Genomic DNA, 70,227 nt, shown 5'->3' with positions numbered 1-70,227 from the left:
CAAACGGACAAACTAATGTCCATCATTTTGTGAATGGATAAGCAAATTTTGGTGGAATTCCACTCAGCAATAAACACAAATCACTGTTAAGTGAAAGAAGCCAGACATGAAAGCCCACATACTTGATGATTCGAGGTAAGTGAAATTTTATACTAAAGCTAATGCAACAGAAAGCAGATGAACAGTGCTGTGGGGCTGGGGTGGAGGAGAGTAGACTGAGAGGGAATTTTGGGAAGGTCTGGGCTCCTCCTGAATCGTTACTGTGGTGGTGGCCTACACCAGTGTGTACAGTTGTCCAAACTCACTGAGCCGAACACTTAAAATGAGAGATTGTTATGGCACATAAACTGCATCTCAATAAAAAAGGGCACCAAAGCCGAACCATGTATATTATTCATGATCCAACAAAATGCAGGCCCAGGTGCATCAGTGCACATGCATAAGAAAGTTCACAACAGCTTTATTCACAATATCCCCAAACTAGAAACAGCTAAGTACTCATCATCAGTAAAATGGATAAATTGTGGCACATTCACACAATGTCTTCATACCAGCAATGAAACTGGATGAACTACAGACACAACAAGAGCAGGCATCAAATTGGATGAACGAAACCAGACATGCAAAAATCATGCTCTATGATTCCATTGACAGAAGTTCAAAAAACAGGCAAAGTCAAATGCAATGTTTGGGGGGGATGCTTCGATGGTAAAAGTACAAATAAACACAGGAAGTGATTTTCAATGAAGTCAGCAGAACCTCCGGGGAAGGGCAGGTGTGCGGCATCCTTAGGTCTAGTGGTCTGTTTCTTGATTCAGTGGCAAGGACACAGATGCTCATTTATAAGTCATTAGACTGTCATATGTCAATCTGATGGATTTTTCTGCAGATCATTATATTTCACAAAAGCTTATAAAATAATAATGGAAGTGCGTTCTGTGTCCCCCAAAACTCACTAGCTCTGGTTCTGTGAGACTGAGTTCCTTAGATTAACCACCACCCATGCAGAGCTGGCAGAGAGATGCACATACTCCATCTATAAGTGAAGATCAATATTGATTGTCCCTGGAAAAAAGGGGCTTAGAATTAAAACAAAAGAAAAATTTGAGCATTCAGCCAGTTAAAAAGAAAATGGATAAAAAAGTAAAAATACTGGAAAGTTAAAAGAAAAACAAATTAGAAAAAATAATTAGCATCAGCCAAATTAATTGTAAGACAACACTGTAGGAGACTGGATTTTAAATGTCAATAAATATGTAGATATTAAAATGTGATTTAAAGGCAATGGGAAAATATTCTTCACTTGATACGTGATTACTACTGTAATGAGAAAAAACTGCATGTCATCTCTGGTGTCTGGTTCCCTGTGTTTAGAATGTGGCAGTGATGTGTTCCACACGGGGTCGCTGGGAATTTGCTTGGCACTTGGTTGGCTCTGTGATTTTTTTTTTCCCCTTCCCGCGGCGTTTGAACCCAAGCCACGGTAGTGACCTGAGCTGCTGCAATGACAACTGCTGGATCTCTTTAAAATTTATTTATTTATTTATTTTGAGGCTGCACTAATGGCATACGGAAGTGCTCAGGCTAGGGTCAAATTGGAGCTACAGCCGCCGGCCCACGCCACAGTCACGCGGGATCTGAGCCGTGTCTGTGACCTACACCACAGCTCACGGCAACGCCTGATCCTTAACTCACTGAGCGAGGCCAGGGATCCAACCCGATCCTCATGGATACTAGTTGGATTTGTTTCTGCTGCACCACAGTGGGAACTCCTGACAACTGCTGGATCTTTAACCCCCCCTTACCACAAGGGAACTCCCAGCTCTGTGATTTTTAAAATTACTCCTTCCCACCTGCCCCTCCCCACCTAGAAGGTCATTTCTCACAAGGGTGATGCTTCTTTCCAGAGTGAACTCTCTGGTCATTCTGTGGATCACAGCTGCGCCTAATCCCCTCTGGCAGGAGGAAAGCTGCTGGGTGGCTGGGGGTGAAGGAACTTCCCAAGAGAGCCTGGCAGGGGTTGAAGGAAATGATTTTGTCGAACAGCAATTAAATCAGCTTTCAAAACGTGCGTTGCTTGTTTCAATTTACACCCCTGGTCACAGGTGTCAGAAAGCAGCTCAGAGGTGCTCATGGTGAGAGTGGGCAGCTCCAAGGTCCCTGGGAGCTTTGGATGGCAGGGACCCAAGCTTGCTGCTGCTCCCTCCTGCACGCACACACTCAGGAAGGCAGCTGATCACCTGCTGAGTGCCAGGCAGTGAGTGTGGGGGCGGGGCAAACCTCAGCTGTCCCAAGAGCACTGCCATGGGGGCAGGACCCCTCCACCTGCACCTGAGCTGGCCTCCGTCTCCCCAACCAGTCTTCGTGCAGCAGTGCTTCTAAAACACACCACAGCATCCTCTGGCCCTTCTTGGGTCTCCTCACCCTCAAGATGAAGTCCAAACCTGCCCAGCTGGAGACCCTTCACGTCAGGATGCCCACGGCTCACTCTGTCTGCAGAGCTCCACACCCTCTCCTGGGCCCCTCCTGGAGTGCCTTTCCTCACCACTGCGGGGGTGCAGGGGGAGGGTTCTTTCCTGTTTGCTGGCCTGGCCTATGTCACCTGGCTCTGCTCTCCTTGCGAGCAAAACTGGACTGACATTTGATCCTGTCATGGGATGGAGCACCCCCGGGGTTGGCTGTCCCCTCATTCATTCATCTGCTCACATGCATTCTATGTGGTCAGGGCAGGGCTGGGTCCCATGTCCTATTGGACATGGGGACCGCCTGCACTGAGCCCCCAATCTAGTAGGGAAGACGGATGTTTAGACCACTGTGAGATCCTGCCAGTTACAGAGGACCCTCTGCCAGGGGCTGGGGGAGCAGGGAGGCAGGGGGGTGCAGGGAGGAGAAGGTGCAAGAAATGGGGGCAGGAGGTGAGGGTGCAGGGAAATGGGGTGCAGAGATGCAGAGGTGCAGGGAAGTGGGGGCAAGAGAGACTGGGGTACAGGCAGGTGGGGGTGCAGAGAGGTGCAGGGTGCAGAGAGATGGTGGTGCAGTGAGGTGGGGGGCATGGAGGTCAGGGTGCAGGGAGGTGGGGGTGCAGGGATATGGGGTGCGGAGAGGTGGAGGTGCAGATGGGCGCAGGTGGGGGGCAGGGAGGTGAGGGTGGAGAGAGGTGGGGGCAGGGAGGTAGGGAAGGAGAGAGGTGGGGGCAGGGAGGTGGGGGGTGCAGAGAGATTGGGGTGCATGGAGGTGAGGTGCAGGGAGGTGGGTACAGAGTCTGGGTTTGAGTCCTATCTCCACAGGCCACCTGATTTTTGGTGGAAAGCTTCTGTGAGGACAACAGGGCCACGTGCCTTGGGGTTTGTTGCAAGGACTGAACTAGGAAGCCCAATGCAACACTGATTCCATTGTCGGGAAGACAGCAGGCACCCAAGAGAAGTTAGGTCAAACTGAGTGAGGTGAAGCTAAAGTCTAAGAAAGGAGAAGGCAGAAGCTGGAGGAGGATGTGGCAAGGGCAATATACAACAGAAAAAGGGAACAGCACCTGCCAAGGCCCTGACATTGGAAGAGGCGCGGTTCATTTAAAGTGGTCAGAGGGACTGAAGTGTCTAGTGAAGGGTTGGGGGTGGTGGGCTCTGGAGGACGGAAGAGGACAGATCCCAGAGAAACACTGAACCTCTGACCTGCCTACTACAGATCCTTTGATTTGAGAAGCTTCTGCACTGCCCGGCCCTCAGCCTGCCCAGGCCCTCCCGGGCCTCCAGGCAGGCGAAGGACCAGCCAACACGAGCTCACTTCCTGCCCCAAAGCCTCATCAATCTGGCTGCAGCGGCACAGCATAGGGAATGGAGAAGTTGCTCCATCCTGGGCGGAGGTGGCTGCAAACCTCATCTCCCTGGAAACCGAAATAATCATTGGAAGTCGGCTCATGGCAACTAGGCTCTTGGCGTGGGAGCCACAATTATTATACAAGCTGATTTACACACTGTCCTTTTAAAACCTATACACCATAAATGTGAAGGAAGGCTTGCTAGTCCTACTTTCCTGGCAAGTCATCATGCATGAGGAGCAGGACTGAACGAGGAGGGTTAGCTGATGTTCTAAAATCTGCACTCCCTGCTAAAAATATAGCGAAACCTGCTCCTTCTCCCCGCAGCTACTGCTGTTCAAGTCAATCCCACGCAGGTGTCCAGAGAACCGCATGAAGGGCCTTCACATACATTCACTGGGCAGATGGTTTCCGCGCAACGTGGGCGAGGGGCCCCTGCGTGCGGGCGCCTGGCCAATGCGGGTGAGGCTTTCTCCAGACGCAGGGGGCCTCTGGTAGCTTGTGCCCCCGGGGACCGCCGGACACTGTGCAGCAAAGAGCATGAACTCTGGGGATGTGCCCATAGCCCAAACTTGCCCAGCGGGAGGCTGGAGCGGGGGGGGGGGGGTGCGTTCTCAAAGCGCCCCTGTGCCTCCCCCGACCCTTCCTTCCCCTGCGCGTTCCCTCGCTGCTGCCACGCCTGCCTCCCCTGGATCCACCGCAAAGTTATTTAACGCTGCAATTAGCCGGCAGGGTGAGTCATCGGCTCCCCGGGCCTCGCTGCAGCAGCGGCAGCGAAGGTGTGGAAAGAACCCAGGGCGCAGGCCCAGCCGCTCGGCCGGCGGGACCTCAGAGGGCCTTCCATAGACGCCCCTTGCAGGTCTTGTTTCAGGAAGAGAATGGGAGCCTGCAGAGGTCCATCTCCACGCCCGACCCATCCCCACACCTTCCTCTCACCCACCGAGAGCTCCTCTTAGTCTACCTCGGTCGGAAGGAGGCGATTTACCCTCCACAGCGCCGCAACCCCCTACCCTGCGTTGCTCTCAGGGACGTGAATAGCCTTCTGACGAATTAACACGCACCCACGTCTGGGGGAAATTCCTGCATGGCCCCTGAGAAGGCTTCGATTAAAGCTCAACGAGACTCATCCAAGGTTCCGCCTGGGGCTTCACCTCCAGCTCCTCAGCACCTCCACCACCTCCGGCTCCATCCCTGCCCACCCCCTCCCCCGCTCTCAAGCCCGCACTACCCGGGCTGCGCCGGAGGGTCTCAGCACCTGAGCTCCTCCTCCAAACCCTCCTTCCGACTCCACAGCCAGACTCCCGCCCTCATCCCCGGAGCAGCCCGCCTCATCCCTCCCCCGGGCTCCTCGCTTCCCTTCTCCCCCTCCCCCACCGCACTCAACCCTCCTCTTCCTTCCTCCCCATCCCCCAGACTCGCCCCTTCCCCAGTCTGCAACTCGGGATCTCGCTTACATTCCCTCAGCACCGGGGCTCCCCTCTTCCTTCCATTCCTGACCCTCAAGCTAACTTCCTGAGGCTTTCTGACCCCTGGCAGGCCGGTGGGCGTGGAGTAAGACCCCAGCTCTGTGGCCGGGGGACCGCAAAAGCTGGGGCACGAGAGGTGGGAGGTGCTGGGGGTGGGGCCTGGGGGCGTCAGGGGAGAGAGCCCAGGGTTGCGGGGTGGCATTCCCGGAGCGGCCAGGGGCTAAGAGGGGAAGGCAGAGCGATGTGGTGAGCGGGACCTCAACCCGCGGCAGAGGGGTGTCCTAGGGGCTGCGGGGGTTGGGGGGCGGGGGAGGGCGGTGCCTGGGCCTAGCGCGCCGGGCCGCGGGCGGGGTGGGGGGAGCTGAGCGTCCTGGGAGGGGCGCCGCGGGCTGGGGAGGGGGCGCGCGCGCCCTGCGGTCCTCCGCGCCGCATCGGTTCCCTGCGCGGAGCCGCAGCGGCGGCGGGAGGCGGAGGATGCGGGCTCCGGCGGCGGCGGCGGCGGCGGCGGCGGCGCGGGCCCGGGAGGACGCGGGAGGATGAGGAGGAGGCCGGCGGTCCGGCCGCGCGGCGCCGGGAGGAGGCGCAGGCGGCGGGGGCGGCGGCGGGCGGCGGCGGGCGCGCGGGGTGCGGGCCGGCTCGGGCGCGGAGGATGAAGTGGAGCGTCCGCGGGGCCTGCGCCGCGCTCTCCTCCTGCCTCCTGCTCGCCTGCGCGCTCAGTGCCGCCGCCGTCGGCCTCAAGTGCTTCTCGCTGGGTTCGGAGCTGCGCGGGGAGCCGTTCCGGCTGGGGGCGGCCGCCGGCGCCTTCTATTCGGGGCTGCTGCTGGCCGCGGGCCTCTCGCTGCTCGGCGCCGCCCTGCTCTGCTGCGGGCCCCGGGACGCGCCCCTCGCGGGGCCTGGGCCGGGCCCGGGGCTCGGGGTCTCCACGGCCCCAGCAGGGGCTCCAGAGGCCGCGCCGGGCGAGCCGGGGAGCGCGGGTGGGCCCTCAGGGCCGGTGAATAGCCAGAACCTGCTCCTGCTCGGCGTTCTCGTCTTCATGCTCGGGGTCCTCAGCGCCTTCGCGGGCGCCGTGATCGACGGCGACACGGTGTCCCTAGTGGAACGCAAGTACTCCCACTACTGCCTGCCCCCGCGCGCGCCGGCCGCAGCCCCCGGCCCGGCCCCGGGCACCGCGGCCGCCGCCCCCGGCCCGGCCCCGGGCGCTCCGCGCGGCCGCAGCACCCTGGACAGCGCCACGTCCGCCAAGTGCCGCCAGCTGAAGGACTACCAGCGTGGCCTGGTGCTTTCCACCGTCTTCAACTCGCTCGAGTGCCTCCTGGGCCTGCTCAGCCTCCTGCTGGTCAAGAACTACAAGTCGTCGCAGGCCCGGCGCGGCCGGCGCGGCCGGCGGAGGGGAGGCCGGGCCCTGGGGCGGCCCCGCGGCGGCCCGGGGTTCCGTGTGCAGCCTCCAGCCTCCCGGGCGCGGAGGAGCCGCCGGGGCCGGCGGGGGCGGCGGCTGCAGCCGCGGCCGAGCGAGGCGTCCATCCTGTCCCCAGAGGAGTCAGACTTCGCGGCCCCGGGGGACTGCGCGGGCTTCGCGGCGCACCACGCGGTCTCCTACATCAACGTGGGCGTCTTCCACGCGTTCGACGAGGCGGGCGTGGAGGTGTGCTGCGGGGGGCACCCGTCTGTGGAGCTGCCGGGGTACGCGCCCTCCGACCCCGACCTCAACGCCTCTTACCCCTACTGCTGCCGGCCGCCCTGCGAGGCGGCGCGCCCCTGGGAGCCGAGCCGGGCCTGCTGAGCCCCCGGGCCGATCCGGACGGATCGCGCCCACCTCCTGCCCGGCCAGCGCAGCGAGGGAGGTCGGGGGCTGGCGGGGTGCAAAGCCAGGCTTCTCCCGCTTGCATCTTAAGGGCGGGTCTGGCCCAGCGCCTCCCGAGGCCGCCCGCCCAGAGACTGGTCCTCCGGTATTACCATTTCTGTGTCTGGGAGGTTTCTCTTCTTTCCTGTGTCTGTTCGTTTCCGGATTCCATTTTAAAGTTTACAATAAATGTTTTGGGGTTGGCTCGACCCCCACCGCACTTCTCTTTGGCAAGTCCGTTCCCTGGGCGCCCTCCGAGGTCCAGCGGAGGGCTCACCCAGCGAGAGTGATTTCGCGGCGGGAAGAAGTTCGCCGAGAGGACAGACAGACCACGCAGCTGGTACGTTAGGAATGCAAGAAGTGAAGGAGCACCCAACAGCAACACTTTGTACACGGATGTGCCTGCTTTTGTTGATACTTTCTTACTGTAAAGCTCTCCATAAACAGTGAAAATGTTTGGTAAACTTATTGCAATTTAAAATTGGTGAGTTCCTTTATTAAATTAATTACTATTGGAGATATTCATCACATTGGGGTTAGAGGCTGTGTACACACCCATCAGTGTGGGGGGAAATGGTTGAGTTTGGTCAGACAGATGCTGAGGTTGAACAGTTGTATTCTGCTAGCTGGTTCACTAAATCCAGCCTCTTTCTGAGGCTAATTTTCTGTGTGTATACCAGGTCCCATACATTCTTTTTCTGGAAATTGGCGATGGGGATTTTACTGCAAAGCTGAGCTTATTTTGGTTAATACATATGAACAAGCCAATCCTATTTTGGAAAATCAGTCATAGTTTTTTCTGGTAAAGATTATTTTCCTGTTGATTAATTCACTAATCTGGTAATTTTGAACATTATGACATTTCATTTGAAATATACCCCTTAAATAGCCTTAATTGATGTGAAGGTCATGCTTTTAAATCACAAGGATATGCATGTGTGTGCATGTTCACACACACAATGGGATGTGTTCCAAATGATGGTGAAGCTTGCTGGGAGCCAGGCAGGCTCTGAATCTTGGGAAAAGGTGATCCAGCTCCCGTGTGCTGGAATTGTGGCACCAGGCAGGTATGCTGCTAATTCTGGAGTGCTCTAAGCAGAGCCCCACATGAAAAAAGCTAAAGCAATAATATGTAATCTCTTTAGAGTGTATAAAGGTCCACTTTTAATTGTGAAAAAATAGCTAGATTTAGTGTTGGAAATGTAGCTTCCAGATGCAGGCTCTTGGGAAGACCTCTCCCCAGCTCCCAAGTGCCCTGCCCAAAGCCGAGTTCCACTGTACCCAGTGACCAAGGCCCCCACCCAGCTGGGCCTGACTGGGCTGCAGCAGAGGCTGCTGGAGAGATGAGGTCCCCTTTCCACGCAGAGAAGTGGAGACCTGTCACATTCGGTGGAGGGGGCAAAGCCATCATACTGCTGCTTGGACTGTTACTTTGAAATGCAGAGATACTGATCAAAGAGGCCACGGGCAATGTCTTCTCTTCATGTTGATGCCACCTGAAGAGAAAGAATCACGCATGGTCAATCTGCTTGGTTCTTATCCACAGACCTCTTCAGATACTGGTCTTTATTCGGGCTCTGGATTCAGCCAGCCTGAGGTATGGCCCAGCTAGTCCCCCTTCTGGTCCTTACAGCCTGGCCCCTCCTGCCCTCAAACCACCAGCCCACTGGCCATCAAGTAGAAAATGGAAGTGGCAGCAAAAGTGACTTTTAAAATACTTTCCCCTACTGACCTAGATCAAATCAATAAGGCATTGCCTCATTTCCTGCTTCCTGAGCAGGGCTTACCCCCACTCCTGGAGCAGATATTTTGGGGCAGCTGTGAGGCTGAATTCCAGAGTGCCCCAGAGGAGGCAGCCAGGCCAGTGTGTGCCCAGCAGATGGGCACACGGTGGGCTCCTGCTGAAGTCTGCTGGGTGGGGACCGCCAGGACGGAGCAAGCAGCAGCGCAGATAGAAGACACCAGACCTTTTGTATCCTTGTTTTCTGAGGCCCCATCCTACAGGATTTGTACAGCTTAACATGTTAGATGCCTTATGAGTTTCTAAAAAAAAATTTTTTTTGGCCTCCCTGCTGCACATGGAGTTCTGGGGACAGGGATCCTTAACCCACTGGGCCTGGCCGGGGATTGAACCTACGTCCCAGTGCTCCCAAGATGCCGCCAATCCTGTTGTGCCACAGCAGGAACAACGAGTCTTTCAAATTTGCAAGCAAAACCAGTGACCTCTCATGTTTCAGACTTCCCTTGGGTTAGAACAGAAGGCAGAACAGGGTGAGGCAGCAGGGAGCTTCTAGGGTGCACAGACAGCCACTTCTCCCCATCAAACATATATTTGACCAAGAAGCTAGGTGGGATTTTCTTTTGCTTCTTTTTAGAGCTGCATCTGCCGCATAGGAGAGGGGTTGAATCGGAGCTGGAGCTGCAGCTGCTGGCCTACACCACAGCTCGTGGCAATGATGGATCCTTAACCCACCAACTGAGGCCAGAGATTGAACCCACAACCTCATAGATACCAGTAGGGTTCCTTTCCGCTGAACCACAATGGGAACTCCTTAGATGGGTTTTTTAAAGATGTGTTTCTACTTCCATGAATATTGTGAAGTCCACTTTATAGAGGCTGATATAATGATGTGGGATACCAGGGTTTTATTTTTTGAAGTTTCCTAGAGAAAATATAATCTCAAATACCCTTACACTCAAGTTGTTCCAAAGACCAGTCCTCAGGGAAAGGAGTGGAGAAGCAGGAAGCTGGGAACCTCCTCTTAGTTGGGATGAACTTCCTCTTGGTGGTGCCAGTCCTGGAAGGGTGTCCAGTGCGAGCACGTGTTGTTCAAGCTTATCCTACTTTTTGACAGTTTAAGTTATTTAGAATTGATTCTTTATGTTCTTTGGGAAATAATGCCAATCCTTGGAGCTTTCTTATCCTACTTATCAGAATAACAATAAACTCTTGGCCTGGGGGAGGCCAGACCAAGAGTTACTGTCATGATGAAACATCAAAATTAAACCAAGCACATTTTAGCGCTTTTATCTGGCTTAATGCTGATTTTGTAAGATATTATTTTAAACATAAAGATTGTTTACCTATAAGGGAATAATTTAGTTAACACAACACATGGCACAGTCACCAAACAAACCGTGTTCTCTTAAGATCGATGAACAAGTGCTCCCAGGGTCTCCTTGCTCTGACCTTGGCATTAGAGGTCTCAACCACAGAACGGAACTTTTGACTGTCATTCAATTAAACAATCATTTAATTTAAAAAATCAGTCAGCTGGTGTTTGTGGTGAAGATCAAACTGCTAGTGATCAATGTTTTTACTCTTGCCTGGTACTGCCCTGCAGCTGAGAACCTCGAACGTGCACACACGCACACAGATGCACACACGTATGTGTGGCACACGCACATAGGAAGGCAAAAAAACCGCAAATGCACAAGTGCACATGTGTGAACACATGCACGGGTGAGCACACATGCATACATTTACACTCCCTCACATTCATGTTTGCAAGCACATGTACAGTGCACGTGTGCACGCGCACACACACACACACACAAACACAACCTCCTGGCATCCAGGACCCCAGAAGCATCCTGTGGGGGCGGAATGGCCTGGCTGCGGACTGGGGCGTCCCTTGCTGTGCACGTTGTGGAACTCAGTTGTGGGGAGCGGTCCTCGGAGGGTACCTTCTGGGTGCTGAGCAGCATACAGGCCCCCACACTGTCACATCCAGGTGGGGCAGGCTGATGGGACGGCTCCCCCACCCAGATGCCAGCACAGCACTGCAAGCCACACTGGGGTGAGTGGTGGGGGCCAGGCTGAATGCCTGGTCTGTGGCTTGGTGGGTGCCACCTTCTGGGTGACTTCCAGGCCTAGCTCCCCCTCTGGGCAGTGGCTGCACACATGCCCTCAGGATTATTACTGCCTCAAAGCACTGTTTTCTAAATAAGTATAAACACTTTATTATACCTGTATACCTATTTTTATGTGAGGCCTAATGTCATTTGGTTTATTTTCTCAATGATCCAATATTTTTGCTTGATTTGCTAATTTTCAGCACAGTAACTGACAGTAAAAAAAAAACCACACCGAAATGGAAAAAGGAAATTTAACTTTGGAAAATATTGCTCATACATCATTGTGTCCCCAGTTTGAATTCCAAGGACTTCCCATGGTGGCAGGAGAAAGCCTGATGGGTCCTGTCACAGTTTATAACAGTCTTCTTAAGATGTCCATGTTTAGAGGGGAGTCTACCACACATGTGATTCTCACCTCAAGAAGCCCCCATTTATCTACCATTGATCCTTAACAGAGTGTCATAGAAATCCCGTCACTTTAGGATCAATAAAATCTGTGTTAAAGCACAGTACATTCCATAAAACAGTCATTTCTCCCCTGTGCCAGTGTGGTTCTTGTCCTGGTGCAGCAGACTCTGTGGCCATGGCCAGCTGGGCTACCCTGAGGGGGAAGAGGCCAAGCAGACAGGTAGGTAATGGAGGCGGCTCTGGCTCTGCCCTGGCTCTGCTGCCGGCACCGGGAGGGGTGCCTGGTGGCGTCTGCCTTTCTCTCCAACACCTAGGCCCTGGCCACGGTGTACCTGCTGTGGTCCTGCACTGGTCCTACACCACCTGCCTGGGCCCTTTCTTCAGCTCCACTCCCGCTACAACTTTCTTCTGAAACGTGTGTCAAACGGTGCTGTCTTAGGAACTTTCAGGAACTGCCTTTTCTGAAGAAAAGGAAAACCCCATGGATCTGGCCCAGGCTGACTCTTCAGCCTTCTCTGTGAGCCACAGGGGACTCCTGTCTGGTGGGGCCCCAGGAATAAACAGGCCTGATGCCCGAGGCAGGTGTACCTCCTGGGTACATGGCTGAGGGTTTGCAGTGGGAGAGCAAACCAGCCGGTGGTGAGGAGTCAGGGAGGAGAGAAACGGTCCCCAGGATGTGGGCCCGGACGTTTTATGAGCTTCGTTTCCTGGGGCCACGGTCACAAAGCATCGTGTGGCTTAAAACTGCCTGGAGGCCAGGGGTCTGAGTTCAAGGTGTCAGCAGGGTTGGTTCCTTCCAGAGGTTCCAAGGGACAATCCATCCAGTGCCTTTCTCCAGGCTTCTGGGGTTGCCCACAATCCTGTATGTTCGTGTCACCCCTGTCTTGCCTTCAGTGCCCTTCTCCACTGTGTGTGCCCTTCTCTGCCCCTTATAAGGACGCCCATTGGCTTTGTGTCCCACTGTAGTTCGGGGTGATCTGCAAAGACCCTATTTCCAAATAAGGCCATGTTCTGGGTAAACAAGAATGGGGGGCGGAATATTGAACAATATGAACTTGGGATGGATCTCAGTTGAGGCTCCTTGCTTGCTCTTTCCTTCCTGTGGTGCCCCTTCCCTGACAACGGCACACAGGCACGAAGCCAATGGGGCCCTTGTCATCTGGCAGAGGAATTCTCTAAAAAAAGATGAAACATTCAAATCAACTGCCCAAGGGGAAAAAAACTTCCTGAAAATAAGTTTCACTCAGCATATTTGCAAACATTTTCAGATAAGAGCCCCTGTCCAGTCTGGCATGCGTCACCAGACTGTTGGGGCTGTTTGGGGGCAGTGGTGGCCTCGGTGCCAGTGGCTCCCAGTCCCTCTGGGAGATTCAGCTCACGTGCAGGCGAAGGTCAGGAACTGTGGGCTGCGGCCCCAGCTGCTCTGGAGAGCCTTCCCCTCCTCCTTCCCCTCCGGGGGCAGCAGGGCCTGAGGGGGCCTCAGTCTTGCCCATTTTGGGGCTTTCTCTCTCCTGCTCTCCCCCTGCCCGCCCCCCGCAGCCTTGGTTCACGCAGTCCCCACAGCACCCTCGTCCCGGGTCCTGGCCCCGCCGGGACCTCGCCTTTGCCACACCCTCCCTCAAGTCCACCCTCGGGACGTGGGGACATGTGCTCTGCTGGCCCCCCTCCAGTGGGCCTGCCTGTGGGAGTCCCTTCTGCCTCGAGTGTAACTTAGGTTATTTTTCCTGAAACGTAGGTTTTCGGTTCTCCTAGGTCGAAGCTTCTGTGGAGCTGCCCACAGCTGTGAGCTCTGCGCCCCTCACCTCGGGCCACCACCCCCTTGAGGCTGAGGAAATTCCAGGAGCTGCCAGAGGCCATGCCCTCGCCTGCCTGTCCCTCAAGTCTTTATGGAGCCTGCAGCCAGCCCCTGGGGCCCACAACCCACACCGTCTCCGTCAGCGCAGGTGTCACCTGATCAGTGGCCAATTTGTCTTGAGGGCTTCTTATGGACCAGGCCCAAGTGCCAGGCGCTTTCAGGTCACTGCCTCTTTTAATCCTGGAAAGAGTCCCTTTACAGGTGGTAAAACCGAAGCTTAGGGAAACATGCTGTGTGCTGGGATGGAGCTGGCATGAGAGCAGGGTTCTGAGCCGTCTTTCCTGGTGCCCAGGCCTCTTGCCTTTTTCCAGCCACAAGCGGGGCCAAGGTTCTGTTCCCAAGTGGCATTGTGGGAGTTTCGTGAGTCTGGCTGTGGGATGGGCTGTATAACAATCTTCAGCTCCCTCCAGACTCTGTGGTTTCAGCCAGCTGCCTGCTTACTGTCCCCTCCAGTACCTGTCAGGCCTAAACTCAGCCTTTCACCAAAACTTGGCATCTTCTTCGCCTAGGCTGAGGGACTCCATCCCTATAGCCATCACCAAGCCCCTCCGCTCGGCCTCTAACTCATCTCAGTTTTCATTCAAGAGCTGCTCCCTGAGCCAGTTGCCAGGAATTCCCAAGGGTGTCTCACAGCCCACGTCTGTCACCTGCCCTGATTTGAGTGCACGTGCTCACTCTTGGGAGACTGGCGGGTAAAGAGATTTTCACATTCTTTTTTTTTCATACTACGTGCAGAAATTTGGTTGTATTTTTACATGTAAGGCACATCTCAGTTTGGACCAGCCACATTGCAAAGACTCAGTGGCTGCCTGTGGCATGTGGCTGATCATTCTAGGCGAGGACAGCCCCTTCCCCACAGGCTTTCTGTATTTTGATCAGGAAGAGTGCTAAAGATAATGTACTGCAGGTAACGCAGGTATCCACCATTGAGATTCAGTTCGCACTGCCGTCAAAAACAAAACACAAAGAGGAGTTCCCGTCGTGGCTCTGTGGTTAATGAATCCGACTGGGAACCGTGAGGTTGCGGGTTTAATCCCTGGCCTTGCTCAGTGGCTAAGGATCCGGCATTGCCGTGAGCTGTGGTGTAGATTGCAGACGAGGCTCGGATCCCACGTTGCTGTGGCTCTGGCATAGGCTGGCGGCTACAGCTCCGATTCGATCCCTAGCCTGGGAACCTCCGTATGCCTTGGGAGCGGCCCTAGAAAAGGCAAAAAGACAAAAAACAAACAAACAAACAAACAAACAAACAAGCAAAACCCACGAGGAGTTCCTGCTGTTGCACAGTGGGTTAGTGACCCAGCGTTGCTGCAGCTGTGGGGTAGGTCACAGCTGCAGCTCAGATTTGATCCTGGCCCAGGAACTTCCATATACTGTGGGTGTAGCCAACAAACAAACAAACAAAAAACAAAAAACTTTAACATTTTAAAATGTCGTTCCCCATATTCAGTCTACATTCCTTTTTATTTTTATTTTATTTTATTTTTTAAGGGCTGCACCTGTGGCATAAGGAAGTTCCCAGGCTAGGGATCAAATCAGAGCTGTAGCTGCCAGCCTAAACTACAGCAACACCAGCTCTGAGCCTCGTCTGCAACCTACACCACAGCTCATGGCAACGCCGGATCCTTAACCCACTGAGTTGAACCACATCCTCATGGATATTCATCAAGTTCATAACACGCTGAGCCACAAGGGGAACACTTCTCTTTTATTTTTAAAAGTGTAAAGTGACACAGGGGTAGCCAGAGCATCCCCCTCTCCCTCTGGGTCACCACTTACCTCTAGCTGGCTGTGGGTCACTCCCTAGGATGGTTTTGCTTCTACCACAAAAGTATGTGTCTGTGCATATTACATGGTATTTTTTTACATTAATTTTTTGATTAGAGTATAGTTGGTTTGCAATGTTGTGCCAGTTTCTTTTTCACAGCAAAGTGACCCAGTCATATATATATATATATATACACACACATTCTCTTTCTTATATTATCTTCCATCATGGTCTATCCCAAGGCACCAGATATAGCTCCCTGTGCTGTACAGTAGGACCTCATTGCTCATCCGTTCTAAATGTAATAGTTTTCATCTACTAACCCCAAGCTCCCAGTCCATCCCACTTCTTCCCATCTCTCCCTTGGCAACCATAAGTCTATTCTCTACGTATGTGAATCTGTTTCTGTTTTTTTTTTTTTTTTTCTTTTCATAGTCACGCCTGTAGCATGTTCCTGGACTAGAGGTCAAATTGGAGCTGCAATTGCAGGCCTAAACTATAGTCATGTCGACACCAGATCTGAGCTGCATCTTTGACCTACACTGCAGCTTGTGGCAAGGCTGGGTCCTTAACCCGCTGAGCAAGGCCAGGGATTGAACCCGCATCCTCATGGATACTGTGTCAAGTTCTTAACCTGGTGAGCCACAGTGGGAAGTCCTGTGAGTATGTTTCTGTTTTATAGAAAGGTTCATCTGTGCCATATTTTAGATCCCACATATAAGTGATACCACATGGTATTTGTCTTTCTCTTTCTGACTTATCTCACTTAGTATCATAATCTTTAGTTGCATCCATGTTGCTGCAAATGACCTCGTTGCATTCTTTGTTATAACTGAATAGTATTCCACTGTATATCATGTTACACAGTATTGTTTTGCATGTTTTAAAACTTCACATAATGGTGTCGTACTGAGAAAGGTTCCTGGACTTCATTGCAATGGCTCTGTCCGGAGGCCTTTCCATGCCAAGCAATTCTCCATGTCAGCCGTTCTGACACTGTCCACCACTTGGTCCTGACACTGTCCACTGCTTGGCCCCCACACTGCTCCCTGCTCAGTCCTGACACTGTCCACCCGGAGATAGAATCAGATCCCACTTTCCATTTCAGACACCAAACATGTCGTTACCTGGGCCTCTGACCGACTGGCTGTAAATCAGAGAGTCCCACAACCCCTTCCTCTGAGTTATCCCAGTAATTTTGAAGAACGTCTCACAGAACTCAGGAAAACCTGTTTACTCACTAGTTTAGCGATGTATCGTTAAAAGGTATTAAAGGATATAAACCAATAACCAGATGAAGAGATGCATGGGGCAAAGTCATGGAAAAAGGAGCTTTGCTCTTCATGGAGCTGGGGGCCCAGGAGAGGGGCACACGCACCCTTCCCCTTCCTCATCTCCTGGCATGCAAACTCTCCAAGAAGGCCCAAAAAGCACTCCTTTTTTTTTTTTTCTTTTGGCCACACCCACGGCATAAGAAATTTCCTGGGCTAGCCTCTCCAGTCAGGTTCTTAACCCACTGCACCACACAGGGAACTCCCTTTTGGGGGGTGTTAATGGAGACTTGATTACATAGACATGATTGACTAAGTCATTGGCCAGTGGTGATCGACTCAACCGCAGCCCCTCCCCTCCTCAGAAATCAAGGGGCAGCACTGAAAGTTCCAGCCCTCTCTTGACTTGCTGGTTCTCCTGATAATCTGTCCACACTCTCGGGTGGGATCTACAGCCATTTCACTTCTATGGTTCTGAAACACTTTTCAGAAATTGAATACAAGAGACCAAATATTGTAACAAAAGATATTCCCATTGCTCTTATCGATATGGAAATTTCAAGGTTTTGGGAACTGGGAGCCAGGAACTGTGGATGAGGAGCAAATACATCGGAAACATATTTTGGTCCTCTATACATTTCGTAAACAGTGATATCGCCTGTGCTGTGTTAATCTCAATGTCCTGACTCTGAGATTTGCTTATGGTGCTTCCTGACTCTGGTTCTCGTGTTAACTGCTATGTTGTGTTCACGGTGCAGCTAACCCTCAGTTCACTCGGCATTTCCCCACTGGGTCCATTCTAGGTGACTTCCTTTCTCACTGTTACAATCTGTGCTGAAAAAAAACCCCTTACCTGTCTTGTTCCCAGGTGAGACTTTCTCTAGGCCCCACATGCAGACGAGATCATGAGGCCTGTGAATTTCAGCTCTGCCAGAAGCTGCAGGAAGAAGCCCCTGTGTGCGTGGCTCCCCTCTGGGCTATCTCCTGCACCTCCCTCAGAGACCCTTGCTTTTTCCTCTTGTTGGTTGCTATGAAATGATATCTCACTGTTTTCACTTGCATTTCCACAGTTATTAGTGAGGTATTGATTGTTCAGTAACTCCTGCGTTCTTATTCTTCAGCCGTAAAAAAATTGCTTGCTGGACGTCCCATTGTGGCTCAGCAAGTTAAGAACCTGTGGACTAATATCCATGAAGATTCAGGTTCGATCCCTGGAGTTGCACAGTGGGTTAAGGATCTGGCATTACCACAAGCTGCTTGTAGATCACAGAGGCAGCTTGGAGCTAGCATTGCTGTGGCTGTGGCACAATGCAGCAGGTGTGGCCATAAAAAAGAAAAAAAAAAAAAGTTTGTCTTTTCAGTTATTGATTTCTAGGAGTGACACACACCCTGAGTACTGCTCCTCTGGTGTTTGCAAATATCCCAGAGTGGAGCTGTCTTTTCATTTGTTTGAGGTGTCATTTGTCAAAAAGTAAATCACATTTATTAATCTCTCTTTTATGGCTTGTAACAAATAAAGAAAATGCAGATTAAGTCATCAGCCACTGCAGTGCTGACTGACAGTGCACCCGGAGAGGAGCTCAGGGAGAAAACAAGAAGGGCACTCTGTGCTTTGGAAAAGCAGTCTTCTGAGATCGATCGATCGAAGCACATCTCAGGAAGAACTTGAATGAAGCCAGCCTCTTGCACCCTCCCCTACATAGAAAAGCACTAAAATATTTAGCTTGAAATGGCTGTTCTCTGTGAATTGCAATGCTGAGTTAGAGGTGTCTGCCTGACTGCATGTACGCCTAGGCCGAAGGTCGTAGATAAACTAGGCGTCTCCCCACCCTTTCAGAGCAGCTCTCAGCTGTCTCCTGGGCTACAGTCTGCAGAAAGGTCCCAAATAAAACTTAGGCCCCCAATGCATATGGTGTGCATTTTTCTTTGCCTCTTGTCTTTCTGTGTCTCGCTTAAGAAATTCTCCCTATCCCAACATTTTAGAGATATTTTCCCCCTTTTATGAAAGTTTTCCAGTTTTGCTTTTATATTTAGGTTGTTGGGGCCCAAGGTGGGCAGCCTCGATGCCATGTGGATTATTTTGAAATCAAGTTACTTAAGACCTGGCCCACATGAGAGGGACAGTTTGACCTGCCTCTCCGTCTCCCTGAAAGCAGGAAATAAGGCTCCTATGTGGGGATTTAGAGAAGGCTGTATGAACAAACCTTGTTATTTTTTTACTTCCTTAATACTCAAACACAAATTTTGCTTAAATTCCTTACTAATTAAGCACCCAAACCTAAATTTCTTTGTTTTGTCAATTACTCTCAAATTTATTGTTTCTTTGTCTAAGAACTATAAAAACCGCCTGCTTTGGCCATTTCTTAGGTCCTATTTCTTTTCTTTTCTCTTTGTCTTTTTAGGTCCGCACCCTCGGCATACGGAAGTTGCCAGGCTAGGGGTGGAGTTGGAGCTACAGCTGTTGGCCTACGCCACAGCTCATGGCAATGCCAGATCCTTAACCCACTGATCGAGGCCAGGGATTGAACCCGCATCCTCATGGATGGTAGTTGGGTTTGTTACTGCTGAGCAATGACGGGAACTCCTTAGGTCTTGTTTATTTGAGACCTCTGTGCTTTCTCTGAGTTAAATTTGTTTCTTTGTCTTCTGTTAATCTGTTTTATATTCATCTTATTACAGGTCTAGTCAGAAGAACTCAAGAGGGTAAAGGGGCGGATTTCCTCTTCTCTGACATCTCCACACAAAGTTACGTAGAGGTGGGATGAAGGGCCTCCTCTTCCCGTTTCTGGCTTAAGTCATGAAGTACGGGGTTTGCCTGAGGTTTCTTCTATTTTTAATTTGCTAGGAGTTTCCTTTTGGGGGGACAGGTAATTTTTTTTTTCTGTTTTTTTTTTTTCCAATATAAATGGGCCCTGAATTCTATCAATTTTTTTTATTGATTATCACAATCATTTGTTTTATTAACCAAAAGAAAAAAAAATGCCCACAGAGACTTGCAAATAAGAGAACAGTTTATTTGGGGTCGTAAGGACTGCAAATTGGGAGACAGATTCAGGTTAAACTGAAAGAGTGTCCCAGGGTAGAGAAAGAGTCAGAGGCCTATAAACCAAAAGCCATCAGGCTGTGCTCTGACACAAGAAAGGCAATATTCCTCCCTGAGGGATGGCTCTCATGAGTTGTTTTTGATGAAGTGTTCAATGAGTATCTCGAGTTTCTGGCAGATGCCTTCACTAGGACATTATGTAGTCAAAAGCTCAGATTCCATCATGCTTCCTTGAAGCTCTCCCAGCTCCATCTCCCAGAGCCCCCCGGCAATACTGACTCCATTTTGATTTTCCTTGCAGTCCCCCCCCCCCGGATTAATCTATTACTGTGGTAAATTACACTAATCCAGATTTTGACTTTAGATCAAATAGTTCAAAAGTCAGTTGTACTATTGTTTTCCCTGTCTATTCGTATATTTGCCCCTTTAAGCAATTATTTTCTTTGGTAATATGCCTCCATATTTACTGAAAAATGATAGTTATTTCCATTTTAGGCGTGACTACTCATTTCTTACTATTGTTCACTGGGACTAGTTTTCTCATACACACACCCCCACTCGACACACCCTTCTCTCCCCAGTGGAGTTTGGCATTTTTTGGAGTCAAATCAGTATCCTCCTTTACAAAGATCATAAACATTGTCCATAGGTGAGGTATGCGGTGTTCCATGATTATTCTTTTTCTTGTTTTTCTGAAATTAACAACTGATATTTTCTATGAAACTGTGGGCATGTCATCCCCAAATTTTGACAGAAACGAAAATGTTCTCATCATGTGGTCAAGTGTTCCTAGGCTTTCTTTCTGTACAGTCCTCCTTCCTTAGCCCTATGCCTCTTGACACTGGCTCTGGGGGTCTCTGCACAGTCAATATTAAGCACCTCCCTCTGTCCCACTTAGGTCCCTGCACATAGCTCTACACTGTGTCCCAAGACCTCGGCAGGGGGCAAGTGGGGTGAATTTCCACTGAGCACACTGGCCAGTCATAGATGTTTATAGCAGCTTAATTCATAGTTGCCAAAACTTGGAAGCAACCAAGATGTCCTTCAGAAGGTGAATGGATAAATAAACTGTGGCCCATCCAGACAGTGGAATATATTATAATTCAGCATTAAAAACAAATGAGCTTTGGAGTTTCCAGGCTTAGCAGAAATGAACCCGAATAGTATCCATGAGGATGTGGGGTTTCATCCCTGGCCTCAATCAGTGGGTAAAGGATCTGGCATTGCCATGAGCTGTCGTGTAGTTTGCAGGCCAGGCTTGGCTCTGGCACTGCTGCAGCTGTGGTGTAGGCCAGCAGATGTAGCTCCAATTCGACCCTAGCCTAGGAACTTCCGTATGCTGAAGGTTCGGCCTTAAAAAAAAAAAAAAAAGAAAAGAAAAGAAAAAAGAAATGAGCTTTTATACCATGGAGAGAAGTGGAGGAATCTTAAATGCCTGTTACTAAGTGAAAAAAGCCAACCTGAAAAGGCTAAAGACAGTATGACTCCAACTATGGAGACAAAAAAAAAAAAAAAAAAAAAAAATCAAGGGCTCCAGGAAGGGTGGGATAAATCTGTGGAGCAGAAGGGATTTTAGGGCAGTGAAATTATTCTCTATGATATTATGATGATAGATATATGTCATTTCTCAGAACTGGTTGATGTACAAGACAAAGAATGAATGCTAATGTAAAACTGTAGAGTTTGGCTAATAATAATTTATCAGCATTGGCTCATCAGTTGTAACACATGTACCACACTAATGCCTAATGTTAATAATAGAGGTTGCTGGAGTTCCTGTTGTAGCTCAGCAGGTTAAGAACCTGACATGGTGTCATGGGAATGTGGGTTCCATCCATGGCTTCACTCAGGGGGTTAAGGATTCTGTGTTGCTGCAAGCTGCAGAGTAGTTTGCAGATGCAGCTCGGATCTGGTGTTGCTGTGGCTGTGGCATAGTCCGATAGCCGCAGCTCTGATTTGACCCCAAGCCTGAGGACTTCCATATGCTGCAGGTGTGGCTCTAAAAAGAAAAAAATAATAGAGGACACTATGTGTGTGCAGAGTGGAGGGTATAATATGAGATAAAGTCTGTTAATTAAAAAAAAAAAAGGGAACACTAGAAACTATCAAATTAACTGAAAGAAAGCAAGAAAGGAGAAACAGAAGAATGACAGCAATGACCAAAAAAAGAATCAAAGAGAAAAATGGCAGCTGCAAATCCAACTCCATCAATAATTACGTTAAATGTAAATGGACTAAATAGTCTAATTAAAAGGCAGAGATTGTCAGACTGAATAAAAAGGGAGGATGCAAATGATGAGTTTACAAGAGCCATTTTAAATATAGACATGGTAGGTTAAAATTAAAAGGATGGAGAAAGATATATGCAAACACAAATCATAAGAAGGTGAGAGTGGCAGTACTGTTATCAGACAAAATAGATTTCGGAGATAAAAAGGGATATTTTATAATTATACAAAATAAATACATAAGGAAGATATATGTATTTAATAGAGTTTTAAAATAAATGAAGAAAAATGAATAGATCTAAGAAACACATAAATTCACAAAGTTGGAAATTTTAACAATCCTCTCAGTACTTATAGGATACATAGATAAGCCAATCAATAAGGATATAGAAGGTCTGGTGACAACTGATTGATTTAGTTAACAGTTACAGGACATCACATCAAACAACTATCAAATTATACTTTTTCCCCCCTCTATTGCACATGGAATGTTAAGATAGATCGAATGCTAGTCCATAAAAGAAAAGCAGGACATATTTTAATCTGAATGATAAAAAATGCAGCATGTGAAAATTTGTAAATGCAGTGACAACAAAGCTTACAGGGAAATGTATAGCTTGAAATGCTTGTATTGGAAAGGAAAAAGAGAGCGATTATAAGATTCTGTTTTTAGAAGGGAGGAAAAAAAGATCAACTGTTGTTCACAACCATGTTAACTATTTGGTACCTGGAAGCAATGTTTTAAGCATTTTTTTATCCTAACATGTTAGTATGTTACTTATATGTAGGCATTTTACTATGTATAGTCACATTTTAGGAAACTGGTCGGGGGCTTGGGTATAGTGAATAATGCATTTTCATAATTTTCTATTTGAAATAAAGAGAAATAGATTCCCCAGTTAGTGTTTTGGTATGAAACAATGGATTTTCAGAATGGATTATTCATGTTATGTCAGAGACATCCTGTAACTAGAAAAAAAATTTTAGAAAGTGATAAAAACTTAAATATTTGTAAGGTAAATATTAAATACTTGTATCTTCAGAAATACTCTCCCATCAAAAGTATAGGCAATAACAAGTGTTGGTGAAGACACAGAGAAAAGAGAACCATTACATAGTGGGAATATAAATTGGTGCAGCCACTGCAGAAAACAGTATGAAGATTCCTCAAAAACACTAAATATAGAACTACAATACGATCCAGCAATTCGACTCCTGGATATTCATTCATAGGGAATGAAGACACCAACTGGAAGAGATATCTACACCCCCATGTTTACTGCAACACTATTTACAATAACCAAAGCACAGAAGCAACCTAGGTGTCCAGTGAGATGAGTCAGACAGAGAAAGACAAATTCCGTACGACCTCACATTTATGTAGAATCTAAAACAACAAACAAACTCATAGGTACAGAGAACTGATTGGCGGTTACCAAGGTAGAGGGTGGGGTGGGCCAGATGGGTGCAGAGGGTCAAAAGATACAAACCTCCATTTATAAAATAAGTCCTGGGGATGTACAGTTAACAATGCTCTACTGTATCCTAGTAGTTTCTAGAATGGTAGATCTTAAAAATTTTCATCATCTATATCACAATGAAATAAATTTTAAAAAGTTCTCATCACAAGAAAAAAAACCCTGTGACTAAGTGTGGTGACAGATGTTAAATAGATTTATTGTGGTGATCATTTTGCAATATATACAAATATTGAATCGTTTTGTCATACACCTGAAACGAATATGTTATATGTCAATTATATCTCAATTTTAAAAAAGAGGAAAAAAACCCCATTCTTCTAGAAAGCTTTTGGAACAGAAAGAAAGTCACTAAGTACGTAGAAGCCAATGAAAAGGAAAAAATGCAGAAAGACAAACAGGATAATAGAAGAAAGAAAGGAAAGGAGAAGAAAGAACAAGTTGGTAAAAGCAAGTCACATGAAGGGAGAAGGGTTTGATTTGGATTTTCCCCAGCCGTGGACGAGAGCAGAGCAGAGCTGCATCTGCGGCCCTGGGAGAGATGCCACTGCACAGAGTTCTTCCCCAGGTGACACTGCAGACACAGGAATGCAGGAGGTTCACAACCAGAATCCTTTCCGGAAAAAATTAGCAGGTAAAAAAACCCATCCCTCAAATAGAGGAGACAAATTAAAGATGAAGTGTGGGGAAAGTACTGGGAGTCGAGTCGTGAGTCATTTGTTACAGAAATAAAACTGAGCAGTTGTGTAAATCACAGAAAAAAACGTGTTATAAATTGTAATGATAACTCTGCAAGAGAATGTGGTAAGAGGGGGAAGGAGGGATGTATGATAATTCTATCATGTTCCACAGACATGGACAGAAATAGGAAAGAGGAGTTAATTTAAAAAATCAACATTACTCCTGGGCTCACATTTTTACAATCTTTTTTTCTTAACTTTGTAGGAATATTTTATGAACTAATTCTTTCTTGTAATGAAAAACATTTATATCCGAAGTTCAGCACTTTCTTTGGTTTCACTTTCTTTTCTACTGTTAAATTTGGAAAAATTACACAAAATGCTAAATACTTTGGATTAAAAACAGCACATATAGTAGATCCCAGTGAAAGGAGAAATAAGACCTTTTCCCAAGGTCAAGAAAACAGTGCAGGAAAGCACAGCCTCATAAAGAGTGCCACACCCTGCTGGGAACTGCCCTGTGTTCAGAGGGCGCTGGTGTGGGCTGCAGACTTGGGGGAGGGCGGGGGACCATCACAGGCCTGGACCAAGAGCTTGGATGTGATTCTAAATGCATGAGATAGACCTAGCAGGGTTTCGACCTGGGTACTGTTGCTCGGTTTTCACTTTCTAAGATGGCCATGGCTGCTCTATCCAGAATCTGGGCAAGAGACGCCTGTAACCGAGGCGAGGTGATGGGGTGCACTGAAGGGCAGTATATCCTGCTGAGAGGGGGAGTGTGACAGGCACCTGGGGCGGGGGATGCCATTTCCAACACAGGGACAGGAGGCAAGGTTTGGAGGCTTCTCTTCTGTCATTAGACCCTGAGACTTTCCAGATGCTGCCAGGATCCTCAGATGGCTCCTCCTACTGGGCCCACCTGGAAGCTCCAGGACATCCCAGGAGCCTATCTGCTGGCAGGGGCAGATGGCTTCCACTGTGTGGCTGCTCTGCCCACTGCCGGCCGCTAAGCCCAGAGGTGCCACTGACCCTGGATGAGCTCTTTAGCGCTTACCTCTTTGCCCCTTGTCCTTTGTCACGGCAGAGCCTAATACAGTCTGATCAGACTGCCCACAACATTCACTAGCTTTGTGGCCTCTGTACGCCTGTTTTTCATCAGCAATTAGCTCTGACAACAGCCCCGGGTGCAGGAAGGTCATATGCAAAGGGCCTTGCAGACGGCCTTCCCTGCTTCACTCTGGAGCTCCTGCCGTCTGCCCTCAAGCACCTTGGTCAAGCCCCCGCTCTGGCTCTTGGTGCTCCTGCATCAGCCTGGGGTACAGGCAGGCAAGACCTCTGCATCTCTTCCCTGCATGCACACCTCCCCCAGCTCTTTGATGCCAAGTGGGCCATGTACTTGCTGGTCCTTGCTGCTGTGTTCAGGGATCTGCTCAAAGACACTTCTTCAGAAAAGCTGTTTCTAAACATCCTCTCTAAAAAGAGCTTGTCACTCTTTATACACTTATCTTCTTCTCAGCAGGAGCAATAGATCGGAGTTACAGCTGCCTCTCTCTCCATGAGTATTTCAGCCCAACGAGAGCAGGGTTTTTACCTAGTCTGTTTACTGAGGTTCCCCAGAACCTAGGATGGGCTGGTGCCAGAAAGCAAGTGCTAGTTCAGTAGATGAAATTATGCTCTAACCCTCAGTACCTCAGCAGGAACAATCAGAGGTTCATCCTCCCAAATAAATTCTACAGGCTGCCTGAGACAGGCACCAGTGGGTCAAACCGCTGTGCCCGTGGCCACTGTGCTTCTCACCACCACAGCTCAGCAAAGGGCACCAGGTCCCTCAGGATGTGCCTGGAGAAGCAGAATTCACGGGAAGGGACGGTGCCAGGAACATGACATCGTCTCCAGAGAAAGCCCATCACAGAATGCCATTTGTACTTGAAAGAATAATCAACTAGATGTTCAAGTCTGAGTATGTGGAAGACATTTCCTTGATAATGAACAAACTGAGACTGTCAGTTTAAGGGAAAAAACACTCAGTATTTGCCGTCATTCATAAAATTTGAGTTTTCACACACCCTAACCCTAACCCTAACCCTAACCCTAAGTTTGGAAACCTTGCACCTGCCACTGTGAGCTTGTTGGTGATGTAACAAGTGCATTTTGGTAAATGATGAACTATGTCAGCATTTGGAAGCTTAGAGAATCATTATTTTCTGAAGGGTAATACAGATGTTACAGAATCATATCCAGGCAAAGGATCCACTCAGGGTGCAAGAAAGATCAATGGATTTTAATGAAGGGGAGCACAAAAGTTCACAGAGAAGGTTTCAGGTTCCACAATGCAGCTAATCCTTTCTTTTTCTTTTGAAAAGTTTAAATCTCACAAGAAGCTACAAAACTACTACAGAGAGTCCCCTGTGGCATTCACCCAGTTTCCCACAACAAGAGCATCTAACACAGCGACAGTATCTGTCAAACCTGGCAGCAGACTCCGACACCAGTCTGCTGGCCCAGGTGCTCTTAGCAGGTGGTCTTCTGTTTTAAACACACTCATAACTTCTTTCTCCAACTAACCTTTAAGGAACTATCACCTGTTGAATTTTAGTGCAGTATCAAGGAGGGACATTCACAATGGTCAGGAAAGGATATTAAAAGACTCCTCCCTTTCCAACTACATACTTGTGTGACTACATCAAACAAACACAGACCACAAGACTGAATGCAGAATGCAACCGTCTTCAATTAAACCAGACATCAGATTTACCAAAGTGTAAAACAATGTCACTCTCCTTGCTAAATATTTTTGTTTTGGAAAATATAGTTATTTTTCTTAAAAATGCTGTATTAACATGACATGGGTTTATATCTTTATTTTCAAATGACTATGTATTTTTGAAATATCTTAATTTTAATTTTAAATGCCATAAATGTTGACAGATGTAACCCACATAAGCCCGCGCTCCTGGGGAATCCCTGTGGTTTCTAGGGTCTTAAAAGGCTCTAAGGTCTGTGTGGTGATCCTGGCAGCAGGCGAGCTTCCTGCACAGTTCCCAGTTCTGTGCAAAATGACCAACCTGGGAAGGTTTGTTTGTTTGTTTGTTTTAATTTGTTTGTTTTTTAGGGCCACGCCTGAAGCATATGGGAAGTTCCCAAGCTAGGGGTAGAATCAGAGTTACAGCTGCCGGCCTATGCAACAGTCACAGCAATGCAGGGTCCGAGCCGGGTCTATGAACTACACCACAGCTCACAGCAATGCTGGATCCTGGACCCACTGAGCGAGGCTAGGGATCGAACCCGCATCCTTGTGCATCCTAGGCAGATTTGTTTCCACTGCACGACAATGGCAACTTCCTGGAAATGATTTATTTTTTTCATTTAAACATACATATTTGGGTAACTTATCAAGAGAAAATTAAAAGTTCAGAAATTTCTGGAGTGACAGTCAACAGGGGAATACAATTCATATCCAAACTGTGTATTTAAAGTGACCTCTTCAAACTACTTACTACCTAAATTCAAGTACAGCAGTCAAAGAAACTGAAGCTATTCATCAACCATATAGAATTCACATCTTTTAAAAAATGACCTTCCATTTGAACAGATGTTTTCATTATGCAAATCGACGACGAAAACACAAGAGTTCAGTGCCTAAGAGCTCAGTCTAAGACTTTGGGTTGGTCTGGTCCATGGCTGTGAAGAACACACAGATAGCAGCGGTAATGAGTAGGTGCATTCCCTCATAGAGAAGTTTTGGAGAAAACACACTCCATATAAATAAATGATAACGCAAGGATGTCACCAAAATGATATATGCAGAAACTGGAAAAGAACAAATCAGTGCGTAGCAGAAGCAGGCATGACTCAGTGACGATCCGCTGTTGATAAAAAGGGAAACATGCATTAGTACATGCCACTTCTGGATCACATAAGGCACAGACATACACGCAATATTAATACTACGAAAATGACCATGGTAATTCCTGTTCCTGGGACTGGTCAGTCTGGTGGGCACCTTGGGGCCCAAGGAGATGAGAGCTGGGGCACCTCCACTCACTCTTGGGGTGACCACAATCTGCAAAACAGCTTTCAGAAATGCACCCCCAGTGTTTATTTAGCTATTTATTTAAAAACTGTACATGTCATAAAGTAGAAACAATGAAAAGAAAATCACATATGGATGAGATATGCACATTGTCCAGTGGGGAGTGTCTGGTCTGAAATAGGAATGACCCCTTTAGGCACTCTCATGTCCTGCCTTTTGTTCAAGCCTCCACCACACTGCTACATAAATTCAGCCTGTTCTTCAAAGCAGCTTCCTGAGACTGAGACCCTTTCAAGATGACACGTTTCACAGCCCAGGCATCTTTCCCTCCTTATCCACCCCCAGACCCTCAGAGGCCAGACTTTTCAGATTCCAGTCCTGGCGCTGCCCCTCATGCACCATGTGTCTCCAGGTGGCCTCTCTGTGGTTGTCCATGAAGCACATCAATGCTGCCCACTGCTCCTGGGGCAGGGGCTCTGTTGTGCACGCAAGGGTCCTCGACTTGCCCTAACTGGCTTCCCTTCAGGGGCCTGGGTGCCTTTCCTTCCTGTTGGGCTCTCCAGCTGCCCATCACCACCAGCAGGCAACTTGCTCTGCTTACTTCTCCTTTATGTTTCGTGCAGCCTCAACTGGCTGTGATTACTCCCAGCTGCCATCCAGACCCCCCCCGCCCCCTGCCCCGATGCCACTGTGCAACTGCTTCATTTTGCTTCTGCCCCTACCAGACCATGAGCTCCTGGAGCAAGTCTTTGTACCCACACTGCAGGTCCCACTTGGGACCTGTCCATCAAGCAGGGGCCCCCAGCGTCACCTCCTCCCCCTCCCCAGGACCACTGGCCAATACCCAGCAAAGGGCAGCCCTAGGGAAAGACTTGGTGGATGACTGGCCCCAGCTTGGGCGCTGCTGCCCTTCTCCTGGGGTATCAGGGTGTCCGTTCTCAGCCTGGAGCCTGCTGACTCCACTGCCCCCTTAACCAGGGGGTGAGGGAGGGGAGCTCAGGACACTGACTTCCTTGGGTTTCAGTTTCACCCACAGAGAACCTGACCCATTCAGAAGACCCTGATGGGTTCCTTCCACGGCAACACCCGGTGAGATACAGTTCCCACAACCTCAGCAGAAGACAAGCTGAAATTCAGGGGATGAATGAAGGCCCTGCGGCTTGGACCAGCTCAACTGTCCCTGTTGCCAAGCTCCGGGCCTGATGTCCCTGATGTAGAGGGTCGTGGGCCACCTAGAGCCTGATTTTTATTCCATTAGAAATGTTTTTTCTTTTTCTACCACTTTAATCTGGTTATAGTTTTCTTACTGTACTGGGAAAAAAACAGAAATGATAAGTGAAACAATGTTTCAAACCTCTAAAAACATAAGAGAATAACTTTTTCTAAAATAAAGGAAAAAAATAACTTAATTAGGGAAAACATCATACAACTTTCTCCAACTGATTAAACTGCTTTCAACTAAAAAAAAAAAAATGCTTTCAAAAACAAATACCATATGATATCACTTATAGCTGGAATTTAATATCCAGCACAAATGAACATCTCTTCAGAAAAGAAAATCATGGACTTGGAGAAAAAACTTGTGGCTGCCTGATGGGAGAGGGAGGGAGTGGGAGGGATCGGGAGCTTGGGCTTATCAGACACAACTTAGAATAGATTTACAAGGAGATCCTGCTGAGTAGCATTGAGAACTTTGTCTAGATACTCATGTTGCAACAGAACAAAGGGTGGGGGAAAAAATGTAAATGTAATGTACACATGTAAGGATAACTTGATCCCCTTGCTGTACAGTGGGGAAAAAAAAAAATGCTTTCATTTTTTTTTCTCCCCGGTACAAGTGTAGTACAAGCGTAATACATGAAAAGTGCCAGGCAGCACCAGGGAGGGTGCTCTTCGCAGAAGCCCAGTCTCTCGCTGTCTGGCTCTCATCACCCTGGTCTTTGCCTCAGCTGGTCTGGAGGTCGAGGGACGCAGGGCCTGCAGGCAGCTCTCCAAGGCAGAGGTGAGTGCACCTAACCGGCTCCCCGTCCCCAGGGTCTCCAGTGAGCAAAGGCACCTGCTGGTCAGTCTGGGCCTCTTGACCCAACCAAGCCCACTCAGAGGTGACCAGGAAGCTGCTGCTGAAGAACGTGCAGCTCAGTGGCAGTCTTATAGCTGACACTGGTTCACATGCACAATGAAAGCCTGCAAGGGTGTCTCAGGGCGTGCAGTGACCCTACGTCCCTCTGTACTGGCCAGATAATCGGAAATGACTGTAGGCTGAGGGGAGTCTGCCCATGATGTGTCCAGGAAGCCTGCTGCTGGGGAACGAGACCCCGCCATCTGGGAAGCCAAGTGTCAACCCTGGTGATCTGGAGAGCGGACAGCAGGCCCAGCCTCGTGGGCGCCAGAGGCCTGAGAGCAGAAGCTGCCCTGCATGGCTGGAGCCAGACTCACACTGACACTCACCTTCACCCGTCTGTCAAGGTGGAAGAGAAAGAATGGTGGGCTGTGGGCGTGAACTGGGGGCCGAGGGTGAGGCTGGACCCGTGGAGCTGAGAAGAGCCCCACGAAGGAGGTCAAGGAAGTGGGGGCCTTGTGTGCTGCCCTCTGTGGTGGGGCCTGGGCCAGTCCCAGGAGGTTCAGACATGGGCTCAGGAATTGCCAGTGAAGCTGTCCTTTAACTGGGGCAGGAAGTGAGCCCAGAGGGGGATGAGGACAGGAAGCTCGACCCTCCTGGGGCCTCCCTGACCTACCCAGCATGTGGATGCGGGTCCAGAGCCCAAGCGAGACAAGACACAGGCATGTGGGGGGAGTATGTCAGGAGTTCAGAGGTGCTGAGGGAGCCCCGACGGACAGTATACTCCTCACGACACCATTGCCAGCCTCGTGTGGGCCCACAACCCAGCGTGGTGACAGCACTGCCCTGCTTTTCAGACAGGGGAGATGGGGCCTGTGTGGGAGGCACGGAATCAGGCAGCCACACACCAGTCAGGCTGCCCTCTGCCGGGGGGGTCCGGGCACCCAAGTTATCGTGCGGAGAGAAACTGAAGGCCCTTTCCTCACGAAGCCCCCTTTCTGAGGGAAGCAGTAAACAGGGTAGGAAGCAGTGAGTGTGAGGCAGTGGGCATGCTGTGTGAAAAACAGGCATGGGAGGGAGGGACGGAGCATGCCGGGCTGGACAGAGTGGTGGGATGCCTGGTTAGGAGCCTCTGGGGCTGGTGACCGTCGGCCTCCATGGGGGACCGGCCTAGGTGACACCGAGTCACACCTCTAGGGCAGACCCTCAGGACTGTCCAGGCTCCTCTCTCCAGCAGGGATCCTGGAGATAAGAATCAGCACCTCTTTTCTTGCCCAACAGACCCCCAACCACAGCCAGGCCACCAGCAAGTAGAGGAAATGAGAAGGGACCTTCCTTCCTGTGCCTCTGGAGACACACCTTGTTAAGATCTGGAAGACCAGCAAGGCTGTCCGTGACACCCCCGCAAACAGATCTGTGCTCACAGCACCCCCACCCCAGCCCATGTGCTCTAGACCATTCATTCTTATTGAAGGAAAAGAAAACGGATGAAAAAGACCTTTGAGCCCTTGGGTTCACACACCCTCTCTCTGGAACAGGAGTGACTGTCAACCTGCCATCAGCTTAAAGACAAAGGAGCTTCACCTGCTGGTTTCTGAGCTCAGGAAGTTCACCAGGTGGCTGGCCCACAGGACAGGCCCGGTATATGTTGCAAACGCGGTCAGGAACATGGCTGGGATCTCCATGTAGGCGTCCAGGCCCACGAAGCCCGCTGAGATGTCCACGGTGGCGATGCTGTTGGAGTTTCCCTGGACACAGGGAGAAACAGTGATAGCACAGCTGGGCTCATAACTCGACCACTCAGTGACTCTGAGAGTGACAGTCACAGTTATGCGGACCCACAGGAGCTCCAAGTGTCCACCCACTCTTGGTCCCAGGGCTGACCCTGGGTGAGCTGTCCTTCCACCAGCCTGCCTCACTCCCACGCTGGAGGAGCAAGTGAAATATCTTTCACCTTTGAGAAACTACACAAATGGGTATCTGTTGATGAACTATGGAAAATCCCAAACCCGCCTATCTTTCCACTTCAGACAGACACGCCAACCTCCCTCCTCAGGGACCCTGTCCAAGGGCTGCACGTGCCCCTGGGGGGGGGGGGGTGGTGGTGAGGGTGGCAATGCCACACAGCTTGCTCAAGGGTAGATGCTGTTGTTAGGTAGTGGAGAGCACGCTGGCTGCCTAAGGTCTGGCTCATGTGTCAGACCTAAGATGCTGGCTGGGGAACAGGCCACCTTGTCCTGCCCAGGGAGGGAGGGGTTTTGAATCCAAGGGAGGGGCCTCCTGAAGTTTGGCTCCTCTCCACATTCAGTCTTTATTGATGCTAGTGGCTGTTCCTCAGACACTCATGATGTTCAAAGTGTGACAGCACAAGTGTCTGTTCCAGCCCAGGGAAGACCTAGCCCAGGAACTCTTTACCTGGTGGCCCTGGACACAGCTTGAGCTGGTGAACCCCACTGCCTACCCCCTTGGCTGTGTCACTCCAGACAGTCATGTTGAGACGCCCAAACATCTCAGAGCGGGGTGCTCACTCTTGTCCCTCAACAGCAACCTCTGCTGTGCATCTTCCCCCAACTCACTCTGCTGGGGCTCTCCCCCCACTGCACAATTCCCTCCCCGGAGCCGGAGGAGATACCAGAGCTGCCGAGAGGAGGGGGAGGGAAGAACAAGAGTCCCAAGTGCTACGTTGAGGGAAGGTGAGCTGAGGAGAGGAATGTGGGTCCGACACTGGGAGGTCACTGGAGGGCTCGTTGGAGCCAATTCAGCCATCACAGCGGGTCGGTCACGATCCTGTTACTGCGGCTAAGGCATGGACCAGAGCTTGGGGACTTCCTTGCATCAACTCATTAGATCCTCAATGGTCCTGACACGTGTGCAGGTGGGGAACTGAGGCAGAGAGAGACCCAGGGGCCTCGGGAGGCCAGTTGGGCTCCGTGCCCCAGGAGAAGGGGCAGCGAGCCTGCATGTCTCCTGCCAGGGAAGTCCTGCTTTGCTCCTGAGCTTGCATGACTGTGCGTGGCCATCTAATTTGCTGCAGGGACCACTGGTAAGGGCCGATCTGGGCTGCTTTTGCTTGCTGAGGGACCTCTAGCATGTATGACGCCCAAGGCTGCTGGATATGTGTGCTCTGGCTGCCTGTGGGCAGCACCTGAGATGTGCCAGCATCACATGCTGTTGTGGAAGCTACATGCTCCTCTCCCTTTGGAGTGTGGCCATGTGCTGCAGAGGAATGAACCAAGTGTCAGAGACATCCTAGCTCGAGGGTATTAACTCTGGTCAGTCTTCCTGACACGAAGGCCTCAGCACTGGGCCAGGGTGCTCGGCCAGTAGCCGCCTTCTCCATCTCGGTTCAGAGGGAGCCTACGGACACCTCCCTGATCCCAGTGCCCGCTGTGCTGCCAGTTGCACCCCTTCAGCTTGAGAACTGCATGGCACTGTGGAGCTACGGGCTGGATGCTTCACTGGACATGCCTACAGTCCAGCACAACACCTGGAGACCCTGGAGAAGGGAGATGGACGAGGCGACTGTTCATGGTGATGGCATTCCCATCCCCCACCAAGCCACTAGTGGTCAGAGACGAAGTGACCATCACTGGCTGACCTCCAGATGGGAGACAACCACCAGGAATAGGCCTACACGTGATGTCCAGTGAGGAGAGAAGACAGACTGATGGAGGCCACCTGAGCCCTAAAGTCCTTCCACAGCTGCATGTGAGCGGACTGGCTGACAGGAGCCCTGAGACGGGCGCACTGCTCCTCCCTGCCCCCTGCTCCCTCGGTGCCCATGCTCAATGGCTCCTTTATCTTTTTTCCGTTCCTGGTTGGCACTCTGGAATTCTCGGGCAAGCTCTGCATTTCCTCACATCCGCAACATCTGTGACCTTCTAAATTTCTTTTGACACGTATGAAAAGCCAGGTCCTCGGTGGTGAAACACCATGGGGCACACAAGGAATGGAAGCTGTGCCCTGGCATCCTGGTTGTCAGAGAGGGTGCCTTCCTGTGATGGGCAGCTTGGACTCCAGGGAGGCAAGGACCACTCACCAGGTCCGCCCAGACCCCAGCTGTGACACCTCTGCCAGGTCCTGATGAATGGGCAGGCACAAGAATGGGGGTCCTCGGGGGGAGGCCAAGGCTAGAGTGAGAGGGAGAGGGAGGGAAAGTGGGGTTTGAGGATCAGGGGAGGCACAAGTAGGGTATGGGTCAGGTCACATCCCTCCAGGACTTGCATATTTCTAGAACTTCACTCCCGCCCACTTCTGGGTCTCAGGGAACAGAAGGAAAAGCCATGTGACTGTGGTCAGGCAGGGAGCACCAGGAAACCAAGAGAGGAGAGACAGGAGACGAGGAAGAGGCCCCAGGCCAAGTGGTCTGGACACAGAACCAGACAAGCCTCTAGGGTCTAGACAGAGAAGGGAGGAGCCAGCGCAGACAAAGGAAGTACAGATCCTCACTGTGGAGACATTCGCTATGTTGCAAAGCTCCTTGGCCAGGAGTGTGGGAACCAAGGGGGAACTCTGGCAAGCTGTGCTCTGCCCACGGGTACAGCACAGGGGTGCAGGTCGAGAGCAGCAATACAGAAGGCTGGGGCGGAACTGGGTCCCTTGGAAGCCAGGAGCTGGATGCTTTGTCCACCTGTCTGGCTGCCATCCCAAGTACACTGGTGCACAGTGAGGTCTAGACCCGCCTCTGTGGGCCTTTCAACACTGGAGAGAAGATGTGCCAACCATGGGGCCCCAGGGGATTAATAACCAAGTAGGGAGACTCTTTAGTGCCCAGTGCTGACAGCCAGGGGGAGGGGATAAGAGCAGTTACCCCCCACTTCCCTTTTTTTTTTTTTTTTTCTTTTTAGGGCCACACTTGTGGCACATGGAAGTTCCCAGGCTAGGGATGGAATCAGAGCTGCAGCTGCCGGCCTACACCACAGCCACAGCAACGCAGGATCTGAGCCACATCTTCGACCAACACCACAGCTCACAGCAACACCGGTTTCTTAACCCACTGAGCGAGGCCAGAGATTGAACCCGCATCCACGGATCCTAGTTGAGTTTGTTAATTGCTGAGCCACAAAGGGAACTCCCCGACTCCTGATAAAGCAACGGAAACACGATGTGGTTTCCTAACTGCCTGTTGTAAGTGGATCAAGCACAGCAACTACACATCGCCACCAAGAATGTCTGTCTTAAATAACTAAATGTACGTTACCTTATACAAATACATGCAAGGTTTAAGCATAAGTCACCGTGCCATCCTGTCAGTTCTTTCACCAAACAGACGTCGTAAGTTCCCAGCTTACTGTTGCATTTTCTCAAATAAAATCTAAAAGCTAAATGACATAAAAAATTGATAGTCTTCTACCCACAATGATGAAAACCTACCTGAAAGTAGAAGAATGCTTGACCAAACCAGTAGTGCATCACGGTGACCTCAGCTGTGCTGTGCCTCAGGGGCCTCCAGACGAACTGAGTCATGATGGTCTGGACCAAAAGGCTGAGCACTAAGACAGGAAGGTTGTGTGGTCGTGAGAGCAGTGCAGCCAGGAGGACCAGTCCGCTATGCACCTCCCAGAGGCCCACGGTCCTGACTGTGGAGTCTGCAGCAAGGACCTGAGATTTAAGCAAGTCTTTGGTGCCCGTGAACAGAATGCCAAGGACAAAGACATAAACAAAACGAGCTTCAGTAATGCCCCTAAAGAAAGCAAAACAAATTAGATTCATTAGCACCACTTAGAAAAATTCAAATATATATTTTGCCATGAAAAGCAAGTGTCTACCGAGCTGTCTATATAAGCCTCAGGACTTGCCTGCCAGGCAAGCTCTGTGGAAGTGGGTGTCTGCCTCTGCACATCAGTTCCCAGGACACCCTGCCCCGAGGTCGGCAAGCCTGCTCTCTCTGTGTGCACTTCTCTGATGGAACCGGTTTAAGGAAAATCTTGCTCATCAGGCCCAAGGATCATGTGGGTACAGGACCAGAGCCATCACTCGCAGCATGCCAAAACACCATTCGCCAGCTCCGCATGGTTCATTTGGAAAACCACTGCAGTAGGATGAGGTCTGGCTCCGTCAGAGACTTCTGTAAATTCACAAACGCTAAGATACAATTGAGCATGTTCACAGCCAAGCAGATTTCAGCACATACTTGTGTGTGCACACACACACACGCACACACAATGGTGTGGCCCAAACTGTGGGGTCTGGAGAAAGGCAGGGCCAGGTTACTCTGGGCTCCCACTTACTAGCTCTGTTGTTGGGGCAAGTTAATTACAGCTTCTGATGCTCGGCTTCGTTATTCATAAAATGAAGAGCAATGGTACCCACACCTCACAACGCTATCCTGGGAATTAAACAAGAGAACACACGTAAAGTGTTTGGCACACAGCAGTTCCCTGGTGGCCGAGAGGTTGAGGATTCGGTATTGTCACTGCTGTGGCTCAAAATCAATCCCTGGCTCAGTAACTTGTGTAAACCTCATGTGTGGCCAAAAACAAACAAGAAGTTTTGGATTAAGTATTTTAGGACAGTCATCTGCAAAGGATAAATTTTACAACACTATACCAAAGAATTTCATCTTATAAAACACAAAGATTCCCAAAACATATTTTAGATCAATTTCAGAAGTCAAACATTTTATACTCACCAGGAAAGCTGATCATTTAAAGTAATGCTAAGTAAACAGAATTTTAAATGAAATAACCATCCCAACAATGTACTCGTGTTGAAAAATGGAGTTTTCCTATACCATATATTCTTAGGAAAAGGTGGATTTTTTTTCTTTTTATGATCACACCTGCAGCATACGGAGGTTCCCAGGCTGGGGTCGGGTCGGAGCTGCAGCTGCCAGCCTATGCCACAGTCACAACAATGCCGGATCCAAGCTGCATCTGTGACCTATGCTGCTGCCTGTGGCAATACCAGATCTTTAACCCACTGAGCAAGGCCAGGGATTGAATCCGCATCCTCATGGACACTATGTCAGGTTTCTAAACTGCTGAGCCACAACAGGAGCTCTTTTATGAATTAAAAATTAAAAAAATTTTTTTTTTAGTATGACCCATTTAGTCTCAACACTGGAGCACCATCTACTTGCATGCCTGGCAGTGTGGAAACACCAGAGACTGGCATGAGGACTGCATGGGACCAAGGAGCTGAGGTCAAGTGCAACTCAGCTAAGCCGAGCTGACCCACAAGAGTTAAAGAGGGAGAAATCAGCAATGTCCAAGTATAACCAGAGAAGTTTCAAAAAAGAAGAGGGGCTGAGCTCTGTATCATGGAATATGCCAGGGCAGGCAGGATAGTGCGCAGGAGGGAGAGGGCCACTGGGTGCCTTTAATGGGGCTACCTCTTTTGTGTGGCCACACCAGTCTGCTGTGCCTGCACATCCAGAACCACTGAAACTTGGCCTTCCAGTCCAGGCAGGTCTGGGCTTCAGAGTGGAGAAGAAGGTCAGGAGTTAAATGCAGAGGATTCTGGTTGTGTCTGATGGACAGCAGCAGGTGTGTGTGTGTGTACGTGTGTGTGTGGGGCTTCTGAGAGGAGAGAAGCAGCTTTTTAGGGAGATCTAGAATTCGGGAGGCTCTAGAATCAGGGCAAATCTAGAACCAGGAGGGGTCTAGAATCAGGATGGACCTGGAACCAGGATGGATCTAGAATCAGGATAGATGGGAGCAGAGAACAGAAGCATTTTATAGGAAGAATGTGAACCAAACAGTGCAGATGAATGAAGGGGTATACTGGCCTCTCTTTTGGACACCAACAGGGTATGTGCAGTTGTATCCATGAAAGGTAGGGAAGTGATCCAAGTCTTGAAGTAAGTGATGCTGAACTCAGGTGTATCCATGAGGGAAGAGGAATTTACTTATGTATCACGCTTTGAGATTTAAACAAACAGCCCTGTGCTGAACCTTTGCATGACATCCAGCCCTGACATGTGCCCAGAGTCTCAGACTCTGAAGTGAACAGCCTTCAAAGTGCCTCCCCACCTGTCCTCCTTGCCGCAAGTGAAGGTCTGCCACTTTGCTGTCACCTCAGCCAGGTCCTGGTATCACCTTGACTTTCTACACCAGCTGACAGACGCTGTTTCCAGGTGTGCCCCTTGTGCCTCTTGGCCACCCACACAACCTGGCCATAAGCCTCTGAATTCACCTGGATCTTTTAAAGAGGATGACATGTGCTTCTCTTTCTCTGATTAGAAAACATTAAGAGAAGAGTTAATACCTACCCTCTCAAATTACTCCAAAAAACTGCAGAGGAAGGAATGCTTCCAAACTCATACTATGAGGTCAGCATCATCCTGATTCCAAAACCAGGCAAATGCAACACATACACAAAAAATCACAGGCCAAAATTAGTGATGAACATAGATAACAAATCCTCAAGAAAATATTAGCAAACCAAGTTCAACAATACATTAAAAGGATCATACACAGTGTTGAAGTGGGATTTATTCTGGGAATGCAAGGATGGTTCAGTATCTGCAAATCAATCAAAATGAAAGGGCACATTAACAAATTAAGAATAAAAGCCATATGATCATCTCAATAGATACGGAAAAAAGAGACAAAATTCAACATCCATTTATGATAAAAACTCTCCAGAAAGTGAGTATAGAGGAAATATACCTCAGTATAATAAAGGCCAGATATCTCAACATGCTAAGGTCATAGCTAACATCATACCTAATGGTGAAAAGCTGAAAAGATCAAGACAAGGATGTCCACTTGTATTCAACAGAGTATTAGCAGTTCTAGCCACAGCAATCAGATAAGTAAAAGAAAGAAACCAACAAAAACCATCCAAGTTGGAAGAAGTAACACTGCCACTGTTTGCAGATGCCATGATGCTATAAGTAGAAAATCCTAAAGTCTCTACCAAAGCACTACTAGAGCTCATCAATGCATTCAGTAAAGGTGCAGGACACAAAATTAGCATACAGAAATCTGTTGCATTTTTATACACTAACATCAAACTATCATAAAGAGAAAATAAGAAAACCATCCCACTGACAACTGTGCCAGAAAGAATAAAGTACCTAAGAATAAATCTAGCTAAGGAAGTAAAAAGTATAGGACACTGATGAAAGAAACTGAAGACAACACAAACCAAAGGAGACAATCACTGTGTTCCTGGACTGGAAGAAACAGTACTGTTAAAATGATTATGCTACCCAAGGCAACCCACCCAAGAGTCAATGCAGTCCCTATCAAAATACGAATGGCATTTTCTTTCCACAGAGCTAGAACAAACAACTCTAAAATTTGTAGGAAAACACAAAAAACTTCAAATAGCCAGAAGAATCTTGAAAAAGAACAAAGCTGGAAGTACACAGTCCCTGCCTTTAAACCATACTACAAAACTACAGTATTCAAAGCAGTATGGTACACACACGCACACATGCACACGTGCGCGCACACACACACACAGCAATGGAACAGGAGAGAATGCCCAGTTGAACCCATACTTAAATGGGCAATTCACGTACAACAAAGGAGGCAAAAATACACAATGAGTGAAAGATTGCCTCTTCAATAAATGGTGTTGGGAAAACTAGGCAGCTATATGCAAAAGGATCAAACTAGATGACTCTACGGATGAGCTGGATAATCAACCCACTGTATCACAGTGGGAACTCCCACTAGTACTTCTTGACAGAGCAAAACTGAATCCTTTAAATTCTTTCTTTTTTAAAAAAAAGAACCCCTTACTATTTAATTATTTTTGGCTGCACATGTAGCCTGCAGAAATTCTTAGACCAGAGATTGAACCCAAGCCGTAGTAGTGACCCAAACCACTACACTGATGCTGGATCCTTAACCTGCTGTACCACCAGGGAATTCCCTAAAAGAATCCCTTGTTAAAAACAAACCCTCAGTGACCTTATATCCAAGTTACCTGTCTCTTCTACCAAAAAACAAGATTAACAGAATTGGTTCACTGAGGTTTTGCCAGATAGTAACTTGACTAAATCACAATTCACAAAAATCAAACTCCAATGTTTTCAAGGCTGCACTGCATTTTTTTTTTTTTTTTTTTTCCTTTTTGGTGGCTCCAAGGCACAAAGAGTTCCTGGGCCAGGTATCAGATCCAAGCTGCATTCAAGATCTATGATGCAGCTGTGGCAATGCCAGATCCTTAAGTCACTGTGCTGGGCTGGGGATCGAACCTGTGTCCCAGCACTGCAGAAATGCTGCTAATCCTGTTGCACCACAGCGAGAACTCCGCCTGGAAAATTTTTTTTTTAAAATTATGTAAAACATTAGAACCAACCTAAAACCAAACGCTCATATTTGCCATGTCTTGTTTCAAAGTCAGTACACTTACTTTGAAATGTCTTTGTTATCTTGTTGCCACGGGAACAGCACATTGCCAAGGGCCACCCTGTAGCAATAGACGCCCAGCAGGCCAAACGCCATGGCTACTTTTGATGCCACAGAGCACCTTCTTTGAACCAACACAAAAGTCATGACGAGGGAAAGTGCGGCCAGAGCAGAGAGTTCAGCTTTATGATCAGGGCTGAAATTAAACATAAAAATTACTAATGCATATAACCAGGGATGTTATGGATCTACAGCGAGTGCCTTTCTAAGAACTGTACTAAAAGTACCAGGTTTTCCCGAAAAGCAAAAAAGAAAATTGTAGGTTATTTAAACTCAAACAGAAGTTCCTAAAAATGGAACAAATAAAGGGCTGTTAGCCCACACCGTCATCGCTCCTTCACAAGTGGTCCCCACCATCAGCTGTGCACTGGCCAGGGCAGCGAGAGGTTTCACACTGCCCACCAGCTCCCCTGGGGCCTCTTTCTGGGGCAGCCTTGATTTCCCAAGCACAGGTGAAGACGTTCTGGGCAAAATGCATAGTTGCTGGTGTGAACCCCACTCCCGGGCACCATCCCCTTCCATTCACTTGCCAGTGCAGAGGGACTCCCTCAGGAGTGTCTGTCCCTCCCAGGTGGGAAGACTTGGCGGAGAGCCCGGGCACACAGCTGTGACAGGCAGAGTCTGCCCCTCTCTCTGCCTGGCCCTTGCCTACCACCCCTTGCTACCTCGGTGAGCTCTGCACTGGGAAGACAGGGCTCTTCCCTGTTCTATTCACTGCAGCTCACACTCATGAAGCCCAGACACTAAAGAGCTGTTAAGTGGATGAGTGACTGTTCAGCCAAGGTGCACACACATGGAAAAACTACATGGAAAGACGCAGAGCAAAGGAAGCCCAGTGTCAAGGAGAGGGCCCTGGGACGGCAGGTGGTGATGGGGGCCACACTGGAGCCTCCGTTGTTGCTCTGTGAGCTGTATGCTCTATGCAAATCCTGGACTGTTAACTGTTCCAATGGAGAAGAGAGCATAGAGGAGATGATTTTGGGTGCCTTGAGAAGGCTTTGCCCTGGAGGAGGAATCAGCCGACACCGCAGCCTCCTTACACATTGACGGGGAGATCCCTTGATGGAAAGGAGGGGTGTGCCCTTGATGGAAAGGGGCTGGGGTCCAGTGTGCCAGAGGAGGGTCATAGCCACATCCTGGTCAGAGAGACAGAGCTGGTGGGGACACCTCTGCATGCACGTTTGTGCATCTGGGGGTGCAATCAGCAGATCCTCCTTCAGAGTTTCAATTTCCCAGGAAAACAAGAAGTGAGGTCACTGTGCTGGCCCAGTGGTCTCATCCTCACACACTCTGGCTCTGGCTGTGACACTGGGCCAGGTGAATCAGCTCCCCTCTGCTTCCATGCCCTGAGCAGGGATGGGCCAAAGTCCTCTCTTTAGGGTTGCTGTGAAAATGAAATGAGTGGACCCACAGCAGGCGCCCCAAAAATGCTACCTGTGGTTACTGTGGTTGCCAAAGGTTTGCTAACATACTTAATACTTGGGAAAAACTTACCACAAGAATGATTTTTTCCAAAGGAATAAACACTTTACAGCCTTTGATGTCTAATTCTAGCTATCTTCCCAAAGGACTGCGCCAGTGTGTGGTCCCAGACCCTCCAGTGCCCAACAAGACAGGGCTTTAGCTCCTCCTCTAGTTTCTCTACCTCATTAGATAGAACACCGTGCACTGTCATTTAACTGAAGTTCCCAATGACTAGCAGGAGTGAATTCCCCCTTTATTTAGGAATGTGTGTTACCTTCCTGAGACCCCCTTCCTACTGATGGCTCTTACAGAAAGAAGTTCTTCCCAGCAACCTGACAGCAATCTTTGTCACTCTTGGAAATACTTTTCGTTTCACTGTTTTCTTACTCTAGTTTTCTAAACCTTCACTGAGTAAAATTTATGATGTAGCCAAATCTTGGTCTTTCCTTTCCCAGTTTCTTCTCCTTACTTTTTTTTGGCCTTTTTAGGGTTGCACCTGTGGCATACGGAAGTTTCCAGGCTAGGAGTCATATCTGATCTGCAGCTGCCAGCCTACACCACAGCCACAGCAACACCAGATCCGAGCTGCCATCTGTGGTCTACACCACAGCTCACGGCAATGCTGGACCCTTAACCCACTGAGTGAGGCAGGGATCGAACCTGTGTCCTCATGGATACTAGCCAGATTCATTTTCGCTGAGCCATCATGGGAACTCTACAGTGATCATTTTAAAACTTACAGGTTTTCCAACATGAACATACAGTGACTCCCCAGCAAAAAACCAAACTATCAGGCTAGCCTTGAAAAAATTCACTCTCAATATCAATTCATGGGTTACTCTTCTATTTCTTCAGATCTCAAATACCACTTCTAACCTGAATATGAAAAATAGGCCTGTGGAGGGTCTGGCCAGAGGCCATGGCTCACGCTCTCACCTGGTGAGCCAGTGCCCCAGGTCCGGCCGGTGGGCCCACTGCACGCCTGTCTGGTTCAGGGACCGCAGCAGCCGGCAGCAGGTCAGAATCACCCATGGGCTCGCCAGCACCATCCACCTCTCATGGTCTCTGAGCACTTCCAGGGGAGAGGGCCCTGTGGACACTTTGTCGATCTCCAGCGTGTCCCAGTCCGTGCCCCTGCCCCGTGGGGCCTGGGTGGCCCGGTCAAACTCCTCTTCTGCGTGCAGACAACGCTTAGGCGCACCACTGTCTTCCAGAAAGCAGTTTCTGTACATCTCGTGGCACAGAGCTAGACACAGTGTGTTAACAAGGAAGTACCATGTCTGGTGCTCCTCTTCGATGAAACTGCTTGCACCCAGACTCAACACGTGGCCCAGGGTCCCCAGTAAAATAAGAAGATCTAACTCCGACCACCTGGAGCTGGAATGAGCCGGATTCTATTAAAGAAAAAAAAAAAAAAAGGAAAACAGATTTTGTAGGGAAAAGGGTAAAAACCTGAAAAAGGCATCTACCCTGCTGTATGAACTTGAGGCTTTTGCCTACAGAGCGTAACCTGCTGCTCCTTATGCCCAGACTGCCCCACCCTGCTTGGCGGGATTGCCTGTCCTCCTGGTGCACCACCGGAGGGATGTGGAAACAGCAGGGCAGTCCTCGCCCTAGACTGCAAGTCTTAAGCTGAGTGACAACGAGACAACATGTCTCAGCCCAAAGAGTCCTGGTGGTACTGGACAGAGCTCCAGTAGTCAGAGAGCTTACCAGCCAGTGCCTGAGCTCACCTCTCCGTGCACCCTCGTCCTTGCCCCTCAGAGCCAGTTCCTGCTACTTGAAAGCAAAGAACACCAAGGATATATTCCACCAAGCTAGATATATAATTTTTCTGAATTTTCCAGAAATCCAGAGAGTTTCCACTATAATGGTCCATTTTATTAAAAAGACAAAGTTGGCACTGCAGTACTAGCCCTTAAACATACTAACTTAAGGCATTAAAAGTAAAGACAAGGATTCATGGCTGTCATCCAATAACTACTGGATTAACTGTGTGCTGCTAGTATACAACAGAGAGATTCTGTGAACCTGCCCAGGCCCTGGAGAATCCAGCAGCTCTAGGGAAGCCCATGCTCCAGCAGGGAAAGGACGTGAGGTCAATGACAACCCGTGAGTCCCTCAGCCACGGGCACGGGGAGGGTGGGGCATGCCTGTGGCCTCTGTGACAGGAGCTGCAATGGGGGCCCTGGAGTCACTGCCCTGGGTTCCTTGGGCTTTGGGCATTGGACCACCTGGGTGCTGCCCTGCCACCATGGCCAGCTAAAGAAGGAAGGTGTCAGAGGCCAAAGGCTATAAGAATGCTAAGGGTAAATCTCAGTCTAGGAAAGAAAACTGCATTTTATGAGGCAGAATGAGGATGGGGTCTGAGTCTCCTCTTGACCTCCCGTCAGCCAGCTGCCCGCTCTACTGTGCCAGCAGCTCTGTACAGTCCCCTGAACGGTCCCCGGACCCTGTCTTTCCAAGAAGGGAGGCACCAGACCTGACAGCACGAGTCTAAAGTCAGGATGCTCAGAGGTCTGGGAGACCCAATGCTGTGAACATGACCTGATGGCCCCTTTCTTCAGCTCCTGCCGGCACTGTGCCCACCACACACCAGGGGTTCAACCAACATCTCATCAACTGAAATAAGAGGAAGACAGTGCTGTGTTTTCAGGAAGCAGCCTTACCTTACTCGGAAGCTTTCCACTGGCCAACACCTTGGTGACAGCAGATATGACTGCACAGAGCAGGGCAGAAATCAGCACCATGACTCCTCCTGCTGTCAGCCACGAGAGGCTGCACAGATAGCACGAGCTGTCCACGGAGGTGCACACGATGACATGGAGTGCCGAAAGGACCAGGAGCACCAGGTAAAAGAGCAAAGAAAACATAGGCGACAGCAAGGGGACTTCCAGCTCAGCCTCGCTGCTCAGCGCATGGGGGACACTGAGCAGGAGCAGGGCAAGAACCTGCAACGGGAAGACAACATCACTGTCCTCAACCTCTGGGCTGGGGGGCGCCTATGCAGGAAGAGCCCCTCTCTCGACCTCACACCAGCCATTCAAATGTCAGAAACAGAAAAGAAAGCAAGCCCGAGAAACACCATTTCTGATGAACTGCCAAGAACGTGTGCCCGAGTGACATGGGGTGGAACCATGGGACACAGATACTGTCCATCCATTAAACTCAGTTTAGCGGCGGAGCCATGACTCTGCACAAGGACCCGTACCTCTAGGACTACAACCGTCCCCACCACCATGGAGTAGACGTCGTACTGGGCCGTTTGTCTGCTCAGGGACAGGCTCAGCGTCCTCAGCGCATCCAAGTACTGCCTGCGAACCTTGGTTCCCAGGTTGAAAAGGACTTCTGAGTTATTTTCTTCCAAGTACAGTCTGATCCAGTTCCCATGCAACCTTTCTGACACTTTAAATTGCTCAAATCCGGGCTCTGACAAGAAAAAAAGGTGACATATGCATATCATGGACACGCATGCACATATACGATCTCGAAGTATTCAGTCATTCCTGGCATGTGGGAGAGCTTGGCACCTGTGATGACAAACTCCCCGGGAGGGGAAAGGGCCAGGAGCAACGTGGTCAATAAAACCGCAGCAGGCGACAATGCTGGCCCATCCCTGACGGCCAGCCAGCTGTGGCCCTCAGCGCTCACTGCACAACTTGGACAGAAGCATCTACCTGCCACTCGGCCCCTCTTCTCTGCCTCCCCCTCGCCTCCTCTCACCCCTCGCCTGGTCTACTCCTCCTCCTCGATGTGCAATATTAAAACACTCCCGAAATGTACTGCATTGAAAGGGCCTCAGTTTTAGAAAATCTTTCCAACCCTCCTGCCCTATGTGAGGACTGGGCAGGCAGTGGCCAGACGCATGCTCTGCTGCTTCCACTTCCCAGAGGCAGGCTGGTCCCTCTGGCCTTTCACGATCTGCTCACCTCTCACCTGCTTCCCCTCTCTGGGAAGGGACTGCGGTCTTGAGGCCCTCCTGCCACAACCTGAGCTGGGTCTCCAATGCATAAAGCTGGCAAAGCTGGGCTATGCAACAGCTCGTGGACAGAGGCCAGCCCTGGTTACATGCTGCCCACAGTCAGGGGGCTGCCTTCCTTCCTTTCAGGGTTGGACCAGACTCGCCTGTGACTCAACTGGCTGACAGAGCAAGAACTTCCTTTCTGAGAATCCCTGGTACTTAACGTGCTTTTCCAACTTCCAGCAGAGCCATTCCTAATGGTCTGGGCCATGCCTTTTAGGGCCTCCCCAACTCCACCAGCAGTGCACCCACTCAGTCTTCCCCAGTCACAGCCTGCATCCTTGTGGCACAACTTGAGAGTGGATCCTAATGTCTGCAGCCACCATTGCTGCTGCAACCAGCTGACCTGGACCAAATGCTAATAGTGGGCACGACCCTCAGCCCCTCAAGGGGTCCTCTCCCCAGGAGCTGTGGGACTGGGATGATTATCGCACCCATTCCACAGAGTGGGCAACTCCGACCCCAGACGTGGGCTGGCCGCTGAGAGCTGGGGGCTGAGTCTGGATCCAAGCTGGTAGCCATACTTGCTTTACTGCATCACCCCAAAGTCACAGACATTGGTGCACCTGTGCCTGACCCCTCCAACTAGAGTCACAGAGATGTGGAGGCACCTGTGTCTGCATCCAAACAAAAAGGTACTGAGCACTGACTCCACGCTATGTGCAAACAGATATAGGTCCTGCCCCTGTGGGCTTGTGATACAGCAGGGTTCCCACACATGCATATACTCACCAATTGTGAGAAGAGCTGTGGAGGAAAAGTGGAGGGACTAAGGAGAGATTTCTGCTAAGGGACAGGGAACTGACTTAAGACGGGTTGGATGTGGAGGTCAAGGGAGCTTTGACACTAAAGCTAAAATGTAAAGGATGCCCAGGAACTCCACCAAGGGAACAGATAGAAGAGCGTCCAGTCAACAAAACAGCACTTGCAGAAGTCCTGAGGAGAGAAAAGCCTGTCCCACTATGACTGCAAGACCGTGAGATGAGTGAGTTTCATCAGACTGGGCTGGTATCACAGCAGGCTTTGAAACCTATTTCACGTCAGACGTGTGCCCAGCTTCGTTTCTGGAAACGCCATCACCGAAGGTACAGACCATGGGCATCCTAGGCGTGTGAGGCCCGAGGGTGCTTCTTCATTCCAGGGACTGGCCTCTGTTCAATTTCCAGGCTCATCGCAGCCTCATCCACTTTGGTGCTCAATTTCCCCTACACCACTATTCCTGAAATAAGCAAATGGCCCTATTTTCTGGTTTTTGTTTTTTTAATTTGTTGGTATAGGAGAAAGGACACACACTACCAGGAAGTCTGAAGAAGGTACCAAGCTCCTAAGCTGTTCGTCTCGGGTTTAGACTGAAATGTGCACTGAGCCTGGGCCTCACCTTGACAGAGCTGCTCACCAGGCCATCTCACATTCTAAGAACAGAAGTCTCCCAAGTCCTCCTGCCATTCAGGACACCTGGTTCCCAACCACTCCCTGCGCGCAGGGTGTGTCTTCCACAAGCAACTCAAAGTCGCTTTACACCTTGATGCAAACTCATGGGTAGGCTTTCGCGCCATTTGGGAGAACCCACTGCAAGTAGGAAAACCTGCCACCATCCCATCCAACACTCCTTTAAAACAGGAGGTGACCTCTGCATTTCCAAACAAGGCCCAGCCACAGGGTCAAACACTAGCCTTTAGGTACCGGATGTGTCAGGGTAAACTGACTGGAAGGATGGTCCTGGGGAGCTGTGCCTCCTGTTCTGTGTCATTCCTACCAGGACAGAAGCACCCCCTAATTTCTCTCAGCTTAAAAACAAGACCCCATACTTTGTCCTGGCCCCTCACCCACGTCAGACGACAGCCCACTTCCCTGCCCCGGTCAGAGACTCCAGGTCTGCTGCCTCCAGGGCCTTGCCTGCACCTAGGCCAGCCAGCCTTTCTCCCAGCGCTCCACGTGCACCACTTTGTTAGCAAAGTCACTGAGCCCCTCACCTGCCAAATGAATGGTCAAGTCTCAACTCACTGTAGTTTTTACCCTGAGCGGTATTCAGCGCATCTGCTCACTCCCTCTTTCCTGAAATTCTTTCTTGGCTTCTTGACACCAGTTCCGCCCCCGCCCCCGCAACACATACACAAGCACTCTGCCTTGCAAACCTGCTCTTCCCCACCTCAGTAATGGTCACTGTACCCTTTCACTGTTAAGCTGAAAAGCCCAAGTTGTTCCTCATGCCTGTGGTAGGCTTTACCTCACATCTTGCACTGCAACAAATCCTGCTTGCAGTAACTTCAACTTATATGCAGAATTCAACCATGTGTCCTGGATTCCCTGCCTAGGTCCTCACTCCTTCCCCTCCCACGTGAGTTCTGCACCAGCCTCCTGACTTTCCTACAGCACAATGCAGAGCCCTCCACACAGGTGCCTGAGAGAATCTCTGAAAATGCAAGTGGAAGGTTTCAGGCTCCACACGGAACCCACAGTAGCGCCCCACTTACTCAGAATGGAAGTGAGAACCCCTTCAATGCCTAGAAGGCCCCCACCCCTCAGGGCACATCTCCTGCTGCCTTCCCCCAGTTCACTCCGATCCAGCCACTTTGGGCCCTGTTCACGCCCGACGGTGCAGGTACTTGCCCACAAGACCCTGTGGCTGCTACAACGCTCCCTCCCTCACATTCATTCCTGCCTTCGTCCACTTGCACCCCACCCGTCCCAGTTTAGCTGTTTCCTAAGGCACTCATCACCACCTCGCATCTACCGCCACTTCCTTCTTCCTCCGGATGATGAGCTCCATGGGGGCAGAGCTCTTCTACTGCTGTGTCCCTAGTGCTTTCCACAGCCCCCGGCCAAACAGGAACTTAGTGAACAAATTCACCTGCTGAAGGAATACATTTATGAAAGAATTTGATTTAGATGGTGGCATCTGTGGGTGCTGCTAGTGGTAACATCAGGGTTTTAATAAAAAGGAACACGCAAAGACTGCTGCAGTCCATACCATGGCAACATCAGGAAGACCCCAGGCACAGTGGAAACATACAGTGTAACAGATCTCAGCAACAAGTCACTGGCTTACCTTTTTTATAGGACGGGACATTCTCCTGCAACAGTTTGCTAAGCTGTACTGTATTTAAATGTAAAAATCTCAGTTGTTCCCTCATTGGTTTTCCTTCTACAACTGGGAATAAAAGACTGCCTATGCTGCTCTTTGGAATCGGCAGACCAAGCCCAACTGACAGTGTTGCGGCCAAATCCGTCTGTTGAACGTGCTTTGGAGGTCTGATGTCACCTAGAAAAAAGAAGGCAGTTTAGATGACAGGCTCTGGGACATGTCTGTTGGTGATCACTCTTGAACTTGACCTTCTACAAGTAATGTAACTCTAATCACCGATCTCTTCAATGCAGGGGGCCGCCCCTGCGGCATATGGAGGTTCCCAGGCTAGAGGTCCAATTGGAGCTGCAGCTGCTGGCATACACCACAGATGAGCCACACCTGCACCCACACCACAGCTCACAACAATGCCAGATCCTTAACCCACTGTTCAGGGGGGTGACTGTTGACTTCACCATGTGAAAATCCCTTGGCGTCCACTCCACACACCAAAACCCATGCAGTGTTGAGTTTCTTGCATGTGTTGGGTGCTGTTTAGGGAATGCACCATGCTCCATGTAGATGAGTGTTCAATTAAATTTATTGATGTAAAAGCCAATGAAGTGATTTCTGCCGGCATTTACTTGAAACGATTGAAGAGATGGGTGATTAGAATTACATTACTTGTAGAAGGTCAAGTTCAAGAGTGATCACCAACAGACATGTCCCAGAGCCTGTCTCTAAACTGCTTGCTTTTTTCAATGTGCACTGGGCCCCAGCCACCCCACCCTTCACCTTCTAGGGAGGGACCCACCTAGGCCCATCTCAGAAAGGGCACAAAAAACTAGCGTCTGCGAGCTGCCTTCTTTTGAAAGGGAAACTCTTCCTCGGGAAAAGCAAGCCTCAGCCCCAGTGCGTGTGTGCCTCAGCAAAGCAGCGCTTGCCGTTTCGCCCCAAGGCCTGTGGCTCGCCCTAGGCCGAGGAGGGTCTGGGCTGCCTCCAGACTCCCTGTTGCCACCGGTGCTTGGCCGAGGGTCACTGGAGCTGAAACACGTCCAAAACGTGCTTCTCCTTTCAGGAGAAGGCGGATGGGTCTGAAAAGGCCTTGTGTGCACTGCCCCCAGCACCCACCCTTACGCCTGTAGTGAGGGACCCAACGAGGCCATCTCAGAAAAGGGCACAAAACGGAAGCTTCTGGGAGCTGCCTCTCGAAAGGCGAAACTCTTCCTCAGCGAAGAAGCTTCAGCCCAGTGCGTGTTGCTCAGCAAAGCAGCCGCTTGCCGGTTTTCCCTAGGCTGTGGCTCGCCCTTCGGGGGGCACGAGGGGGTCTGGGCTGCTCCCGCTCCCTGTGCACCGGTGCTTGGCCGAGGGCCAACGAGCTGGAAACCACTCAAACGTGCTCTCCTTCAGGGAGAAGGGCGGATGGGGTCTTGAAAAGGCCTTTGTGGGCACTGGGCCCCAGGCACCCCACCTTCGCCTGCTCGGAGGGACCCACCTAGGGCCCATCTCAGAAAGGGCCACAAAAACTACTCTGGGAGCTTGCCTTTCTCAAGGAAACTCCTCCTTCGGAACGCAAGCTCAGCCCCCAGTGACGTGTTTGCTCAGCAAAGCAGCGCTGCGGTTTCGCCCCTAGGCCTGTGCTCGCCTTTCGGCAAAGGAGGGTCTGGGCTGCCTCCTGCTCCATTGCACCGTGCTTGGCCGAGGTTCACCGGAAGCTGGGAAACCACCTCCAAACGTGCTCTCCTTCAGGGAGAAGGCGGATGGGTTCTGAAAAGGCCTTGTGTGCAACTTGCCCCGCACCCACCCTTCGCCTGCTCGGGAGGACCCACCTAGGGCCCATCTCAGAAAGCACAAAACTAGCTTCTGTGGAGCTGCCTTTCTCGAAACGAAAACTCTCCTTGGGAAAGCAAGCTTCAGCCCAGTGCTGTTTGGCTCAGCAAAAGCAGCGCTTGCCGCGTTTCGCCCCTAGGCCTGGGCTCGCCCTAGGGGCCGAGGAGGGTTCTGGGCTTTGCCTCCCCCTGGAGCACCGGGGCTTGGGCGAAGGTCACCGGAGCTGGGAAACACCTCTAACGTGCTCTCCGTCAGGGGAGAAGGCGGATGGGTCTGAAAAGGCTTGTGTTGCACTGGCCCCAGCACCCACCTTTTCGCCTGCTAGGGAGGGACCCACCTAGGGCCCATTCTCAGAAGGGCACAAAACTAGTCTTGGAGCGACCTTCTTTGAAAAGCGGAAACTCTCCTCGGGAAAGCAAGCTCAGCCCCACTGTGTGTGTGTTCAGCAAAGCAGCGCTTGCCGGTTTTGTCCTTAGGCCTGTGGCTTGCAACTTCCGCCGAGGATGTTCTGGGCTTGCTCCTGTCCTTGTTCGCCCGGTGCTTGGCCAAGTGTCACGGGCTGCGAAAACACCTCCAACGTGCTCTCCTTCAGGGAGAAGGCGGGATGGGGTCTGAAAGGCCTTGTGTGCACTGGCCCCAGCACCCCACCCTCGCCTGCTAGGGAGGGACCCACCTAGGCCCATCTCAGAAGGGCACAAACGAGCTTCTGGGAGCTGCCTTCTCGAAGGGAACTCTCCTCGGGAAAGCAAGCTCAGCCCCAGTGCGTGTTTGCTCAGCAAAGCAGCGCTTGCCGGTTTTCCCTAGGCTGGCTCGCCTTCGGCCGAGGAGGGTCTGGGCTGCTCCCGCTCCTGTGCACCGGTGCTTGCCGAGGGCACCGGAGCTGGAAACCACTCCAAACGTGCTCTCCTTCAGGGAAAGGGGATGGGGTTCTGAAAAGGCCTTGGTGTGCACTGGCCCCAGCCACCCCACCCTTCGGCCTGCTTCGGAGGGACCCACTAGGGGCCCATCTCAGAAAGGGGCACAAAACGAGCTTCTGGAGCTGCCTTTCTCGAAAGGGAAACTCTCCTCGGGAACGCAAGCTCAGCCCCCAGTGGCGTGTTGCTCAGCAAAGCGCGCTTGCCGGTTCGCCCCTAGGCCTGTGCTCAGCAATTTCGGCAAAGGAGGGTCTGGGCTGCCTCCTCTCCATGTGCACCGGTGCTTTGGCGAGGGTTCACCGGAGCTGAGGAAACCACTCCAAACGTGCTCCTCCTTCAGGGAGAAGGCGGATGGGTCTTGAAAAGGCTTGTGTGCACTGGCCCAGCACCCCACCCTTCGCTGCTCGGAGGGGACCCACTAGGGCCCATCTCAGAAGGGCAAAAACTAGCTTCTGGGAGCTGCCTTTCTCGAAACAACTCTCCTTTGCGGAAAGCAAGCTCAGCCCCAGTGCGTGTTTGCCTCAGCAAGCAGCGGCTTTTGCCGGTTTTCTCTCCCTAGCCTGGGCTCGCCTTAGGGCGAGGAGGGTCTGGGGCTGCCTCTCGCTCCCTGGGCACCGGTGCTTGGGCGAAGGTCACGGAGCTGGAAACCACTTCTAAACGTGCCTCTCCTCAGGCAGAAGGCGGATGGGTCTGAAAAGGGCCTTGTGTGCACTGGCCCCAGCACCCACCCTTCGCCTGCTAGGAGGGTTCCCACCTAGCGGCCCATCTCAGAAAGGGCACAAAACAGCTTCTGGGAGCGCCTTCTTGAAAAGGGAAACTCTCCTCGGGAAAGCAAGCTCGCCCCACTGTGGTGGTTGATTCAGCAAAAGCAGCGCTTGCCCGGTTTTGTCCTTTAGGCCTGTGCTTGCAAATTCCGCCGCAGGAGGGTCTGGCGCTGCCTCCTGCCCTCTTGTTTCGCCGGTGCTGGCCAAGTGTCACCGGAGCTGGAAAAACCACTCCAAACGTGCTCTCCTCAGGAGAAGGCGGATGGGGTCTGAAAAGGCTGTGTGCACTGGCCCCAGCACCCCACCCTTCGCTGCTAGGGAGGGGACCCACTAGGGCCCCATTCTCAGAAAAGGGCACAAAACTAGCTTCTGGGAGGCGGCCTTCTTGAAAAAGGGAAACTCTCCTCGGGAAAGCAAGCTCAGCCCCACTGTGTGTGTGTGCTCAGCAAAGCAGCGCTTGCCGGTTTTGTCCTTAGGCCTGTGCTTGCACTTCCGCCGAGGAGGGTCTGGGCTGCCTCCTGCTCCTTGTTCGCCGGTGCTTGGCCAAGTGTCACCGGAGCTGGAAACCACCTCCAAACGTGCTGTCCTTCAGGGAGAAGGCGGATGGGGTTCATGAAAAGCCTTTTGTTGCACTGCCCAGCCCACCCCACCTTCGCCTGCTAGGGAGGACCCCACCTGGTAGGGCCATCTACAGGAAAGGGCACAAACTAGCTTCTGGGAGCTGCCTCTCGAAAAGGGGAAACTTCTCCTCGGGGAAAAGCAACTCAAGCCCCAGTGCGTGTTTGAGCGCAGCAAAGCAGCGCTTGCCTGTTTCGCCCCTAGGCCGAGGAGGGGCTGGCTTGCCTCCAGCCTCCCTGTGGCACCTAGTTGCTTGCCGAGGCGACCGGAGCTGAAATCACCTCGAAAACATGCTCTCCTTCAGGGAGAAGGCGGGATGGGGTTCTGAAAAGGCCTTGTGTGCACTGTCCCAAGCACCCCACCCTTCGCCTGCTCGGGAGGGGACCCACCTAGGGCCCATCTCCGGAAAGGCCACAAAACTAGCTTCTGGGAGCTGGCCTTCTCAAAAGGGAAACATTCTCCTCGGGAAAGCAAGCTCAGCCCCAGTGCGTGTTTGCTCAGCAAAGCAGCGCTTGCCGGTTTCGCCCCTAGGCCTGGCTCCCCTTCGGCCAAGGAGGGTCTGGGCTTGCATCATGCTCCCTGAGCCACCGGTGCTTGGCGAGGGTTCACGGAGATGGAAACCACCTCTAAAACGTGCTCTTCTTCAAGGGAGAAGGCGGATGGGGGTCTGAAAAAGGCCTTGTGTGCACTGGCCACAGCACCGCACGCCTTCGCCTGCTCGGAGGGACCCTAGGGCGCGCACCCGAGGAAGGGCACAAAAATAGCTTTCTGGAGCTTGCCGTGTCTTCGAAAGGAAACTCTCCCGGGAAAAGCAAAGCTCAGCCCCATGCGTGTTCGCTCAGCAAAAGCAGCGCTTGCCGTTTCGCCCCTAGGCCTGTGCTGGCCTTTTCGGCAAAGGTGAGGTCTGGCTGGCCTCCTGCTCCCTGTGCTGCCGGTGCTTGGCCAAAGTGTCACCGGAGCTGGAAACCAAACTCAAACGTGCCTTCCTTTCCAGGAGAAGGCGGATGGGGCTGAAAAGGCCTTTGGTGCACTGGCCCAGCACCCCACCCTTCCCCTGCTAGGGAGGGACCCACCTAGGGCCCATCTCAGAAAGGGCACAAAACGAGCTTCTGGAGCTGCCTTCTCGAAAGGGAAACTCTCCTCGGGAAAGCAAGCTCAGCCCCAGTGCGTGTGCTCAGCAAAGCACGCGGTTGACAGGTTTCGCCCTGGCCGAGGAGGGTCTGGGCTGCCTCCCGCTCCCTGTGCACGGTGCTTGGCCGAGGGTCACCGGAGATGGAAACCACCTCCAAACGTGCTCTCCTTCAGGAGAGGCGGATGGGGTCTGAAAAGGCCTTGTGTGCACTGGCCCCAGCACCCCACCCTTCGCCTGCTAGGGAGGGACCCACCTAGGGCCCATCTCAGAAAGGGCACAAAACTAGCTTCTGGGAGCTGCCTTCTTGAAAGGGAAACTCTCCTCGGGAAAGCAAGCTCAGCCCCAGTGCGTGTGTGCTCAGCAAAGCAGCGCTTGCCGGTTTCGCCCCTAGGCCTGTGCTCGCCCTAGGGCCGAGGAGGGTCTGGGCTGCCTCCAGCTCCCTGTGCCGGTGCTTGGCCGAGGTTCACTGGAGCTGGAAACCACGTCCAAACGTGCTCTCCTTCAGGGAGAAGGCGGATGGGGTCTGAAAAGGCCTTGTGTGCACTGGCCCCAGCACCCCACCCTTCGCCTGCTAGGAGGGACCCACCTAGGGCCCATCTCAGAAAGGCACAAAACGAGCTTCTGGGAGCTGCCTTCTCGAAAGGGAAACTCTCCTCGGAAAGCAAGCTCAGCCCCAGGCGTGTTTGCTCAGCAAAGCAGCGCTTGCCGGTTTTCCCCTAGCTTGGGCTCGCCTTCGGCCGAGGAGGGTCTGGGCTGCCTCCCGCTCCCTGTGCACCGGTGCTTGGCCGAGGGTCACCGGAGCTGGAAACCACCTCCAAACGTGCTCTCCTTCAGGGAGAAGGCGGATGGGGTCTGAAAAGGCCTTGTGTGCACTGGCCCCAGCACCCCACCCTTCGCCTGCTAGGGAGGGACCCAGATGGGCCCATCTCAGAAAGGGCACAAAACTAGCTTCTGGGAGCTGCCTTCTCGAAAGGGAAACTCTCCTCGGGAAAGCAAGCTCAGCCCCAGTGCGTGTTTGCTCAGCAAAGCAGCGCTTGCCGGTTTCGCCCCTAGGCCTGTGCTCGCCCTCGGCCAGGAGGGTCTGGGCTGCCTCCTGCTCCATGTGCGCCGGTGCTTGGCCGAGGGTCACCGGAGCTGGAAACCACCTCCAAACGTGCTCTCCTTCAGGGAGAAGGCGGATGGGTCTGAAAAGGCCTTGTGTGCACTGGCCCCAGCACCCCACCCTTCGCCTGCTCGGGAGGGACCCACCTAGGGCCCATCTCAGAAAGGGCACAAAACTAGCTTCTGGGAGCTGCCTTCTCGAAAGGAAACTCTCCTCGGGAAAGCAGCTCAGCCCCAGTGCGTGTTTGCTCAGCAAAGCAGCGCTTGCCGGTTTCGCCCCTAGGCCTGGCTCGCCCTAGGCCGAGGAGGGTCTGGGCTGCCTCCGCTCCCTGGCACCGGTGCTTGGCGAGGGTCACCGGAGCTGGAAACCACTCAAACGTGCTCTCCTTCAGGGAGAAGGCGGATGGGGTCTGAAAGGCCTTGTGTGCACTGGCCCAGCACCCCACCCTTCGCCTGCTAGGGAGGGACCCACCTAGGGCCCATCTCAGAAAGGGCACAAAACGAGCTTCTGGAGCTGCCTTCTCGAAAGGGAAACTCTCTCGGAAAGCAAGCTCAGCCCCAGTGCGTGTTGCTCAGCAAAGCAGCGCTTGCCGGTTTTCCCCTAGGCCTGTGCTCGCCTTCGGCCGAGGAGGGTCTGGGCTGCCTCCCGCTCCTGTGCCGGTGCTTGGCCGAGGGCACCGGAGCTGGAAACCACCTCCAAACGTGCTTCCTTCAAGGAGAAGGCGGATGGGGTCTGAAAAGGCCTTGTGTGCACTGGCCCCAGCACCCCACCCTTCGCCTGCTCGGGAGGGACCCACCTAGGGCCCATCTCAGAAAGGGCACAAAACGAGCTTCTGGGAGCTGCCTTCTCGAAAGGGAAACTCTCCTCGGGAAAGCAAGCTCAGCCCCAGTGCGTGTTTGCTCAGCAAAGCAGCGCTTGCCGTTTTCGCCCCTAGGCCGAGGAGGGTCTGGGCTGCCTCCAGCTCCCTGTGCACCGGTGCTTGGCCGAGGGTCACCGGAGCTGGAAACCACTCCAAACGTGCTCTCCTTCAGGGAGAAGGCGGATGGGGTCTGAAAAGGCCTTGTGTGCACTGGCCCAGCACCCCACCCTTCGCCTGCTAGGGAGGGACCCACCTAGGGCCCATCTCAGAAAGGGCACAAAACGAGCTTCTGGGAGCTGCCTTCTCGAAAGGGAAACTCTCCTGGGAAAGCAAGCTCAGCCCCAGTGCGTGTTTGCTCAGCAAAGCAGCGCTTGCCGGTTTCGCCCCTAGGCCTGTGCTCGCCTAGGGCAGGAGGGTCTGGGCTGCCTCCGCTCCATGGTGCACCGGTGCTTGGCCGAGGGCCACCGGAGCTGGAAACACCTCCAAACGTGCTCTCCTTCAGGGAGAAGGCGGATGGGGTCTGAAAAGGCCTTGTGTGCACTGGCCCCAGCACCCCACCCTTCGCCTGCTCGGGAGGGACCCACCTAGGGCCCATCTCCGAAAGGGCACAAAACTAGCTTCTGGGAGCTGCCTTCTCGAAAGGGAAACTCTCCTCGGGAAAGCAAGCTCAGCCCCAGTGCGTGTTTGCTCAGCAAAGCAGCGCTTGCGGTTTCGCCCTGCCTGGCTCGCCTTCGGCAAGGAGGGTCTGGGCTGCATCATGCTCCCTGAGCACCGGTGCTTGGCCGAGGGTCACCGGAGCTGGAAACCACCTCCAAACGTGCTCTCCTTCAGGGAGAAGGCGGATGGGTCTGAAAAGGCCTTGTGTGCACTGGCCCCAGCACCCCACCCTTCGCCTGCTAGGAGGGACCCACCTAGGGCCCATCTCAGAAAGGGCACAAAACGAGCTTCTGGGAGCTGCCTTCTCGAAAGGGAAACTCTCCTCAGAAAGCAAGCTCAGCCCCAGTGCGTGTTTGCTCAGCAAAGCAGCGCTTGCCGGTTTCGCCCTAGGCCTGTGCTCGCCCTCGGGCCGAGGAGGGTCTGGGCTGCCTCCCGCTCCCTGGGCACCGGTGCTTGGCCGAGGGCCACCGGAGCTGGAAACACCTCCAAACGTGCTCTCCTTCAGGGAGAAGGCGGATGGGGTCTGAAAAGGCCTTGTGTGCACTGCCCCAGCACCCCACCCTTCGCCTGCTCGGGAGGGACCCACCTAGGGCCCATCTCAGAAAGGGCACAAAACTAGCTTCTGGGAGCTGCCTTCTCGAAAGGGAAACTCTCCTCGGAAAGCAAGCTCAGCCCCAGTGCGTGTTTGCTCAGCAAAGCAGCGCTTGCCGGTTTCGCCCTAGGCCTGGCTCGCCCTTCGGCCGAGGAGGGTCTGGGCTGCCTCCCGCTCCCTGTGCACCGGTGCTTGGCCGAGGGCACCGGAGCTGGAAACCACCTCCAAACGTGCTCTCCTTCAGGGAGAAGGCGGATGGGGTCTGAAAAGGCCTTGTGTGCACTGGCCCCAGCACCCCACCCTTCGCCTGCTCGGGAGGACCCACCTAGGGCCCATCTCCGAAAGGGCACAAAACTAGCTTCTGGGAGCTGCCTTCTCGAAAGGGAAACTCTCCTCGGGAAAGCAAGCTCAGCCCCAGTGCGTGTTTGCTCAGCAAAGCAGCGCTTGCCGGTTTCGCCCCTAGGCCTGTGCTCGCCCTCGGCCGAGGAGGGTCTGGGCTGCCTCCGCTCCCTGTGCACCGGTGCTTGGCCGAGGGTCACCGGAGCTGGAAACCACCTCCAAACGTGCTCTCCTTCAGGGAGAAGGCGGATGGGGTCTGAAAAGGCCTTGTGTGCACTGGCCCCAGCACCCCACCCTTCGCCTGCTAGGGAGGGACCCACCTAGGGCCCATCTCAGAAAGGGCACAAAACGAGCTTCTGGGAGCTGCCTTCTCGAAAGGGAAACTCTCCTCGGGAAAGCAAGCTCAGCCCCAGTGCGTGTTTGCTCAGCAAAGCAGCGCTTGCCGGTTTCGCCCCTAGGCCTGTGCTCGCCTTTCGGCCGAGGAGGGTCTGGGCTGCCTCCTGCTCCCTGTGCGCCGGTGCTTGGCCGAGGGTCACCGGAGCTGGAAACCAACTCCAAACGTGCTCTCCTTCAGGGAGAAGGCGGATGGGGTCTGAAAAGGCCTTGTGTGCACTGGCCCAGCACCCCACCCTTCGCCTGCTAGGGAGGGACCCACCTAGGGCCCATCTCAGAAAGGGCACAAAACAGCTTCTGGGAGCTGCCTTCTCGAAAGGGAAACTCTCCTCGGGAAAGCAAGCTCAGCCCCAGTGCGTGTTGCTCAGCAAAGCAGCGCTTGCCGGTTTCGCCCCTAGGCCTGTGCTCGCCCTAGGCCGAGGAGGGTCTGGGCTGCCTCCGCTCCCTGGGCACCGGTTCTTGGCCGAGGTCACCGGAGCTGGAAACCACCTCCAAACGTGCTCTCCTTCAGGGAGAAGGCGGATGGGGTCTGAAAAGGCCTTGTGTGCACTGGCCCCAGCACCCCACCCTTCGCCTGCTAGGGAGGGACCCACCTAGGGCCCATCTCAGAAAGGGCACAAAACAGCTTCTGGGAGCTGCCTTCTCGAAAGGGAAACTCTCCTCGGGAAAGCAAGCTCAGCCCCAGTGCGTGTGTGCTCAGCAAAGCAGCGCTTGCCGGTTTCGCCCCTAGGCCTGTGCTCGCCCTTCGGCCGAGGAGGGTCTGGGCTGCCTCCGCTCCCTGTGCACCGGTGCTTGGCCGAGGGTCACCGGAGCTGGAAACCACTCCAAACGTGCTCTCCTTCAGGGAGAAGGCGGATGGGGTCTGAAAAGGCCTTGTGTGCACTGGCCCCAGCACCCCACCCTTCGCCTGCTAGGGAGGGACCCACCTAGGGCCCATCTCAGAAAGGGCACAAAACTAGCTTCTGGGAGCTGCCTTCTCGAAAGGGAAACTCTCCTCGGGAAAGCAAGCTCAGCCCCAGTGCGTGTGTGCTCAGCAAAGCAGCGCTTGCCGGTTTCGCCCCTAGGCCTGTGCTCGCCCTTGGCCGAGGAGGGTCTGGGCTGCCTCCGCTCCCTGTGCACCGGTGCTTGGCCGAGGGTCACCGGAGCTGGAAACCACCTCCAAACGTGCTCTCCTTCAGGGAGAAGGCGGATGGGGTCTGAAAAGGCCTTGTGTGCACTGGCCCCAGCACCCCACCCTTCGCCTGCTCGGGAGGGACCCACCTAGGGCCCATCTCAGAAAGGGCACAAAACGAGCTTCTGGGAGCTGCCTTCTCGAAAGGGAAACTCTCCTCGGGAAAGCAAGCTCAGCCCCAGTGCGTGTTTGCTCAGCAAAGCAGCGCTTGCCGGTTTCGCCCTAGGCCTGTGCTCGCCCTTCGGCCGAGGAGGGTCTGGGCTGCCTCCCGCTCCCTGTGCACCGGTGCTTGGCCGAGGGTCACCGGAGCTGGAAACCACCTCCAAACGTGCTCTCCTTCAGGGAGAAGGCGGATGGGGTCTGAAAAGGCCTTGTGTGCACTGGCCCCAGCACCCCACCCTTCGCCTGCTCGGGAGGGACCCACCTAGGGCCCATCTCAGAAAGGGCACAAAACGAGCTTCTGGGAGCTGCCTTCTCGAAAGGGAAACTCTCCTCGGGAAAGCAAGCTCAGCCCCAGTGCGTGTGTGCTCAGCAAAGCAGCGCTTGCCGGTTTCGCCCCTAGGCCTGTGCTCGCCCTTCGGCCGAGGAGGGTCTGGGCTGCCTCCGCTCCCTGTGCACCGGTGCTTGGCCGAGGGTCACCGGAGCTGGAAACCACTCCAAACGTGCTCTCCTTCAGGGAGAAGGCGGATGGGGTCTGAAAAGGCCTTGTGTGCACTGGCCCCAGCACCCCACCCTTCGCCTGCTAGGGAGGACCCACCTAGGGCCCATCTCAGAAAGGGCACAAAACGAGCTTCTGGGAGCTGCCTTCTCGAAAGGGAAACTCTCCTCGGGAAAGCAAGCTCAGCCCCAGTGCGTGTTGCTCAGCAAAGCAGCGCTTGCCGGTTTCGCCCCTAGGCCTGGCTCGCCTTCGGCCGAGGAGGGTCTGGGCTGCCTCACGCTCCCTGTGCACCGGTGCTTGGCCGAGGGTCACCGGAGCTGGAAACCACTCCAAACGTGCTCTCCTTCAGGGAGAAGGCGGATGGGGTCTGAAAAGGCCTTGTGTGCACTGGCCCCAGCATACCACCCTCGCCTGCTAGGGAGGGACCCACCTAGGGCCCATCTCAGAAAGGGCACAAAACTAGCTTCTGGGAGCTGCCTTCTCGAAAGGGAAACTCTCCTCGGGAAAGCAAGCTCAGCCCCAGTGCGTGTTTGCTCAGCAAAGCAGCGCTTGCCGGTTTCGCCCCTAGGCCTGTGCTCGCCCTTCGGCCGAGGAGGGTCTGGGCTGCCTCCGCTCCCTGTGCACCGGTGCTTGGCCGAGGGTCACCGGAGCTGGAAACCACCTCCAAACGTGCTCTCCTTCAGGGAGAAGGCGGATGGGGTCTGAAAAGGCCTTGTGTGCACTGGCCCCAGCACCCCACCCTTCGCCTGCTCGGGAGGGACCCACCTAGGGCCCATCTCAGAAAGGGCACAAAACTAGCTTCTGGGAGCTGCCTTCTCGAAAGGGAAACTCTCCTCGGGAAAGCAAGCTCAGCCCCAGTGCGTGTTTGCTCAGCAAAGCAGCGCTTGCCGGTTTCGCCCCTAGGCCTGTGCTCGCCCTTCGGCCGAGGAGGGTCTGGGCTGCCTCCGCTCCCTGTGCACCGGTGCTTGGCCGAGGGTCACCGGAGCTGGAAACCACCTCCAAACGTGCTCTCCTTCAGGGAGAAGGCGGATGGGGTCTGAAAAGGCCTTGTGTGCACTGGCCCCAGCACCCCACCCTTCGCCTGCTAGGGAGGGACCCACCTAGGGCCCATCTCAGAAAGGGCACAAAACGAGCTTCTGGGAGCTGCCTTCTCGAAAGGGAAACTCTCCTCGGGAAAGCAAGCTCAGCCCCAGTGCGTGTTTGCTCAGCAAAGCAGCGCTTGCCGGTTTCGCCCCTAGGCCTGTGCTCGCCTTCGGCCGAGGAGGGTCTGGGCTGCCTCCGCTCCCTGTGCACCGGTGCTTGGCCGAGGGTCACCGGAGCTGGAAACCACCTCCAAACGTGCTCTCCTTCAGGGAGAAGGCGGATGGGGTCTGAAAAGGCCTTGTGTGCACTGGCCCCAGCACCCCACCCTTCGCCTGCTAGGGAGGGACCCACCTAGGGCCCATCTCAGAAAGGGCACAAAACGAGCTTCTGGGAGCTGCCTTCTCGAAAGGGAAACTCTCCTCGGGAAAGCAAGCTCAGCCCCAGTGCGTGTTTGCTCAGCAAAGCAGCGCTTGCCGGTTTCGCCCCTAGGCCTGTGCTCGCCTTCGGCCGAGGAGGGTCTGGGCTGCCTCCGCTCCCTGTGCACCGGTGCTTGGCCGAGGGTCACCGGAGCTGGAAACCACCTCCAAACGTGCTCTCCTTCAGGGAGAAGGCGGATGGGGTCTGAAAAGGCCTTGTGTGCACTGGCCCCAGCACCCCACCCTTCGCCTGCTAGGGAGGGACCCACCTAGGGCCCATCTCAGAAAGGGCACAAAACTAGCTTCTGGGAGCTGCCTTCTCGAAAGGGAAACTCTCCTCGGGAAAGCAAGCTCAGCCCCAGTGCGTGTTTGCTCAGCAAAGCAGCGCTTGCCGGTTTCGCCCCTAGGCCTGTGCTCGCCCTTCGGCCGAGGAGGGTCTGGGCTGCCTCCGCTCCCTGTGCACCGGTGCTTGGCCGAGGGTCACCGGAGCTGGAAACCACCTCCAAACGTGCTCTCCTTCAGGGAGAAGGCGGATGGGGTCTGAAAAGGCCTTGTGTGCACTGGCCCAGCACCCCACCCTTCGCCTGCTAGGGAGGGACCCACCTAGGGCCCATCTCAGAAAGGGCACAAAACGAGCTTCTGGGAGCTGCCTTCTCGAAAGGGAAACTCTCCTCGGGAAAGCAAGCTCAGCCCCAGTGCGTGTTTGCTCAGCAAAGCAGCGCTTGCCGGTTTCGCCCCTAGGCCTGTGCTCGCCTTCGGCCAGGAGGGTCTGGGCTGCCTCACGCTCCCTGTGCACCGGTGCTTGGCCGAGGGTCACCGGAGCTGGAAACCACCTCCAAACGTGCTCTCCTTCAGGGAGAAGGCGGATGGGGTCTGAAAAGGCCTTGTGTGCACTGGCCCCAGCACCCCACCCTTCGCCTGCTAGGGAGGGACCCACCTAGGGCCCATCTCAGAAAGGGCACAAAACGAGCTTCTGGGAGCTGCCTTCTCGAAAGGGAAACTCTCCTCGGGAAAGCAAGCTCAGCCCCAGTGCGTGTTTGCTCAGCAAAGCAGCGCTTGCCGGTTTCGCCCCTAGGCCTGTGCTCGCCTTCGGCCGAGGAGGGTCTGGGCTGCCTCCGCTCCCTGTGCACCGGTGCTTGGCCGAGGGTCACCGGAGCTGGAAACCACCTCCAAACGTGCTCTCCTTCAGGGAGAAGGCGGATGGGGTCTGAAAAGGCCTTGTGTGCACTGGCCCCAGCACCCCACCCTTCGCCTGCTAGGGAGGGACCCACCTAGGGCCCATCTCAGAAAGGGCACAAAACTAGCTTCTGGGAGCTGCCTTCTCGAAAGGGAAACTCTCCTCGGGAAAGCAAGCTCAGCCCCAGTGCGTGTTTGCTCAGCAAAGCAGCGCTTGCCGGTTTCGCCCCTAGGCCTGTGCTCGCCTTCGGCCGAGGAGGGTCTGGGCTGCCTCCGCTCCCTGTGCACCGGTGCTTGGCCGAGGGTCACCGGAGCTGGAAACCACCTCCAAACGTGCTCTCCTTCAGGGAGAAGGCGGATGGGGTCTGAAAAGGCCTTGTGTGCACTGGCCCCAGCACCCCACCCTTCGCCTGCTAGGGAGGGACCCACCTAGGGCCCATCTCAGAAAGGGCACAAAACGAGCTTCTGGGAGCTGCCTTCTCGAAAGGGAAACTCTCCTCGGGAAAGCAAGCTCAGCCCCAGTGCGTGTTTGCTCAGCAAAGCAGCGCTTGCCGGTTTCGCCCCTAGGCCTGTGCTCGCCTTAGGGCCGAGGAGGGTCTGGGCTGCCTCCGCTCCCTGTGCACCGGTGCTTGGCCGAGGGTCACCGGAGCTGGAAACCACCTCCAAACGTGCTCTCCTTCAGGGAGAAGGCGGATGGGGTCTGAAAAGGCCTTGTGTGCACTGGCCCCAGCACCCCACCCTTCGCCTGCTGGGAGGGACCCACCTAGGGCCCATCTCAGAAAGGGCACAAAACTAGCTTCTGGGAGCTGCCTTCTCGAAAGGGAAACTCTCCTCGGGAAAGCAAGCTCAGCCCCAGTGCGTGTTTGCTCAGCAAAGCAGCGCTTGCCGGTTTCGCCCCTAGGCCTGTGCTCGCCTTCGGCCAGGAGGGTCTGGGCTGCCTCCAGCTCCCTGTGCACCGGTGCTTGGCCGAGGGTCACCGGAGCTGGAAACCACCTCCAAACGTGCTCTCCTTCAGGGAGAAGGCGGATGGGGTCTGAAAAGGCCTTGTGTGCACTGGCCCCAGCACCCCACCCTTCGCCTGCTAGGGAGGGACCCACCTAGGGCCCATCTCAGAAAGGGCACAAAACGAGCTTCTGGGAGCTGCCTTCTCGAAAGGGAAACTCTCCTCGGGAAAGCAAGCTCAGCCCCAGTGCGTGTTTGCTCAGCAAAGCAGCGCTTGCCGGTTTCGCCCCTAGGCCTGTGCTCGCCCTTCGGCCGAGGAGGGTCTGGGCTGCCTCCAGCTCCCTGTGCACCGGTGCTTGGCCGAGGGTCACCGGAGCTGGAAACCACCTCCAAACGTGCTCTCCTTCAGGGAGAAGGCGGATGGGGTCTGAAAAGGCCTTGTGTGCACTGGCCCCAGCACCCCACCCTTCGCCTGCTAGGGAGGGACCCACCTAGGGCCCATCTCAGAAAGGGCACAAAACGAGCTTCTGGGAGCTGCCTTCTCGAAAGGGAAACTCTCCTCGGGAAAGCAAGCTCAGCCCCAGTGCGTGTTTGCTCAGCAAAGCAGCGCTTGCCGGTTTCGCCCCTAGGCCTGTGCTCGCCTTCGGCCGAGGAGGGTCTGGGCTGCCTCCTGCTCCCTGGCACCGGTGCTTGGCCGAGGGTCACCGGAGCTGGAAACCACCTCCAAACGTGCTCTCCTTCAGGGAGAAGGCGGATGGGGTCTGAAAAGGCCTTGTGTGCACTGGCCCAGCACCCCACCCTTCGCCTGCTAGGGAGGGACCCACCTAGGGCCCATCTCAGAAGCGGCACAAAACTAGCTTCTGGGAGCTGCCTTCTCGAAAGGGAAACTCTCCTCGGGAAAGCAAGCTCAGCCCCAGTGCGTGTTTGCTCAGCAAAGCAGCGCTTGCCGGTTTCGCCCCTAGGCCTGTGCTCGCCTAGGCCGAGGAGGGTCTGGGCTGCCTCCGCTCCCTGTGCACCGGTGCTTGGCCGAGGGTCACCGGAGCTGGAAACCAACTCCAAACGTGCTCTCCTTCAGGGAGAAGGCGGATGGGGTCTGAAAAGGCCTTGTGTGCACTGGCCCAGCACCCCACCCTTCGCCTGCTAGGGAGGACCCACCTAGGGCCCATCTCAGAGAGGGCACAAAACGAGCTTCTGGGAGCTGCCTTCTCGAAAGGGAAACTCTCCTCGGGAAAGCAAGCTCAGCCCCAGTGCGTGTTTGCTCAGCAAAGCAGCGCTTGCCGGTTTCGCCCCTAGGCCTGTGCTCGCCCTTCGGCCGAGGAGGGTCTGGGCTGCCTCCTGCTCCCTGTGCACCGGTGCTTGGCCGAGGGTCACCGGAGCTGGAAACCACCTCCAAACGTGCTCTCCTTCAGGGAGAAGGCGGATGGGGTCTGAAAAGGCCTTGTGTGCACTGGCCCCAGCACCCCACCCTTCGCCTGCTAGGGAGGGACCCACCTAGGGCCCATCTCAGAAAGGGCACAAAACTAGCTTCTGGGAGCTGCCTTCTCGAAAGGGAAACTCTCCTCGGGAAAGCAAGCTCAGCCCCAGTGCGTGTTGCTCAGCAAAGCAGCGCTTGCCGGTTTCGCCCCTAGGCCTGTGCTCGCCCTATGGCCGAGGAGGGTCTGGGCTGCCTCCGCTCCCTGGGCACCGGTGCTTGGCCGAGGTCACCGGAGCTGGAAACCACCTCCAAACGTGCTCTCCTTCAGGGAGAAGGCGGATGGGGTCTGAAAAGGCCTTGTGTGCACTGGCCCCAGCACCCCACCCTTCGCCTGCTAGGGAGGGACCCACCTAGGGCCCATCTCAGAAAGGGCACAAAACTAGCTTCTGGGAGCTGCCTTCTCGAAAGGGAAACTCTCCTCGGGAAAGCAAGCTCAGCCCCAGTGCGTGTTTGCTCAGCAAAGCAGCGCTTGCCGGTTTCGCCCCTCGGCCGAGGAGGGTCTGGGCTGCCTCCGCTCCCTGTGCACCGGTGCTTGGCCGAGGGTCACCGGAGCTGGAAACCAACTCCAAACGTGCTCTCCTTCAGGGAGAAGGCGGATGGGGTCTGAAAAGGCCTTGTGTGCACTGGCCCCAGCACCCCACCCTTCGCCTGCTAGGGAGGGACCCACCTAGGGCCCATCTCAGAAAGGGCACAAAACGAGCTTCTGGGAGCTGCCTTCTCGAAAGGGAAACTCTCCTCGGGAAAGCAAGCTCAGCCCCAGTGCGTGTTTGCTCAGCAAAGCAGCGCTTGCCGGTTTCGCCCCTAGGCCGAGGAGGGTCTGGGCTGCCTCCGCTCCCTGTGCACCGGTGCTTGGCCGAGGGTCACCGGAGCTGGAAACCACCTCCAAACGTGCTCTCCTTCAGGGAGAAGGCGGATGGGGTCTGAAAAGGCCTTGTGTGCACTGGCCCCAGCACCCCACCCTTCGCCTGCTCGGGAGGGACCCACCTAGGGCCCATCTCAGAAAGGGCACAAAACTAGCTTCTGGGAGCTGCCTTCTCGAAAGGGAAACTCTCCTCGGGAAAGCAAGCTCAGCCCCAGTGCGTGTTTGCTCAGCAAAGCAGCGCTTGCCGGTTTCGCCCCTAGGCCTGTGCTCGCCCTTCGGCCGAGGAGGGTCTGGGCTGCCTCCGCTCCCTGTGCACCGGTGCTTGGCCGAGGGTCACCGGAGCTGGAAACCACCTCCAAACGTGCTCTCCTTCAGGGAGAAGGCGGATGGGGTCTGAAAAGGCCTTGTGTGCACTGGCCCCAGCACCCCACCTTCGCCTGCTAGGGAGGGACCCACCTAGGGCCCATCTCAGAAAGGGCACAAAACGAGCTTCTGGGAGCTGCCTTCTGAAAGGGAAACTCTCCTCGGGAAAGCAAGCTCAGCCCCAGTGCGTGTTTGCTCAGCAAAGCAGCGCTTGCCGGTTTCGCCCCTAGGCCTGTGCTCGCCCTTCGGCCGAGGAGGGTCTGGGCTGCCTCCCGCTCCCTGTGCACCGGTGCTTGGCCGAGGGTCACCGGAGCTGGAAACCACCTCCAAACGTGCTCTCCTTCAGGGAGAAGGCGGATGGGGTCTGAAAAGGCCTTGTGTGCACTGGCCCCAGCACCCCACCCTTCGCCTGCTAGGGAGGGACCCACCTAGGGCCCATCTCAGAAAGGGCACAAAACTAGCTTCTGGGAGCTGCCTTCTCGAAAGGGAAACTCTCCTCGGGAAAGCAAGCTCAGCCCCAGTGCGTGTTTGCTCAGCAAAGCAGCGCTTGCCGGTTTCGCCCCTAGGCCTGTGCTCGCCCTTCGGCCGAGGAGGGTCTGGGCTGCCTCCCGCTCCCTGTGCACCGGTGCTTGGCCGAGGGTCACCGGAGCTGGAAACCACCTCCAAACGTGCTCTCCTTCAGGGAGAAGGCGGATGGGGTCTGAAAAGGCCTTGTGTGCACTGGCCCAGCACCCCACCCTTCGCCTGCTAGGGAGGGACCCACCTAGGGCCCATCTCAGAAAGGGCACAAAACTAGCTTCTGGGAGCTGCCTTCTCGAAAGGGAAACTCTCCTCGGGAAAGCAAGCTCAGCCCCAGTGCGTGTTTGCTCAGCAAAGCAGCGCTTGCCGGTTTCGCCCTAGGCCTGTGCTCGCCTAGGCCGAGGAGGGTCTGGGCTGCCTCCGCTCCCTGTGCACCGGTGCTTGGCCGAGGGTCACCGGAGCTGGAAACCACTCCAAACGTGCTCTCCTTCAGGGAGAAGGCGGATGGGGTCTGAAAAGGCCTTGTGTGCACTGGCCCCAGCATCCCACCCTCGCCTGCTAGGGAGGGACCCACCTAGGGCCCATCTCAGATAGGGCACAAAACTAGCTTCTGGGAGCTGCCTTCTCGAAGGGAAACTCTCCTCGGGAAAGCAAGCTCAGCCCCAGTGCGTGTTTGCTCAGCAAAGCAGCGCTTGCCGGTTTCGCCCCTAGGCCTGTGCTCGCCCTTCGGCCAAGGAGGGTCTGGGCTGCCCTGCTCCCTGTGCACCGGTGCTTGGCCGAGGGTCACCGGAGCTGGAAACCACCTCCAAACGTGCTCTCCTTCAGGGAGAAGGCGGATGGGGTCTGAAAAGGCCTTGTGTGCACTGGCCCCAGCACCCCACCTTCGCCTGCTAGGGAGGGACCCACCTAGGGCCCATCTCAGAAAGGGCACAAAACGAGCTTCTGGGAGCTGCCTTCTCGAAGGGAAACTCTCCTCGGGAAAGCAAGCTCAGCCCCAGTGCGTGTTGCTCAGCAAAGCAGCGCTTGCCGGTTTCGCCCCTAGGCCTGTGCTCGCCCTTCGGCCGAGGAGGGTCTGGGCTGCCTCCAGCTCCCTGTGCACCGGTGCTTGGCCGAGGGTCACCGGAGCTGGAAACCACCTCCAAACGTGCTCTCCTTCAGGAGAAGGCGGATGGGGTCTGAAAAGGCCTTGTGTGCACTGCCCCAGCACCCCACCCTTCGCCTGCTAGGGAGGGACCCACCTAGGGCCCATCTCAGAAAGGGCACAAAACGAGCTTCTGGGAGCTGCCTTCTCGAAAGGGAAACTCTCCTCGGGAAAGCAAGCTCAGCCCCAGTGCGTGTTTGCTCAGCAAAGCAGCGCTTGCCGGTTTTGCCCCTAGGCCTGTGCTCGCCCTTGGCCGAGGAGGGTCTGGGCTGCCTCCCGCTCCCTGGGCACCGGTGCTTGGCCGAGGGTCACCGGAGCTGGAAACCACCTCCAAACGTGCTCTCCTTCAGGGAGAAGGCGGATGGGGTCTGAAAAGGCCTTGTGTGCACTGGCCCCAGCACCCACCCTTCGCCTGCTAGGGAGGGACCCACCTAGGGCCCATCTCAGAAAGGGCACAAAACGAGCTTCTGGGAGCTGCCTTCTCGAAAGGGAAACTCTCCTCGGGAAAGCAAGCTCAGCCCCAGTGCGTGTTTGCTCAGCAAAGCAGCGCTTGCCGGTTTTGCCCCTAGGCCTGTGCTCGCCCTTCGGCCAGGAGGATCTGGGCTGCATCATGCTCCCTGTGCACCGGTGCTTGGCCGAGGGTAACCGAGCTGGAAACCACCTCCAAACGTGCTCTCCTTCAGGGAGAAGGCGGATGGGTCTGAAAAGGCCTTGTGTGCACTGGCCCCAGCACCCCACCCTTCGCCTGCTAGGGAGGGACCCACCTAGGGCCCATCTCAGAAAGGGCACAAAACGAGCTTCTGGGAGCTGCCTTCTCGAAAGGGAAACTCTCCTCGGGAAAGCAAGCTCAGCCCCAGTGCGTGTTTGCTCAGCAAAGCAGCGCTTGCCGGTTTCGCCCCTAGGCCTGTGCTCGCCCTTGGCCGAGGAGGGTCTGGGCTGCCTCCGCTCCCTGTGCACCGGTGCTTGGCCGAGGGTCACCGGAGCTGGAAAGCAACTCCAAACGTGCTCTCCTTCAGGGAGAAGGCGGATGGGGTCTGAAAAGGCCTTGTGTGCACTGGCCCCAGCACCCCACCCTCCCCTGCTAGGGAGGCACCCACTAGGGCCCATCTCAGAAAGGGCACAAAACTAGCTTCTGGGAGCTGCCTTCTTGAAAGGGAAACTCTCCTCGGGAAAGCAAGCTCAGCTCCAGTGCGTGTTTGCTCAGGAAAGCAGCGCTTGTGGTTTCTCCCCTATGTCTGTGCTTGCCCTAGGGCGAGGAGGGTCTGTCCTGCCTCATGCTCCACGTGCACTGGTGCTTTGCTGGCGGTCGCTGGAGCTGGAAACCAACTCCAAACGTGTGCTTCTTCTGGTAGAAAGCAGATTGGGCCTCAAAAGTCCTTGTGTGCACTGGCCCCAGCACCCAATATTTGTCAGCTATGGAGGGACCCACCTAGGGCCCATCTCAGAAAGGGCACAAAACTAGCTTCTGGGAGCTGCATTCTGTATAGGTATACTCTCCTTGGGAACCAAGCTCAGCCCCAATGTGTGTTTGTCATGAACACAGCGCTTGCCATTTTCTCACCTAGCCGTGAGCTCCCCTTTGGGCCAAGGAGGGTCTGGGCTGCCTCCCGCTTCCTGTGCACTGGTGCTTTCCTGGTGGTTGCTGGAGCTTGAAATCAACTCCAAACGTGCTCTCCTTCGGGGAGATGGCGGATTGTGAATGAAAAGGCCTTGTGTGCATTGGCCCCAGAACCCAGCCCTTGGGCAGCTAGGGAGGGACCCACCTAGGGCCCATCTCAGAAAGGGCAGAAAACTAGCTTCCGGGAGCTTCATTCTGGGTATTTATACTCTCCTGGGGGAACCAACCTTAGCCCCATTGCGTGTTTGTTCATGAAAGTAACGCTTACCTCTTTCTCCCTAGCCCTCTTCTCTGCATCGGTCAAAGGAGGAGCTGGGGGGCCTCGTGCTCCCTGAGCCCTGGTGGGTTGCTGCTGTTCTCTTTTGTGGGAAACCCATTCCCGACCTGTTCTTCTTAGGGACCAAGTCTGATTAGGCAGGAAAAAGGCTTGTGCTCTCGCCCCAGCAATCCACCCTCGGCCAGCTAGGGACCTCAGTACCTAGGGCCCAACTCTGAAACGTCCCCAAACGAGGTTCTGGGAGCTGCCTTCCAGAAAGGGAAACTCTCCTCGGGGAAGGAACCACAGCCCCAAGGCGTGTTTGCTCAGGCCAGCAACACTTGTGTGTTTCTCACATAGCCCTCTTCTCTCCATAGGGCAAAGGAGGGGCTGGGCAGCCTCGTGCTCCCTGGGCCCTGGTGGGTTCCTGCTGGTCTCCTTGGCTGGAAACCCACTCCCAACGTGTTCTCCTTAGGGACCATGTCTGATTAGGCATGAAAAAGGCTTGTGCTCCCTCCCCGCAGCAATCCACCCTCAGCCAGCTAGGGACCTCAGCACCTAGGGCCCACCTCTGAAATGGCCCAAAACGTGGTTTTGGGAGCTGCCTTCCAGAAAGGGAAATTCTCCTCGGGGA

At 53.3% G+C, this 70,227-nt stretch overlaps 1 protein-coding gene across 1 annotated transcript; it reads right to left on the bottom strand.

The window, feature by feature from the left end:
* On the bottom strand, positions 25,967-48,945 carry PIGG (phosphatidylinositol glycan anchor biosynthesis class G). Its single transcript, XM_021100810.1, has 8 exons — positions 48,700-48,945; positions 44,841-45,058; positions 44,299-44,580; positions 42,566-43,023; positions 40,110-40,301; positions 35,172-35,481; positions 31,383-31,546; positions 25,967-27,572 (listed from the first exon to the last, which is right to left on the bottom strand). The coding sequence occupies exons 1-8, from the start codon at positions 48,782-48,784 to the stop codon at positions 27,359-27,361; spliced, it is 1,923 nt and encodes a 640-aa protein (XP_020956469.1). The 5' UTR covers positions 48,785-48,945; the 3' UTR covers positions 25,967-27,358.

Source organism: Sus scrofa, chromosome 8 (genome assembly GCF_000003025.6).
Source record: "Sus scrofa isolate TJ Tabasco breed Duroc chromosome 8, Sscrofa11.1, whole genome shotgun sequence".
NCBI lineage: Eukaryota > Metazoa > Chordata > Mammalia > Artiodactyla > Suidae > Sus > Sus scrofa.
Note: the sequence above shows the minus strand (reverse complement) of the source record. Positions and strands in the feature narration are given on the sequence as shown.

Excerpts from the sequence above, each read along its gene's own strand:
- PIGG (XM_021100810.1), bottom strand. The coding sequence starts at position 48,784 with ATGAGGGAACAACTGAGATTTTTACATTTAAATACAGTACAGCTTAGC. Across the intron at positions 45,059-48,699 it reads TGTCCCGTCCTATAAAAAAG|AGCCCGGATTTGAGCAATTT; the intron begins GTAAGCCAGTGA and ends TTTTCTTGTCAG. Across the intron at positions 40,302-42,565 it reads CTGGGGCACTGGCTCACCAG|CCCTGATCATAAAGCTGAAC; the intron begins GTGAGAGCGTGA and ends GTTTAATTTCAG.